This window comes from Stegostoma tigrinum, chromosome 19 (assembly GCF_030684315.1).
Source record: "Stegostoma tigrinum isolate sSteTig4 chromosome 19, sSteTig4.hap1, whole genome shotgun sequence".
NCBI lineage: Eukaryota > Metazoa > Chordata > Chondrichthyes > Orectolobiformes > Stegostomatidae > Stegostoma > Stegostoma tigrinum.
The window spans coordinates 31,560,036-31,632,124 of NC_081372.1; the positions used below are offsets into that span (position 1 = coordinate 31,560,036).

The 72,089-nt window shown below is 39.6% G+C and overlaps 2 protein-coding genes across 7 annotated transcripts in view; both read left to right on the forward strand.

Annotated features, from left to right (window-relative positions):
- The window catches only part of LOC125461233 (uncharacterized), a 12,686-nt gene extending 11,479 nt beyond the window's left edge, over positions 1-1,207 (forward strand). The window contains exon 2 of one of the 2 annotated variants that reach the window (XM_048549752.2): positions 775-1,207. In XM_048549752.2, the coding sequence (XP_048405709.1) occupies positions 775-980 (206 nt within the window). In that variant the 3' untranslated portion in view covers positions 981-1,207. The remainder of the gene's footprint in view (positions 1-774) is intronic. The other variant, XM_048549751.2, reaches the window with a different exon arrangement.
- Positions 1,208-14,518: 13,311 nt separating this feature from the next.
- Positions 14,519-47,089, forward strand: arfgap1 (ADP-ribosylation factor GTPase activating protein 1). 5 transcript variants are annotated; one of them, XM_048549745.2, is made up of 14 exons: positions 14,519-14,689; positions 21,673-21,737; positions 24,339-24,448; positions 26,158-26,326; positions 28,568-28,668; positions 34,029-34,109; positions 34,216-34,327; positions 36,064-36,120; positions 36,488-36,520; positions 36,836-36,865; positions 38,757-38,813; positions 42,447-42,506; positions 43,523-43,605; positions 45,436-47,089. In XM_048549745.2, the coding sequence occupies exons 2-14, from the start codon at positions 21,678-21,680 to the stop codon at positions 45,734-45,736; spliced, it is 1,254 nt and encodes a 417-aa protein (XP_048405702.1). In that variant the 5' UTR covers positions 14,519-14,689; positions 21,673-21,677; the 3' UTR covers positions 45,737-47,089. The 5 variants fall into 5 exon arrangements, with proteins under 5 accessions (XP_048405702.1, XP_048405704.1, XP_048405706.1 ...); XM_048549747.2 differs by having other exon boundaries at positions 43,529-43,605; XM_048549749.2 differs by lacking the exon at positions 42,447-42,506 and having other exon boundaries at positions 43,529-43,605.
- Positions 47,090-72,089: the final 25,000 nt, after the last annotated feature.

Consider the following 72,089-nt stretch of genomic DNA (forward strand, 5'->3'; position numbering starts at 1 on the left):
ATTGTTGATACATTAAAATTGATCTCCTGAAATAAACCCACTATGGAATGGAGACTTGACAAGGTTAGCCTGCTTAGCCATAAACAAAAAGTTTTGGTAACAACTTTAAAATTGAAAGACAGCGAAAAATACCATGAGCTGCTCCTGATCTCTCACCATACATTTGGTGGCTGTTTTAAGGAATCAACATGAACGGCATTGTTTTTGTCATATCATTAAGGGTTCTGCCAATGCATAACCCCAAACAAAAGTTACAGATGATTGACTATAAAATGAGAACAAAATACAATATATTTATGTCAAAAAATTAAGAAAGGTGTAGTTTATTGAGGAAAATAAGATCAAAAGTAAGCCATCAAATCTATTTTGCTATTTAACAAGTATGTTACAGAGCTGGATCTTAAATCCATCTACCCATCTTGATTTGCTATCCCTTAACACTCTTGGCTAACAGAAGTCTTTGATCTCTGATTTAATTGAACTAGGACAAAGTTGATTAAATCCTAAACATACAAATAATGAACAAAGAACAACAGTAAGCCACTCAGCCCTTCGACCTTATTTCACCATTCAGTAAGATCATGGCTGATATTATTTTAAATTCACATCTACATTTCTGCTTCACCAGATGATCATTCATCAATAACCTATTTGCCGCTGTCTTGAAAATATTTAAAGGATCTGCATCCAATGCCTTTTGCAGAAGGGAATTCCAAAGGTTCCCAACCTTCTGATAGATTTTTTTCTCCCTATCTCTGTTTTAAATCTCTGCAGCAGCAGAACAGGCAGCTATGGGCTCACAGGCCTGGGCTTGTCTTCTTCATCTTCATTTTGTTTTCCTTCTTCTTTCTCGAACTTACCTGATAAAGAGAGTTCTTTGGCAAGAGGTGGCTTCAATGGGCTCGGGAGCAGCGGCAGCGGTGGCACCGGCAGCATCTTCAGAGACAGTGCAGCTACCGAGTCGGTCAGTCAGCCTGTGAAGCCTGCAGCTGGAATGGAAAGGCCTGGCGTGGACTGGGAAGCCCAGAGTGGGACACTCTCAGCAGCATGGCGTGGGTTGGGAAGGCCTGGAACGGCACTCTGGCGGCAGCATGGAGAAGGAAAAGTTGGACTCTCTTTAAATTATCTTTCTTTAAAATTTCATTCCAAGTTAATGTGAATGGGGTCTATGCACGGTGGCAGTACACACTTTTCACTGCATTTTATGTTGAATACACATGACAATAAAGAGTATTCTACTCTATTCTAAATGTGTGATGCTCTTTTTTTAAAATTATGATTTAAATTAATTCTAGATTCTGCAACAAGAGGAAATACACTTTACACATCCACCCAGACATGTCCCCTCAGGATCCCGTACATTTCAACTAGGTCAACTCATGTGGGAGGCTGGGCACTTTTCCAGTGCCTGGAGCCAGCATGTGTGCAGGAAGTGTGTCCAGCTGCAGCTCCCAAAAGCTTCAACAGCATTGTGGAGCATCTGTGAGTCTCAGAGCATTGTGGCTTGAATGTTTAGGGAGGTGGTCACACCATAGATAAAGGGACCTGAAGAAGGAAGGGAATGGGTGACCACTTGGCAATCCAAGATAAATAGGCATATAGTTCTCTAGGGTCCTGTTCACAAACTGCAATTCCACTTTAGAGGCTGATGAGGTGTAGGCGCCTCCAAAGAGTAAAGACATAGCCAAGCAGTGTATCTGCACTAGAGGGGAGGTAGAAAGAAAGGGCAAGAGTAATAGGGGATTCTATAGTCAGGGGAACAGATAGATGCTACTGTGGCCATCAGTGTGACTCCAGGATGGTGTGTTGCCTCCCTGGTGCTAGAGTGTGGAATGGTACAGAATGCCTGCAGGCCATCCAGAAGAGGGTGATGATAAGGCAGAGGTCGTAAATTTTGGTACCAATGACATAGGTAGAAAGAGGGATGAGATCTTGCATCAAGAATTCCGAGAACCAGGTGGTGGACTAAAAAGCAGCACCTTTCAGGTCGTAATCTCTGGATTACTTCCACTGCAACATTCTAGCGAGGACAGAAATAGGAGAATGGTGAAGAAGAATGTGTGGCTAAACAGATGGTGCAGGAGGTGCAATTTAGATTCTTGGATCACTGCTACCATTTCTGGGGAAGATGGGATGTGTACAAGTGGGACAATCTACACCTGAACCAGAGTGGGACTAATATGCTTGCAGGAGTGTTTGCTGGTGTTATTGGGAGGAGTTTAAACTAATTTGGCTGGGAAGGGTGGCACAGAATGTTAGCAGAATAAGGGCAAAGCACAATAACAGTGAAACAATTAAGTTACAGGGAGTGCAGCTGTATTAATTTTCAAGGGAGTAAAGCAAGGCTAGATGGTCTTTAATGCCAGGAATATCACAGGTAAATGAAGAGAAAAAGGCAACAATTGATACGTGAATGTGTGCTATCGTAGCCACTAGAGAGATATGGTTGAGAGAAGGGCAGGATTGACAAATCAACTTTCTGGGAGATAGAATCTTCAGGTGAGACACAGGAGGGGGTAAAAGAGGAGCTGCCATTGCATTATTAGTTAAGGTTTCAGTTACTACAGTAAGGAGAGATATAGGGCTTCAAATGAAGCTTATGGGTAGAGTTTAGGAATAAAAAAAGTGTGAGCCACATTGCTAGCTGTTTACTATTGACCCCCAGAAAGGTCATAGTAGTACAATAGTGAAGAAGGTCTATTGGACACATCTTTATCAATGGAGCACAGATGACAAAAGCAGGGAAGTCATGTTGGGGTTGTATAAAACTTTGATGAGACCACAGTTGGAGTGCTGCATAGTTCTGGTTGCCACATTACAGGAATGATGTGATTGTACTGTAGCGGGTGCAGAGGAGTTTCATTAGGATGCTGGCTGGGATGGAAAATTTAAGTTGTGGGGAGATGTTGGATAGGCTTAGGTTATTTTCCTTGGAGCAGAGAAGACTGAGGGGTGATGTGGTTGAGGTGTACAAGGTTATGAGAGGTGTGGATAAGGTAAATAAGGAGCACCTGTTCCCCTTCATTGAAGTGTCAATCACAAGGGGATGTAGGTTCAAGGTAAGGGCAAGAGGTTTATCATGAATGTGAGGAAAAGCTTTTTTACTGAGAGGGTCTGGAATGCACTGTCTGGGAGGCTGGTATAGGGGAGTTGCCTCACGTCCTTTAAAATTTATCTGGATGAGTACTTGGCACGTCATAACATTCAAGGCTATGTGCCGAGTGCTGGTAAATAGGATTAGGTTGACGGTCAGGTGTTCTCACTTGTTAGTGCGGACTCAACGGGCCAAAGGGCTTCTTCTGCACTGTATGATTCCAAGTCTCTTTTAAGCTCCAGAGGATATAGGTCCAGCCTGTCTAACCTTACCATATAAGGCAATGCTTATTCCAGGTACTCAGCAACTGAATTGTCTCTGAACTGCTTCCGAAGCATTAACATCCTTTTTAAAAAGCGTGGTGACCAGTATTGTACACAATATGCCAGATGCAGTTTCACCAGTGCTTTGTACAACTGAACATTATTTCCCTACTCTTGCATTCAATTTCTATCACAATTAAATATGATATTCTATTCGCTTTCCTGATTACTTGTTATACTTGCAGACTAACCTTCTGCAATTCACAGACAAGGACACCCAGATCCCTTCACATCTGAAAGCTCTGAAACTTCTCACCATTTGGACAATATGCTTCTTTTTATTCTCTGTCAAATGGATAAATATTCAGTTTCCCACATTATATTCCATTTGACAGATCTTTATTGTCTCCCTTCATCTAACTATATCATTGTGTAGGCTGCTTATGTCAGTTTCACAACTGACTTTCCTAATCATCTCTGTGTCATCAGCAAAATACCTTTGGTCCCTAAATCCAAAGCATTAGTATAAATTATAAAGAGCTGAGGACTAAGCACCTACTCTTGTCACATACCATTCACAACATCCTGTTAACCTGAAAAATACCCATTAATTCCTATTCTCTGCTTCTTGTTAGAAACAAACTTTCTATCCATGCCAATATGTTATACCCTACAGAATACGCTTTTATTTTCTGCAGTAACTGCTGATGTGGCACCCACCTTCTGGAAATCTAAGTACATTAAATCCATTGGTTCTTCTTTATCCACAACATAAGTTATTTATTCTAATAAGTATAATAGTCCAAGTGCCCTATTATAACATCTTTAATAATAGTTTTTAATATTGTCCCAATGACATATATAAAGGACATTGTGGTTAAAATTGTATCAGTGATAATGGGAACTGCAGATGCTGGAGAATCCAAGATAATAAAATGTGAGGCTGGATGAACACAGCAGGCCCAGCAGCATCTCAGGAGCACAAAAGCTGACGTTTCGGGCCTAGACCCTTCATCAGAGAGGGGGATGGGGTGAGGGTTCTGGAATAAATAGGGAGAGAGGGGGAGGCAGACCAAAGATGGAGAGGAAAGAAGATAGGTGGAGAGGAGAGCGTAGGTGGGGAGGGGATAGGTCAGTCCAGGGAAGACGGACAGGTCAAGGAGGTGGGATGAGGTTAGTAGGTAGGAGACGGAGGTGCGGCTTGGGGTGGGAGGAAGGGATGGGTGAGAGTAAGAACAGGTTAGGAATGCAGTGGGTGGAGGGGAAGAGCTGCGCTGGATGTGTGGTGCAGTGGGGGGAGGGGATGAACTGGGCTGGTTTTGGGATGCGGTGGGCGAAGGGAAGATTTTGAAGCTGGTGAAGTCCACATTGATACCATTGGGCCGCAGGGTTCCCAAGCGGAATATGAGTTGCTGTTCCTGCAACCTTTGGGTGGCATCATTGTGGCACTGCAGGAGGCCCATGATGGACATGTCATCTAAAGAATGGGAGGGGGAGTGTAAATGGTTTGCGACTGGGAGGTGCAGTTGTTTATTGCGAACTGAGCCCCACCTCTTCCTCCGTTACATTGATGACTGTATCGGCGCCGCCTCTTGCTCCCCAGAGGAGCTCGAACAGTTCATCCACTTCACCAACACCTTCCACTCCAACCTTCAGTTCACCTGGGCCATCTCCAGCACATTCCTCACCTTCCTGGACCTCTCAGTCTCCATCTCAGGCAACCAGTTTGTAACTGATGTCCATTTCAAGTCCACCGACTCCCACAGCTACCTAGAATACACTTCCTCCTACCCACCCTCCTGCAAAAATTCCATCCCCTATTCCCAATTCCTCCACCTCCGCCCCCAGGATGAGGCGTTCCACTCCCGCACATCCCAGATGTCCAAGTTCTTCAAGGACCGCAACTTCCCCCCACAATGGTCGAAAACACCCTTGACCGCGTCTCCCGCATTTCCCGCAACACATCCCTCACACCCCGCCCCCGCCACAACCGCCCAAAGAGAATCTCCCTTGTTCTCACACACCACCCCACCAACCTCCGGATACAACGCATCATCCTCCGACACTTCCGCCATCTACAATCCGACCCCACCACCCAAGACATTTTTCCATCCCCACCCTTGTCCGCTTTCCAGAGAGACCACTCTCTCCGTGACTCCCTTGTTCGCTCCACACTGCCCGACAAACCCCACCACACCCGGCACGTTCCCCTGCAACCGCAGGAAATGCTACACTTGCCCCCACACCTCCTCCCTCACCCCTATCCCAGGCCCCAAGATGACTTTCCATATTGAGCAGAGGTTCACCTGCACATCTGCCAATGTGGTATACTGCATCCATTGTACCCAGTGTGGCTCCCTCTACATTGGGGAAACCAAACGGAGGCTTGGGGACTGCTTTGCAGAACACCTCCGCTCGGTTCACAATAAACAACTGCACCTCCCAGTCGCAAACCATTTCCACTCCCCCTCCCATTCTTTAGATGACATGTCCATCATGGGCCTCCTGCAGTGCCACAATGATGCCACCCGAAGGTTGCAGGAACAGCAACTCATATTCCGCTTGGGAACCCTGCAGCCCAATGGTATCAATGTGGACTTCACCAGCTTCAAAATCTCCCCTTCCCCCACCGCATCCCAAAACCAGCCCAGTTCGCCCCCTCCCCCCACTGCACCACACAAGCAGCCCAGCTCTTTCCCTCCACCCACTGCATCCCAAAACCAGTCCAACCTGTCTCTGCCTCCCTAACCTGTTCTTCCTCTCACCCATCCCTTCCTCCCACCCCAAGCCGCACCTCCATCTCCTACCTACTAACCTCATCCCACCCCCTTGACCTGTCCGTCTTCCCTGGACTGACCTATCCCCTCCCTACCTCCCCGCCTACACTCTCCTCTCCACCTATCTTCTTTTCTCTCCATCTTCGGTCCGCCTCCCCCTCTCTCCCTATTTATTCCAGAACCCTCACCCCATCCCCCTCTCTGTTGAAGGGTCTAGGCCCGAAATGTCAGCTTTTGTGCTCCTGAGATGCTGCTGGGCCTGCTGTATTCATCCAGCCTCACATTTTATTATAAAGGACATTGTGGCTAGATTGCAGCAGTTGGTGAGGGAACCAACAAGAGGGAAAAACACATTATCTCATCCTTACCAATCTGCCAGTTCTATGACAGTACTGATAGGAGTGACCACTGCACACAGTCCTTGTGTAGACAAAAGCTAGTCTTCACATTAAGGATACCTTCCAGTTGCGAAAAAGGGTCACTGGACGCGAAATGTTAACTCTGTTTTCGGTACACAGATGCTGCCAGACCTGCTGAGATTTTCCAGCAATTTCTGTTTTTGTACCCAGCATGCTGCGTTCAATGAGATACATTTTGAAAGTATCTATTCACTCAAAAATAGACATCCATGATTTGATGGCTTACTTTTGATCCATATCCAAACACAACCTGTAATGTCACGACCCGACATATCCCCACTCTAACAGAACCATCAAGCCAAGGGGTCAATGCAGGTTCATGAAAAGTGTAAGAGGGTACATGAAGGTCAGAGCAGGTATGCACAAAAATGAACTGGCAACCTGGTGAAGCTAAAAAACGGACCACCCGTGTACCAAACAACACATATGGCAAGTGAAAGACAGGACTGAAGATTCCACAACCAATGGATCAGATCTGCCGTCCTGCCCCATTTGCTTATGTATGGCAGTAGACATTTAAACAAATAACTGGGGGAGGGAGCTTCACAAATATCTCCATTCTCATTGATTGGAGAGTCCCACAGAAAATGTACAAGATAAAGTTGAACATCCCCAGCAATCCTCAGCTTGAAAAGCCAAGTAGATTTACATTCCAGATGACAATTTTCAGTCAAACTGATTCTCTCCATGTAATTGCAAAAAATGGCTGGAGACACTGGCTACTACAAATGCTTTGGTACTGACAAAATTCCTACACCAGTTCTGAAACCGTGCTCCAACATTTGCACCTTGCAACATTCTCCAAGCCACTCCAAGGCTCTGTGCATGGCAATTAGTGCATAAACACAGAGTGTAGCATTGACTCCTGGTTCCAGAATTCAGCTCTGATTTTAAGGATATATCCCAGTATCCTTCACAGTCAAAAAAAGATTCTATCTACCCCATCAATTCCTTTCAATTTTTTTTAAAAAGAAAAATAACCTACTGTTTTTCAGAAGGAAGACTCCCAGTTTATGCAATCTTTCCCGATAACTCTGGGAGCCCTGGTGACATTCTGGTGAATTTGCACAACAGACCACTATATATTTTTCTAAATTGTGATAGCCAAACTGTAAACAATACTCCAAATGCAGTCTAACTGAGGCTGTTCTAGCTGTTCAAAAATACTTGATTGACTTGATGAGCTGTAGGATGTCTGTACAACACTTTGCACTGTGTTTTGTAACAAAATATACGTGACAATAAATCAAATCAAATTTTTATGTGGGGATAGGTGAGAAGAAGTGCAAGTATTTATTAATTTATGTAGATAAGGTTCCTTTCCTTTACAGTCTCAAACACATGTAGTAAAGGCTAACATTTCACAGGATTTTTGATTTGTTTGCACTTTACTGCAATATTTCAGTGATATATGTATATAGCTGAATTTCTTTGGGTTTTTATTGTTCTAAGCTTGTCAACTTATAAAAGTGCTGAGGTCAATTATCAAGTTGGTCCAAAATGTTTTACATGTTATTGTCATATTAAAGAAAACCACATTGTTGAATTATTTAGTTTATGCCATCTTTACCACGATGTTCTGTACAGAAGTGCAATTACACATTCCATGATGTCTCAGCTTTCATCTTCCTGTGAGCGCATCTTGTTGGAACTTTACAACTGCTACTGAGATTATAAAACTAGTGCCCAAATCATTGTGTTTTCCAATTAGCTTAATTAGACCTTTTGAAAGCAACTTGCAGGTTTTATTAAATTGTAGCCATGTTCTAAATAATTATTTGGCTTATTTGTTTCACCAGATTTGGCATTTTAATGTTTGGATTTTTCATCTTGCATTTCAGCATTGAAAATAGGCACCGGAAAACATTTCAACATCCCAGGTTTTTATATCGACAGAACCAACTGATATTAATGAGCTTAAGTCAGCAATAACACAACCTTCATTTACTATACCATTGTATTTGAAATTATCTTCCTAAATTCCAACAAAAATTAAAATCTAAGTCATTAGTCACCTTTTCTGATGCTACTCCCAAAGTATTCACTAGTCTCGTGAAAGTCAATGGGATATTTCACTGTTTTAAAGTGTTACGTAGGTGCAGATTGCTTGAATGCAAGGGAACAGTTAAACTCATAATATCCACCTCTAACTTTCCACCTCCTTTCAACTCTTCTGTTATCCCTGTTCTTATCAGACAATTTATCTAATGTTACATCTTTGATTAACTATAATTCTATCTATGTCATACCAATCCCCCATTTAAATTTCATAACACTAAGCTAATGATGTTGAGTCCCTACTACATACTGCATACCAATATTTTGACCCTGAATTGGGCTTCCAATCCGTGATTTTCTCTCTTTGTCATGTGGCACTAACATCATTGTAAATGGGAAGAACTTAAATACATCTAACAGCACAAAACAGGGAATCCATTAGACACTGTGGGCCATCAGTGGAATGATATTTTATGTCACAGTACATAAACCTATGGCCTGGCATATTACACATACTACCATTATTATCAAGCTAGGGACCAACTGCAGTTCAATGAGGACCGTAGCAGGCATCCAGAGGAGCACCAGGCATTCTTAAGAATGAGACACCAGTTTTGCAAAGCTACAATACCTGCATACTAAACAGAAACAGTAAAACCCAGTGACTCCAGTCAACTGCTCAGATCAAATTCTGCATTCTGAACAAATTCAGTTTGGAATGATTCAGGGAATCCAGTTGGGATAAGGCTCTATAAACAGTTCCATCTTCAAAAATGGCAGAGGCCAGCACTTCAGTGCAAAAGACAAATCTGTACTACTTACAGCCATCTTCAGCCAAAAGTGCAAAGTAGATGTGCCATCTCATCTTCATCTCAATTACTAGCATTGTAGATGTCAGGAATGGTTTAATACACCAAAGGCACTTGGCCTGACAATATGCCAGCTGTATTACTGAAAATTTGAGACAAGAAATAGCTGTGCCCTAGCCATGCTGTTCCTGTATAACTTCAATACAGGGACCTACCTGGCAATGTACAAAGTTATCCAGTTATGTTCTGGCTACAAAAAAAAAGTCAGGACAGTTCCAATCCCGTCAACTACTGTCCTTTCAGTATGCTTTCAAACATCAGGACAGTGATGTCTTTTATCGATAGTGTTATCAAGTGAAATTTATTCAGCAATAATCTGCATGTCAGCGCTCAGTTAGGGCTCTGTTAAGGCTGGTTGGCTCCAAACCTCATTATAGCCTTGTTCCAAACGTGACAAGAAAAATGAACTCCTGAGGTGAGGTGACAGCGACTGCCCTTGATATCAAAAAATTATTTGACTGAGTGTAGCATCAAGGAGGCTGAGCAAAATTGAACTCAGTGGGGATCTGGGGCAAAACTAAGTGGAATGATAGCTGATATAGGAGAGACTGGTTTTGGTATTGGATCAATCATCTTCCTTCCAAAACACTGCTGCAGCAATTCTTCAAGGTAATGGCCAGACAGAAGCATCTTCAGCAATACTTTCCCACAATCTTAAGATCAGAAGTAGGGAATTATAGTGATTAGTCTTTAGTCTCTTTTGTAGCTCCCCAGAAAATGAATCAAGTGCATGCCCACAAGCAACAAGAGCCAGACAATATTAGAGTTTAGGCTGATGAATGGCAAGTAGCATTTGCACCATAACAAATGTCTAAGTGACCATCTCCAACAAGGAAAAATACAACCATTTCCTTTTGATTTCAATGGGACAATTAATGTTTAATCTCTACAATCAAAATCCTGGGAGATTGCCATTGACCAGAATCTTAGTTGAACCAACTATATAAATATTATAGGTAACTCATGTTCTTCATTGAGGTCTATCCACCAACTTCAAGGCAAACGTCAGGAGTGCGATGGAATATTCTCCACTTCCTGAGACGAATACAACTCCTAAAACACCCATGAAGCCTGATTCCATCCTAGGTAAAGCATTCTGCAAGACTGGCACCTTAAACATTCACTCTTTACACCAGTGTGCACTCTTTCCACTGTTGCATTTAGTCTTCATCTACTCCACTAGGTACAAAAACAGACGTGCTGGAAAAGCTCAGCAGGTCTGGCAGCATCTGTGACGAAAAAAATTCACAGTTGACGTTTCGGGTCCAGTGACCCTTCCTCAGGACTCAGTGCTCTATTAGGTTATGTTCAAAGCGGTCAGTGCCTTTGAAGATGTTTCTTCAGTTTGAGAGTTTTGGGGCTAACAATTCCCATGTGTCAGTGGGGATGGTGCACTTTTTCAGTGAGGCCTTCAGGCTGTCCTTGTACTGTTTCCTCTATGCTCCTAGTGACTGCTTACCGTTGTGGAGCTCAGTGTACAGCACTCATTTAGGGGGACTTGGGTTGGATATGTGGACAATGTGGCCTGTTTGTCACAGATTGGGTAACCTGTGCCATCACACTGTGGATATTGGCCTAGGAGAGGATGCTCACTGCCCATCCTGCCAGTGGATTTGCAAGATTTTGCAAAGGCAGCATTGGTGATAATTCTCAGGCTCTTAGTTTCATCTTGTCCTTCAATCATCTTTACACTTCCTTCCTCTCACTCAAGTTTTGGTAGAGCTGCCAGTCCAGGAACCCTTATGTTTGCAATTTAGGAGATTCTGGATCTCTTGATCATTCATTAGTCTTAGTGTTTCCTGTTCAACAGGCCGAGTGGCCTCAAGCAGATGTGACCATGGTGGCTTTTAGGGTGGACCAGGCACTGTGGGCACCCTGTGAATCTGTTGATCACCTCCAGTTTGGATGTGAGGCGCTGCCTGGGTACATCTTTATTCTCAAGGTCTTTGAGACCAGCAATATTGAGTACTCTGTGGTAGAGATTTTTTTGTTGCCTTTGATGGTTTGGGGCCAGGTTGGTGGAGATGGTAAGGGGGTTAGTCAGTGGTTTGTCCAGCAGTCATTAGCTCTGGTCTTGGTGCAGGTGATGCAGACACCTTTGCAGCCTCTTGCTCAAATTATGATATGGTCTATCAAGTGTCAGTGTTTGGAGTGTGGGGTGGGTTGCCAAGAAATCTTGGAATCTTGAAGTCATTCCTCTGGTGGTACAGGGTATTTGTTATGACAATGTCACATTCCATGCATTTCATCAGGAATAGGACTCTGTTGGAGTTTATTTTCCTTATGTTTTCCTTATCAAACATGCCTCTCCAAAGGTTGGTATCACGCCTGATTCTGGCATTGAAGTTCCCACGGAGAATCAACCTGTCTTCCTTGGGGATGCAGGACAGCAATTGGTGAAGACTGGTGTGGAATGCCTCATTTGTCTCACATATGCAGTGAACTATAGCACTTTGCAAAACTGTTACCTCAGCTACCTACAGAAACAAGGAACATATAACCTGCTAGTTCTCCCCAAGCCACTCACCATTGTGGGGTGGAGTATATATATATATATTGCTGTTTCTTTCCTGTTATTAAAATTCTGGAACTCCTTTGTTAACAGTACGAAGGATATTTTAACACTATACACACTGCAGTGGTTTAAGAAGGAAGCTGACCAACACCTTTTCAATAATAGTTAAGTTAAATTTGCCTTACCTTGCTCCCACTCTTCTGCACCATCACCAGCAAAACTTCTCAATGGATATTTTGTACGTTATATTGGGTGCCCACTGTGCAATAATGACAGAGAGTTATACTGCCAGAGACGCCTTTGTTCCAATGAGATATCACGCTAAAGCCCCATGTACTTGTTGAGGTGCACGTGAATGATTCTACAGCAGTAATTTACAAATTGAGCATTACTTCCTTGCTAATTTTTCAAAATTTCTGTTTCTTTTTTTTTTCCTCATCGGATGTGGGCTTCGCTTGCTGGCCAGCATTTACTGCCCATACCTAGCTGCCCTTGAGAGGTGGTAGTAAGCTGCCTTCTTGAACCACTGCAGTACACGCGCTGTAGTTTAATTCACAATGCCCTTAGGGAGAGAATTCCAGGATTTTAATCCAGCCATAGTGGAACAGTGATATTCTTCCAATTCAGGACGGTGAGTGGTTTAGAGGGGAACTTGAAGCCATAGTTGCCATGTACCCGCTACCTCACTCCTCCTCGAAAATGATAATGAATTTGGGAGGTCCTGCCTAAGCCAGGTATAAGGTCAAAAGTTCAACAACAATAAAGTGGCTGAGGAAGAAGGGAAAATCTTGTTTCTAAGAAACAGAGTTTGTAACTTCACCTACCATGTTAGTAAGCAGTTAACCATATTTAATGGATAGAATATCTGGTCTTCCAAAACTGTCAAATTTCAAAATTAGGACAAAGGTGAAGTTTAGCTTGGTGGGAACGATAGATGGATGGAAGTGGCATTAAATGTTGGTCTCAATTTTAGTGATCTTGTAGCCAAGATGGGTGATAAATTTCTGGAACTCTGGTCAATTTCCATTCCTTCACAAACTCTGCTTTGCAAGGGCGATACCTCAGACTACCTTGTTATTTTTAAGAACTGTTCTGGATTTTTACATGATGTGCTCATTAAACTAGCTACAGAAAGTTAGAAGTGGTAATTGACAGTGGAGATACTATTTTCAACTGCTTCAATCAACATCTGGGCAGAAGGAGAACAATTTATATGGTACTATCACATTCTTGCAGGCTGTAAATTATTGTGATTTCTAAAATTTCAATTTTTAAAAATGTTTATGTTACTTTTCCTTTCTCTTTAAACAGGTGTTTTTTCACTCCCTTTTTTCTATACCTGATTTAACTTTATTCCAGCCATTTTAGTCACACTTCTTCCCTTCTATGCTCTTTCCTTCTGAATTCTTAAATCATTTTGGACTTTTGCCACAAACTCTGCATGCCAGTCAGTGACTTCATCCCTCTCTGGATATTATTTCAATCAAACATGCCTAACTTTGATTTCCTATTTGACCGAAATGAATTTCCAATCTCATATATATTCCATCACCAAAATCAGCTACTTTTACCTCCAATAACATAATTTGTCTCCACCCTTGTTTCAGGTTATCTGCTGCTGAGATATTCACCTGGTACCTCTAGGCTTGATTGCGTCAATGATTTGCTGGTTGGTTTTCCACTTTGCACTCTTTGTAAACCAATTCTCACAAATCAACATTGACTGAAAAGTCTGGCAATTCATCAATATCAAGGTGCTTATACTTCCTTGCAAATCTTTCCATGGCCTTGCCCAGACCTGTAACCTCCTCTAGCCTTACAACCCTTCAAGATCTCTGTACTCCAGCTAATCATCCTAATATGGCTCTCTTGCACACTTCTGATTATGTACGCCTAAGCTTTATTGTGAAATCTCTCACTAAATCTCTCTTCTCTACATTCCTAATCTTATTAAAACCCACCACTTTGTTTAAATTTTCAGTCACTTGATTAAAAATGCATTTTGCAGCTTGGAAGTCAAATTTTGCTTGGAAACGCTCCCCGCCAACATCTCAAGATAGCCCAATGTAGGTGTTAAATAGAAATGCCATCTCGTATTTTTGTTAAGCAGGCAGACCAAGTCCAATATTTCATGTTGCCCTCATTGCGCTGTTATTAGTGCGCACCTACAGCAAGTTACTGTATTCATATTTTTCAACATAGCTGAAAAAGTAAAATGCTGTACACCTGGCTACAACAAGGTATGAACCATTTTTAACCCTTATATTCTGGCCACAGATGCTGAATGGGTGTGCTGGATATCTTTTGTTTTCAAGCAATTTTTTGTTTTCAAGATTTACAATTTCTAGCTCTTTATTCATATGAGCCAAAATGAATTGGTTCATTAAGCTACCATGGAAGTATCCTAGGAGAGGGGGATTGATGGCAAAAGTGGTGAAGTTGGGACAAGGAGGAGCCAATGGAGGTATTAATACACCGGTATGCATTATGCGATATGTTATGCTCTCATCATTGATACCTCATACACACCTCCACCCAGTTTCACACATCATCACTCAACACTGTGCAGAGGCCACTTTACCCAAAAGCCTCTTGTAAATGCAACGTCGTCAAAGATGGCGGCCGCCTGTTCCTGAGGTGGTTGGTGTCGGACTGACTAGCGGGTTTCACTCGCTGTTCTTTTTCGCACCGAGGCTGAACGCGCCTTTCTTTTGAAGGGGACCTAGTGTCAACCGAAGCGGCGACCTTGGAGAGGTGAGTAGGCGGCTGCGAGCCTGTCCGTCCGTCGCCGGGATGAAAAAGCCGGTAAATGAGTCAGTCAACCTAAGGGTGATGGCGGCTGTGTCCCGCCCTCCTCCCCGGCAGCTGATTGGCCGGAGGGAGGTTAGCGGCCTCTGGGATTGGTCCAGACCTCTTGTCAGTCAGTGAGTCGTGATGAGTAAGTTAAGGTGTGTGTTTGCCGGCTGAGGCCTCGTTGTTGTTCCTGTCCCCGTCCCCTTGTCTGCAAATCATCCTGAAGGGGAGCTAGTGGTTGGACAGCTGCAGCGGTGTACAGCTATGTTGGCCATTCAGTGATTTCATTTCATTATAAACAGTGGACTCCAGTCGTTTGGTTTGTGCCTAACCAAACCTTCACCTCATAGAGACTGTTGCTTCCTCCCTCTCTCTTTCATGCACTCACTTCTATAAACCCAACGCTCATATTGTTCTGCCACGTTAGCGCCGGAGCAGAGACTATTTGAAAAAAGAGTAATATTAGTTGAATGCTGAAGAGTGCATTGCAGCTTCATGGACATTTATACATCTGTCTAGCCGGATCTTTAGATTACGATGATGTAGGAGATTCGTTCTGATGAAATGTCGATCCGTCATTTGTTTCTTTACAGATTGTGAATGGACTATGTATTTTCCCCGTTTTGTGTTGTAAAATTTAGAAATGATTCCCAGAGTGAACCCCTTACAATTAAACAGAAACTTTGTGATTTACTACCTATTATTAACATGCCAGTAGTGTACTAGTTCTTACACTGTGGTGTAATATAGGTTCATTTTAGTATTTGTACTTTCTAGGTATACGTCTAATTCAGTTTTCACTGGTATAGCTATCTTGGTGTTCCTCGTTCTGTCCAAGTTTTAACTTTTTGACCAGTCGTCTTTTGATACACACACATTTTCTTTTCATAAAAACCAAAAGAACTGTAGATGCTGTAAATCAGAGGCTGGTAGGTAGGAGATGGGGGTGGGGCTTGAGGTGGGAGGAAGTACAGGTTATGGAGGTGGGGATGAGCTGGCTTGGTTTTGGAATGCGGTTGCAGGAGTGGAGATTTTGGGCTGCAGGGTTCCCAAGCGAAAAATGAGGTGCTGCTCCTCCAACCTTTGGGTGGCATTGTTGTGGCACTGCAGGAGGCCCTGGATGGACGTGTCATCCAAGGAGTCAGAGGGAGAGTTGAAAGGCGCGTGACTGGGAGGTACAGTACTTCTCTACCTCCATCTTCTGTTTCTTACCCTCAAGCCAATTTTGTATCCAATTGGCTAGCTTCCCCCGGATTCCACATGATCTAACCTTGCTAACCAGCCTGCCATGTGGAACCTTGTCAAGGTCCATGTAAATGACATCTACTACTCTGTTTTTATCAATCTTCTTTGTCTTTCATCAAAAAATCACAATCACGTTAGTGAGACTTAATTTCCCCCACACAAAGCTATGTTTACTATCCCTAATCAGCCCTTGCCTTTGCAAATACATATAAATCCAGACCCCTAGAATCCCCTCCAACGACATACCCACCACTGATGTCATGCTCACCAGTCTATACTTCCCTGGCTTTTCCTTACCATCTTGCTTAAATAGTGGCACCACATTGGCCAATGTTCAGGCATCTCAGCCATGGCTGTTGATGATATAGATATCTCAGCAAGTGGACGAGCAATCTTTTCCCTAGCTCCCGCAGAGTTCTGGGATTCACTTGATTGGATCCCTGTGATTAATCCACCTTTGTGTTTTAAGACATCCATCACCACTACCTTTTATAATATGTGCAGTTCACAAGATATTCCTATTTATTTTCCCAAGGTCTCTGACTTCCATGTCCATCTCCACGGGACATCTCAAAACATCTATAAGAATAATAGGGTTGTAATGGTAGGAGATTCCAAGTTTCCAAACGTAAACTTGGACAGCCATAGTGTTAAGGTCTTCGATAGAAAGGACTTTAAATGTGTACTAGAAAAAAATACCTATTTAGTATGTGGATGTACCCTACTAGAGAAGGAACAAAATTTAACCTTCACTTGGGGAAACAAAGCAGGACAAGTGACTGGGGTATCAGTGGGGGAGCACTTTGGGCCAGTGATTAATGATTCTATTATTTTTAAAATAGTTATCAAAAAGGATAGATCTGATCTAAAAGTTAAAATTCCAAATTGGTGTAAGGCAAATTTTGATGGTATGAGGCAAGAACTTTCAAAAGTTGATTAGGAGAGACGATTCGCAGGTAAAAGACAGTTGGAAAGTGGAAGGTGTTGGTGAAGTGTTCGAGCTCCTCTGGGGAGCAAGAGGTGGCGCCGACCTTCCACCCCAACCTCAAGTTCACCTGGGCCATCTCCAATACATCCCTCACCTTCCTGGACACCTCAGTCTCCATCTCTGGTAACCAGCTAGAAACTGATGTCCATTTCAAACCCACTGACACCCACAGCTACCTAGAATACAGCTCCTCCCACCCACCCTCTTGCAAAAATTCCAAACCCTATTCCCAATTCCTCCACCTCCGCCGCATCTGCTCCCAGGATGAGGCATTCCACTCCCACACATCCCAGATGTCCACGTTCTTCAAGGACCGCAACTTCCCCCTGCAGTGGTCGAGAATGACTTGACCGTGTCTCCCGCATTTCCCCCAACACATTCCTCACACCCTGCCCCCGCCACAACCGCCCAAAGAGGATCCCCTTCGTTCTCACACACCACCCCACCAACCTCCAGATACAACGTATCATCCTCCGACACTTCCGCCATCTACAATCCGACCCCACCACCCAAGACATTTTTCCATCCCCACTCTTGTCTGCCTTCCGGAGAGACCACTCTCTCCGTGACTCCCTTGTCTGCTCCACACTCCCCTCCAACCCCACCACACCCGGCACCTTCCCCTGCAACCACAGGAAGTGCTACACTTGCCCCCACACCACCTCCCTCACCCCATCCCAGGCCCCAAGATGACCTTGCATATCAAGCAGATGTTCACCTGCACATCTGCCAATGTGGCATACTGTATCCATTGTACCCGGTGTGATTCCTCTACATTGGGGAAACCAAGCGGAGGCTTGGTGACCGCTTTGCAGAACACCCCCGCTTGGTTCGCAACAAACAACTACACCTCCCAGTCGCAAACCAGTTCAACTCTCCCCTCCCATTCCTCAGACGACATGTCCATCATGGTCCTCCTGCAGTGCCACAATGATGCTACCCGGAGTTTGCAAGAACAGCAACTCATATTCTGCTTGGGAACCCTGCAGCCCAATGGTTTCAATGTGGACTTCACAAGCTTCAAAATCTCCCCTTCCCCCACTGCATCCCAAAACCAGCCCAATTCTTCCCCTCCCCCCACTGCATCACAAAACCAGCCCAGCTCGTCCCCTCCCCCCACTGCATCCCAAAACCAGCCCAGCCTGTCTCTGCTTCCCTAACCTGTTCTTCCTCTCACCCATCCCTTCCTCCCACCTCAAGCCGCACCTCCACTTCCTTCCTACCATCTCATCCTGCCTCCTTGACCTGTCCATCTTCCCTGGACTGACCTATCCCCTCCCTACCTCCTCACCTATACTCTCCTCTCTACCTATCTTCTTTTTTTTCCGAAGGGTCTCGGCCTGAAACGTCAGCTTTTGTGCTCCTGAGATGCTGCTTGGCCTGCTGCGTTCATCCAGCTCCACACTTTGTTATCTTGGATTCTCCAGCATCTGCAGTTCCCATTACCACTGAAATAATTAGTTAGCTGTTAGTTTTTTTTTCCCCCCAAGCACAGTTGATAGTGTCCTTGTTGTTGTGAGTACTGTGTTGTCACTGCTTCTATCTTTTGGATCAGATTTTAAACATGGACTCCACCTGCTTTGGACCCCATGACAATATTTTGAAGATGAAGAGAGTCGTCTCTAGTACCCTGATCAATATTTATTTCTCATTCAATATTACAAAAAAACTGATCATCAGCTCATTGACTCATTGCTGTTGTGCGAGCTTTGTGTGCACAGTCACCTGCATCTCCTACTTGCAGTGGTATCTACACTTAAGAAGGACCTCATCGGCTGTAAAATTTTTTGTCACTTCTGTGGTGCTGTAAGGTAATATATAAATGCACGTCATTTCCCTTTAACAGAAATGGTAGGGAATAAAGGCCTACTGAGAGTGAGGAGCTTAAAGCAATTAATAAAGAAAACGTACAGAAAACATTAATGTGAGTAGCTGATAAATTCCTTGGATTTGGTGACTTCCATCCATTATTTGTATATGAAGTTTCATGATGAATTCGCAGGCTAATTGACAGTGAGGGAGCATGTGCATATCCCGATTAAACCTGATTTCCTTTCTTAGGCTGGGTCTAGTAAGTTGAGTCAGAGTGACCCAGCTGCTACCTGAAACCAGCGCAGATTTGGAGAACATCTCTGGAGCTATGCCTGACAGCTTCCTGGTTTACATTGATTTGTTGTAAATTTGCACAAACTATGCATGGAAAATAATTTACTGTTTCAAATTACTTCGGAAAAGGTTGGTAAGGTGTAGTCTAGCGAGAGTGCAGAGAAGATTTACAAGAATGACACCGGAGCTGGATTGTCAGCCTAACGGGTGATCTATTAAACATCCTTCAAATTGTGAAGGATTTTGATAAAATGGATACCGAGAATATGTTTTCTGTGTATGGAGGAAATAATTAGAGGCCTTTCGTACAAGAGATGCTATAAAGAATTTAGAAGAATTTTTACCTAGCGTTGTAAAAATATGGAACTCACGACTACAAGTAGAGGTTGAAGTACATAGTGTGGATGCATTTAAGGGAGAGCAACTCAACATATGAGGGAGAAGGATTACAATTGTAGAATGAGATAAAGAAATGATGGAATGAGACTAGACTGGAGAATAAACACCAAGATGGAGTGGTTTGGTCAAATGACTTTTTTTTGTACTGTGTATTCATGTAATGCTCATTCACATGTGTACTTTGAAGTAAGTTCACAATGCTCATTAAGTGTAGAAAAATTATGATGTGAGCACTTTAGACTCAACAATCCAATGAAAAAGTTAGTCTTAGAAGCTCTAGGGGCATGGTTTCGAATCACACAATGGATTTGAATTCATTCAATAAATATATAATTTATAGCTAGTGTCAGCAATAGTGGCCATGAAATGATCATTAATTGTTGTGGAACCCCATCTGGTTCACTAATGTTCTTTAGGGAGGAAAATCTACCATCCTTACTTGGTATGGCCTACTTGTAACTTCAAACCCACAGTAATGTGGTTGACTCTAAACTGCCTATTGAAGTCATTTCGTTCAAGGGCAGTTAGGGATGGTAACAAATGCATGCTTTGCCAGCAACATAAAGAAAATCAAATTGCTCTGGATGCATATCAGAGTACAACATTAAGTGGTAGAAGTAGTGTGATTCTATGCATCAGTATTTTCACACCATTTCTGCCATCAATATCTTAAAATTATTTTTGAGAATTTGACAACCAGTGACTTACTGTATGAAATGGAATTGAAGAAAACCCAACAGTTAATTTGAACAGAGTAAAGTACCGAAGCAGTAATAATATGAATGGCCAATTGATCTGTTATTTTTCTTTGCATGATGTAGATTATGGAAGCAAGTTTTGCTTGAATTTCAAGAGAATACTTGTTTCATTTCCAATAGTACTATCCAAGAAATGGATCATTTGATATTTCTCCTGGCAACTCTGGAAAAAATGTGGCTCCTCAGGACTGCGTTGAACTGTTAGACTATATTATTTATGCAAATCAAAGCATTGTCAAGATTGCATAATGCAGAGGTGTTACTAGCTGTCTTTAAGCTGCATTGCGTCTAAAGAGAAAACTGAAAATGTACAACAAGTTGATCAGATCTTGTAAATCAAAAATGTGAGCTATAATAGTTATCTCCTAAGGCTGTGTATTTTTAGCATTTTCTATCTTTATCTTGTTTTTTTTAAGCATTTGCTGCTTTGTATTTTTACACAGCTGACTTAGAATCAACCACATTATTGTTTAGACTGAGTTGACTTGTGTAAGTTTAGTAAGCTATGATTGGAACATTTACTTGATAATGACGGAACAGAGTTGAATGCTATACTTAATTACTGACTTCACTGTTCAAACAAAAACTAGGGATGGGGATCGTTGGTGGGAGGAAAATAAGTGTCTTATCATTTCTTAAAAAAACATTACTAGCACTTCTGTGTACTCCGTAGCCTGTGAACATTGCCATTAGTAACTTTGCAGTACAGCTAAATCCCCAATTATTTATGATAGGAAATGCTTATATTGTGGGCCTGGCAAGAGAAGGAAGTAAGTTGTTGCCTGATTATCAGAATGGAACGATGTCAAGGTTTTGAACCTGTCACATTGATTTGCTGTTCAGTTTCTGGACTGGTAAATTATTATTTTCAGTATTAACTTCATATCTATACTTCCTTTTGTTCACTTTATCTTTGTACATTCTTTTTTCAGTGGTTTTCTCCCTTGGGTTTTCATGTCCTTAGCTGTGTATTCTACTTTTTCTTCATAGCTTTGTGATCTCCCTGATCTCTCAATGAAGAAGTTACAGGCCTCTCATTAATGGTTCCTGTTCTCAATCTGGTTGATTGTCTATCTCCCGTCTTTTATCCTTTCTTTCTAACCTTCCTAAAGTACTTAATTCTTTTCTTTAAGGCTTCAATTTTGACATTGAGACACATCAGAGCCTGCCTTTTTCAGATGTTGACTAACCACTTACTAGATACATTTATTCAACCTTTTATGCTTTCATTTTAGAGTTCTAATATTGCAATTTTATTTATTTATACAATTTGAAATAAATTGTTGTGCATTCTTACTTGACTGTATTGATATAAAGAATAAAAATTGTGTTTCTGGCCTGCACCATTTTAAGCAGTGTAATAACCCTTCACATTTTACCTTTTCTGCAAGGATTGAACAGTGACTATTCAGTTGTAATGAATTGTGGTGTTTTTTTTTTGCTTCTAGACATCATGGCAAGTCCAAGAACTAGACGGGTTCTCAAAGAAGTGAGGACTCAAGATGAAAACAATGTATGTAACTGTAAGAAAATGTTAAGATAACTTGCTGTAAAATTCAATCTGAATTCATGAAAAGGTGCATGTTTCAAAAGTCTGTACAGAGCGAAGCCTTTTATTTTGCACTTTCACTTATATCAACTGAGGTTTGTTGAAAAGGAAATAATAAAAGTTTCAAAAGTAACAACTTAAAATTAGGCAATGGATACTATTTGTGTATATTTATAAACAATTTTACAATCTCATCTATTTTCTATTCCACCATTTAAAATAATTTTGAAAACAGCTGAGAGTTAGAGTTGTACAGCACAGAAACAAACCCTTAGGTCCAAGTCGTCCATGCTGACCAGATATTCTATATTAAGTAGAGCCTCATCTGCCACCATCTGGCCCAAATGCCTTTAAACTCTTCCTAATCGTGCACCAATCCAGTTGCCTTTTAAATGTTGTAATTGTTCCAGCCTCCTCCACTTCTAGCAGTTCGATCCATACAAACACTACTCTCTGCATAAAAAAGTTGCCCCTTGGGTGCTTTTTAAATCTTTAACTGTCACGTAAAACCTATGCAATCAACTTTTGGACTCTCTTATCATAGGAAAAAGACCTTGGCTAATCACCCTATCCATGCCCCTCATGATTTTATAAATTTTATATCAGCCTCCAAAGCTTCAGGGAAAATAGCCCCAGCCTTTTCAGTCTGTCCCTATTGCCAAACCTTCCACCTCTGGCAACATCCTCTTAAATCTTTTCTGAACCCGTTCAAGTTTCATAACATCTTTCCTATAGCAGGGAGACCAGAATTCACTGCAGTATTTCAAGAATGGCCTCATCAATATCCTGTACAGCCGTAACATGACATTCCAGCTCCGATACTCAATGCACTGACTAATAAAGGCAAGTGTACCAGATGCCTTGTGCGATCCCATTTTGAAGAAACTATGAACCTGTATTCCAAGATTGCTGTAATTAGCAATGAGTTCTCTGTTTTTAATCTAATGCAAAATCGTGTTTGTTGTTTTATGTTCAAGGTCATTCATGAGGCAATTGAATAAGTCATTTCCCATATTTTAACTACATAGTTTTCTTTAAAAAGACATCAGTGCTCTATTAAAGAACGATGCGGCACGGAAGGAGCCCATTCAAGTTGCAATCCAGTTTGTCCCACTCCTTGGCTTTTTCACCATATCCCTGCAATTTGTTTCCCAAGTATATGCACAATTTCTCTTTGAAAGCTGTTGATTTTTTTCTGAACACTTTCAAGTTTAATGACCATGAGCAAGGAAGTTTTGCTATAATTGCATGGAACTTTGACCTCACACTTTGAGTACTGTGTGTAATTTATGTCTCCATATTGAGGCAAAAATATACTTCATTAGAGGCAGTATGGTAAAAGTTCAACAGATTGAGATGAGAGTTAGAGTAAATTGGCCTTTTGCTCTTTGGATTTAAGAAGGAAAAGTGATCTCATTAGAACATAAAATATTTTGAAGTGGTTTAACAGGGTATATACAGGAATGATGTTTCCCCTCAGATAATAGGAACTGCAGATACTGGAGAATCCGAGATAGCAAGGTGTGGAACTGGATGAACACAGCAGGCCAAGCATCATCCTAGGAGCAGGAAGGCTGACACCTTGGGCCTAGACCCTTAATCAGACCCTTCTGGCCTAGGCCCGAAGCGTCAGCCTTCCTGCTCCTAGGATGCTGCTTGGCCTGCTGTGTTCATCCAGCTCCACACCTTGTTATCTATGATGTTTCCCTGGTTGGGGCATCTAGGGCACAGTTCAGGATATGTGGTCAGTAATTTCCAACTGAGATAGAGATTTTTTTCACTTGGACAGTTGTGAATCTTGGGAATTATCTAGACGAGAAGATTATAGGTGTTCCATTATATTTTCCTACAAAAATTCCTACATTTCAGGCTAAGATAAACAGATCTCTCACCTCTCAAGGAAAGTGGAAACAGGCAGAACAACGTTTTAACTAGAAGAATAGGTTCAAGTAGGGACGTTGGAACTACTGCTGCTCACTTTTGTTATTTATGTACCTCTGTTAGTCTTTTGGTGCATTGTGAATTTCAGTGACTTGTTATGCAAAACAATTTTTTTGTCATCTTTGATTATTTTGCCAGTTGTCTTAAATCTGTGCCGCCTTGTTATTCGCCCTTCAGCCATTGGAAACGAGTTTGCTTTATTTACCCTATATAAACTCTCAAAGAATTTAAATGTTTCTATCAAATCTCCTCTCAACTTTCTTAGATTCAAGGCTTTTTCAGTCTTGGTAATTTTAACCCTCACCTGTCTAATAGATCTAATAAATCCTTCTGTGCCCTGTCTAAAGTCTTCATGTCCTAACACATGGTACACAAAGTTGAAAACCCAGTGTCTTATATAGATTTAACATTATTTCCAGGCTCCCTGTTCCTCTGTTTATAAAGTTCAGTTGCTGGTTTACTTTTTATGCTGCTGATGCATGGTGTTTTAACAAGTCAATTTAATCCATGTCAATATGGATATTTGAGTTTTGTACAAATTCCACATAAATGCCTGAAGAAACTAAAGAGATGGTCTTTGGTGAAGGAATATACTTTGATTTGTCTCCTCCTTCTGTCTCCTAGGTTTGTTTTGAATGTGGAGCCTTCAATCCACAATGGGTCAGTGTGACTTATGGAATATGGATTTGCCTTGAGTGCTCAGGAAAGCACAGAGGACTAGGAGTACATCTCAGGTATAAGCATAAATTAAAAAAGAAAACCTAATTGCAAGACGGAAGTTAAATATTGGTTCAAAATGATTAAACTTCCTCTTTTACAGCATTGTGGGATACATACCCCTCCCTTCTCTAGGACAGTTAGACATGAGCCAGCAATGGCTATATCCTGAAAGACTGTCTAAAGAAAATGTTCCTCAGTTGATGTTTGTGTTCAAATATTAAGCCATGCAGGTGATTGCAGTGCTGCTTGATCTTATTGTCCTTGATTGAGACACTGGAAAAGCAGGTCCCTGGCTCCAGTACCAGTGTCAGTCCTATTTCATTTTGAAATAGTCTACGTAGTTGGGAAGTCGGCTGCCAAGTCAAGAATCATGTCACAATGGCTGCTTTACGGAGGCACCGTAACGTGACTGAGTTATTCCCTAGCTTGCATTTAATACATTCAGAACAGAGAAGGCACTATTACTGAATAAATATAGTATTAAGGTATACTAATATTGTCAATGTTGATTTGGTGAAGTAGGTTTTAACTTTTTTGTTTGTTTAATAAACACGTTAGGAATGAAACTCTTCATTGTGGGGTCCCAGTGTGTTCCCATTCCCATTAAGCACTCCAGATCAAGTATATCTTAGCCATGGTATTGTATTCTACTCAAATAACACCAAAAACACACTAAACCCCAATATCTATCAACCTAAATGAGATTGCCAAATGGTACTGAATAGTATGGTTTACTTTAGATTCATGTTTACCAACAAATGGTTTGGAGCTGTCCAGACTTGTTTCACAAAAACATCATAAGAGAGTGGAACTTTACCTTGTATTGAATTTAAAGCAGTTGTCAGAAGTGAAGGACCTATGTGTGCCTCTATTTACCTTCATTTGCCACACAATCCTGCAGTTGTTTATTAGGGATCAGTACTACATGTATTACATTGAAATTGCATTTGTTTGGAAGATGTACGCTTTGCTAAAAATGGAAATTCATATAATAAGCAATTGAGTCCAATTTGGATATGTTATTGCATCATTAGGAGAACAAACTTTGCATTAATGTAGTATTTTTTTAAAAATGGGCTATTTGGTCTCATGTTTTAATGTTTCTAGTGAAAATAATTTAACACCTTAAAAGAATGAGGGGTGATCTCGTAGAAATCTATAAAATTCTGACTTGACTACACACATTAAATGAAGGAACAATTTTTCCGATGGTAGGGAGGCAGGCGTCACAGCTCAAGGATGAGAAATAAACCTTTTAGGGCTGAGATGAGGAGAAATTTCTTCACCTAAACAATGGTGAGCCTGTGAAATTCACTACGTCAAAGTAGTTAAAGCCAAAACATTGTATTTTCAAGAAGGAGTTATGTGTAACTGTCGTGGTTGAAGGAATCAAAAGAATTAGGGTGAGGATAGGATTAGGGTATTGAGCTTGATGATCAGCTATGAACATGTTGAATGGCTGAGGCAGGCTCAAGGCATCATTTGGCCTGCCCCAGCCCCTTTCTGCAATGTTTCCGTGTTTCTATAATATAACGCTGAAATGCATTGTAAATGTTAAAATCCTCGTTATTCAGGTTATGAGAAGTTAGTGGTTTTGTTTTTGTTGATCTCTCAACAAATGTTTGTGCTTTGCTCAATATATAAGGCTAGTCTTTTCATAAAGCTTTGAGAAATGAAATTACATTTAAAGGGTAAAATAAAATACGTTGCTACTGTCCTCTAGTTTTGTACGATCTGTTACCATGGATAAATGGAAAGATTTGGAGTTGGAGAAAATGAAGGCTGGAGGCAATGCAAAATTCCGCCAGTTTCTGGAATCACAAGATTATGATCCATGTTGGTCACTCCAGGAGAAGTATAATAGTCGCACTGCAGCTCTTTACAGAGATAAGGTATTATAATTGATACTATAATGTAGATTATATTTAGTGGTCATAAATTGTGGAGATAGTGCCATTCTGATATTTTTTGTTCTAGTAAAGTTGACTTCATTAGGCATACCTTCCAAAAATTTAAATGTACAGTCTTTTCAAGCAGAGCTGTTATTCAGCTTTATTACTTCAATGCTTTGATACTTTCAATATTCAGATGAAAGCCTAATGTTTCCTAATTTGATTTTAACTGCTGCTAGTTGTTTGTTGCAGGATATTTCTAAAATATCAAAGCCTTCAAAAAGTAGGTTTGTTAAAGCTCCCCTCTCAACATACATTTAGTCATCTTTACTTTATTGCTTAGTTGCCATACAACAAGTGATCATAGTCTCTATGGTAGATAAGTGTGATGTATCACGGCCCCCAATATTTGTACTAAATATATTTAAAAGCATAAATTGTTCTTCATTATGTTTGTTACTAGTTAACGGTGATTGTCCACAACAAGTTTTTATGTACAGTCGTCTAAAATTTGCTGCACAGATGTGTGCTAATGAGTTGCTTACGTTCTGAAAAGTACATGTGCTGCTCCTCTGTACCTCCTTTGGAAGAATTAAAAACCTGCTTTAAACTTCTAATTATTAACAGAGCTCTCGAGAAATAAATGCAGTCTTTGAGTTAGAATGTTTTAGTTCCCACCTCCGTTCATGGGTATGAGAGAGTGCATCTTTGCCAAAAATGTTGTCCTTTGGATAAGGCATTAAACCAAGGTCACAACTTCCTGACCAGTGTTCCACTTGGATTTTCAAGATCCCAAAGCACTATCTGAAAAGAGAAATTGTCACCTTTTTTAATTGATGCCTGTTGAAATGTTATGAGGAAAATCACTGAGATGAAAAAAAATTAATCTATCCAAAGGTTCACAAAGCATCCATTGTTGTTATCTAAGCCTGAGCAACCTGATTTTAAGCAGAATGTTCGTCTACTTTTGAAGAAAACCTCTGGAGAGAAAACTTTTGAATATTAATCGCTACCTGTCATTTCTGCTGCTTGTCTGTTTTCCATCCTCCCCACCTATTGAAGATGATGGTTCCTTCTTGGGTAATATTATTCTTAGAATTTTACAGAGGAGTTTCTGTTATGTCAATGTTGTGTCGGCCATCCATTTGATTGGATGCTGATTTTAACATTTGAATACTGTCAGCATGTACACACTTCCAATTAGGGGTACCGCATAATGTTCAGAAGTGGAAGGCCTTCTCAATTATTTACATTTAGCTAACCTAAGAGTAATAGTTCAGTTTCATAGAAACCCCACTAATCTGACTGAGACTAACCACTTAACAGGCTGGGAATTGAAATTGAATTGTTCCGAAAGGCATGTTTTTAAATATTTAGACTAAATTAGTTGTGCTGTTATGGGAGCTTTAGCTGGGCCATCTGAATGGATAACATCAAATAAAGTGCTGAAATTGGGAGACCAGTATGGGGTAGTTTGATTTATAATGTTCTGTGTCATGACAGAGGAAAGAAAACAACCTGTATTTGCATATAGCCCCTTTAAAGTAGTAAACAGATCAAGACAATTTATAGAAATGGAAAATAGCGGCAGTAATCTGGTTCAATAAATGTTTGTGCATTAGCATTCTAAATATTTGCTCACCAGTGTCTCCTGTTCCCCATTGACAGTTTGTTTAAGAGTTGCCTTCCTTCAGCATTTATCAGTCAAGCAGCATAACAAATATATTGTCATTATGAATATCAAAGATGTGTAAATCCTTGAAGAGATAATTATTTTCACATTCAGTAATGGAAAATGATCTACTGTTTTGGTTAAGATGAACGCCTTGGCCTGCTTATTAATAATTATCAAACAAACAAACAAGGATTAATTTTTAATCAGTTAAGAAAGTAGCTACTACTATAAATTTCCCATAATTCCATCTTAAAGAAAAAAGCAAACTTCTAAGGGAAGTGTTTAAAAACAAAGTCTTTGCATCATTTCTGTTGTCTCATCTTAGACATGTTCTGTCACTTTGAGCAAATAGTGTTGGGTTTCATCATACATTTTTAACTTGTTTCTTGGTAACCTCATTGTTAATGATGCAGAAACAATGTACACATGCGTATTCACATTATTAAAAAAAACTCTAGATCCATAATATATTATGAAATTATGTTTTTTTAAAAAGTTGCAAGATGCCTCATCTGTCATTCTGAGAGACAACATTACATGCACTTGTTTTTCTTATCGATTTTCAGATTGCTACTTTAGCTGAAGGTAGAGAATGGTCTATTGAAACGTCAGAAGCTCAGAATTGGACCCCACTGCAGCCCAAAGTATCTCTCTCTTCAGCTCATCGGTATTCAGGCATCACTTTTTTTTTATTACTCGAAGCTAGTGTTTCACTGTTGCAGATAATGTACAGTTAAAGTCTGATGAGGTTAAAAGGGTCCCACAAGGATGTGTAATTTTCTTTTTATATACTTGTTGAAATAAGTCAATTAAAGATAATGGTGACTTCGTCTGTCAGTAATTTGACACCAAAATTCAGATAAAGGGTCTGGTTTTGTTAAATTCAAAGGCAAATCAAATGCAAAAAGAAGTTATAACAATTAAAGTTAGGTCACACAACATTCCACAGACCCAAACCTCCCATGACTCGTAGTAAACAAATTGTGCTTAAACCGGAATTATGTTCAGTCTTCAGTAGCCAAACCCTGGACCCTGCTCTTTTCACAGGTAATTTTTTTTTGCTCTTGGACTCTGCATCACCAGCTGCCCTATTTGGTGGAGACATTATCCTCTACAATCCGAAGTATAACTTTGTTGTCCAATGTTTTGTGAAAAACATGATCTCAGAATTGTAATTGACGGTTATTCTATATATTGGCTGCACACATTTTCCTTTTACAACAGGCTGATTAAAACGCACTTATCAAGTTGTGGAACAACTTCACTCGAACAGCTAGTTTATTTTATGCACAATGTGTGAGTGAACGGGACAGTTTTCCCTTTAAGAACAGACAATTTCTTTACGGTTATTGGAAAGTGGGGGGGAGAAAAATCGGCACATATATCATGAGTCCACTAAATCTGCGATCACCAGTTCTCTGGCTAAGTCCAAGCTGGTTCTGATTATTAAAATATAGGCAGCTCCCTGTTGCTGTCGTATAAACACAGCCTATCGTTTCTGTTTATGTATAAAAGAGAATGAATGTGTACTTTCTACCCTTCAAATCTGTTGATAGACAACATAGTTGTCATGACTTAGAATGCAATAAACATTTCAGTAAAATTAGTGAAAAGCATCAAAGACCATTTTCATTGCCTTAAAGGTCTTATCAAAGAATTGATCATTTAGTTCATTGAATCTTTTCATTTCTCCAAAACCATAACTGTTAACATTTTACAGTTTAGCATGGGCTACTATCTATAGCCTTTCATCTGAACAACTTACTTGACATATATGCACTCTCTTTTTGAACTGATACTGACAGTGTGTAAATGATTGAAGTTACAAATTTAAGCTATGGCAATACAGATATAAAATAATTTACCACACTTCAACATTGTGGTTAAATGCTATCTATGGATATGCGAATAAAGAACAAGAGTAGGTCACTCAGGCTTTCAAGCCTGCTCTGCCTTTCAATAAGTTCAAACTCCCAATAATCCTTCATTCCCTTGATTATCAAAAATATTTCAACACTGCCTTGAAAATATTTTAAAATTCTGCATCCACATTAGTGAACCCAATAAGTTGTGCAATCAGTGATTATTTCATGATCATCATCGCTGAAGTTGGTAAGAGAAGATTTAAATAAGGTGTTAAATCTTAAACAGTTTTGCTAAAATAGCTAAGGAACATCCTAGTCCAGTGCTAGAAGGCTTGGTAACAAGAGGGTACAGACTAAAGGTGACGCATATATTTTAAAATTTAATTTTGAACCTTTTGCTGCTGGGTTTGTTTGTTTGCTATCAGCAGGTTGTATAGTTTGGAAAATTCAGTCTTTTAAGTCCGCCGTGAAGGAGCAGAACAAAAATGGGATAGTTTAAAATGCTAGGCCTGCCAGCTTGTAAAAATCATAAAACAATGTGATTGGAAATTAAATGTTAATACCTTACAGCAAGAGCAGATACTTGCATAAGAAACTCAAAAATGATTTCAAATGTCAATCCTAAAAAAGTGTTTTGATAGTTATAAAAGTCATCTAGCAGGGAAGCAGGCCCTTCAGACCAACTTGTCCACGCTGACCAGGTTTCCTAAACTGAACTAGTCCCATTTGCCTGTATTTGACTCATATCCCTCTAGACATTTCCTATCAGTATACCTGTTCAAATGTCTTTTAAATGTTATAATTGTAAATCTTTCCCTCCTCAATTTAAACCGATGCCTCTGGTTTTGAACTCTGCTGCCCTGGGGAAAAGACCTTGATTATTCCACCGTATCTATGCCCCTCATGATTTTATAAACCAACAAAAGGTCACGTCTTAGCTTCTTATGCTCCAGGGAGAAAAGTCCTAGCCTAGCTAGCCCTCTCCTTATAACTCAAATGTTCCAGTATCGGTAACATCTTTGTAAATCTTTATTGCACCCTTTCCAGTTTAATAACATCCTTCCTGAAACAGGGTGACCAGAATTGTATGCTGTACTCCACAAAACTGGCCTCACCCATACCCTGCACAGCTGAAATATGATGTCCCAATTCCTGTACACAGTGCTCTAATAATGAAGACAAGCATGCCACCTTCACCACCCTCTCTACCTGTGATGTCACTTTCAAGGGATTGTGTGCCTTTACCCCTCGTTCATCTGTTCGACAACACTTCCCAGGCCCCTACCACTAACTGCATCAGTCCTGCTCTGTTTTGCATGACGAAAATGCAACATGTTGCAATTTTCTGAATTATACTCCATCTGCCATTCTTTGGCCTACTGGCCCAGTGATCAAGGTGCCATTGTACCCTGAGATAGCCATCTTCACTGTCCATTATACCGTGAATTTTGGCATCATTCGCAATTTTACTAATCATGCCTCCTGCATTCACATCCAAATCGTTTATATTAAATGACAAACAATCTCAGCACCAGTCGTTGCTGCACACCACTGGTCGTGGGTGTCTAGTCTTAACAGCAAAAACCTCTGCGATCACCCTCTGTCTTCTGCTGTCAAGCCAATTTTTGTAGGCTAGCTCTCCCTGAATTCCATGTGATCTAACCTGGTTAACCAGTCCACTGTTGAAGAATATGCTAAAGTCCATACAGACAACATCTACCACCCTGCCTTCAGCTATCTTCTTGGTCACTTTCAAAAAAATTCAATCAACTTTGAAAGACATGATTTTCCACGCACAAAGACTTGCTGATATCCCTCATCCGTACTTGGTCCTTACCTACATCAGGATGAAATAGGATGCCAACGTTGTGAACACTCTGGTTCAATTTGAAGCAGTGGTCAAAGAAAAGGGGGACATAAGTCGTGATGGGAATTGGGAAGGAGAGTTGTGGTTGTCAGCAGTTTAATGTGAACAGTGTCAAGAAAACTGAAGGTAGCTTCCATAATAAAAGTAACTTGAAGCATGAAATAATGTGAGGGAAACTGGAAACAGATCTATGCGCTGGGCTGATGCAGATGGGAGCTTTAGGAGAAACTTGACTTGGTGGGCAAGACTAAAGGAGGAACTTGGTAAAGGCAAAAGTGCTTGCAAGTTTAGGAGTTGAGTGTGTTGTATACATGGAAGAGAGGTTTATGGAGACAATTGTAAGTGGAGTGAAAATGCCTGTAGTTGTCTTTTCATCACACAGTGACCCTGGAGTATTCAACAGTTTTGGAAGAAGACAGCAGGAGCCGAGTGCACGATATGGACTAACTAGATTTAACAGTCAATGGGTAAATTTGGTATATGGCAGACATTTTCACATCTGTAATATTTATAAATGAATAAATAACGATACAATTAAGTTGCCATGAGAAATGCAGACAAATTTCCACTGTCTATACTTGCACAAATGAACAGGCAGATTTAACAAGGAAAAAGATTTGCGAGTTATATTTGAGGTCAGAAAAAATAGCGAGACCAGGAAGATGTTGATTGACCTACAGTTACACCATCAAATGCAAGAAGCAGGAACTGTTTCTTGAATGGAATAAAAAATATTTTAGCTTATCATACTTTGATTTTCCCTATCTAGGTGTGTTGACTCGCTAATTAGATTGAAGCATTGATTCTGTAGACTTTGAAGAGCGTTCGTGATAGAGTGGATTCAGCCGCCAAAGTAATGGCTTTGTTAAATAAGGAGTCACTTCACCTGACGAAGGAGCAGCAGTCCGAAAGCTTGTGATTTCAGATAATCCTGTTGGACTGTAACCTGGTGTTGTGTGACTTCAGACTTTGTACATCCCAGTCCAATTAGCACCTTGATCTTATAAATAAGGAATGGAAGAGGTAGTTAAAAGGGAAAGATTTTAAAAGTATGCATGTTTTGGTATGGAAGATAAGATTGATTTGGACTCATATTGCAGGTTGAACTACAGTTGCAGGATGAGGACTGTAGGTAAAAACTGGGAACATAATCTTTTAGGATTGCTGTTAGAAGCATTTCTTCATGAGGAATATTAAGTGGCTTTCCAGGTGTAATAAGAATCGAGAAGTCTGAATTTGTTATTGGCAGTTCAGTGTTGTGATGGGAGAGCCATGGATTTGTTTTGGAAAGAGAGCCTGTTATTTGTACTTGACCTCTGAGATTATCTGAGGGTGAAATGCCTCAAGGTTAATAAAACTATTCTGAAACTGATGGGATCAAATTATTGGAACCGATACTTTTCACAGTTTTCAATAATGAGATTTTTGTCAGTAAAAAGTAACATTTTCTATCAAGCATTTTAATATAAAGAAGAAATTTTGGAAATCAGAAAAGTTCAGTTAAACTGGTGGTGTAGTAAATTGAGGACAAAAATAAGGACTGAAGATCTTGTAAGTGTTGTGCGCAGATAAGAATCAGTAATTGTAATGGACTGAAGGAAATCAAATTTAAATACCTATGAAGATTTAACACAATTCAGTTGAACTTTCTGAATTGAAGCATTGCACTGCTTATTTCCTTTACAGTTTTACATTTGCAAAATAAAAGGTTTCCACTGTCTGCGTTAAACTTAAACATGAATTGGTGGTTGAATTACTGATTCCATGTGAATATTGATTATAGACAGCCCTCTTTTGAGGAGTGACTTCACATTCTGTGGTGGACAATTGCAGGAATGTGATCTCGGTAAGGTACTTGATCAGCTAAGTTCAGCCTGTTGTTGAATGCTTTATTCACTTGGCAGCATCTTGGCTCCTCCTCTTCTGCTTAGAACAAGTTTTTTTTAAAAACATTGAGAATGACTAGTCTTACTGTCTTTTTGTGCCTCTACGATTGCTTGTTTTTGATGTGTAACGTTTTAGTTGAAGCATGATGCGCAGATTGTGGCAGGTATTCTCCAAATCTTTATGTAAATACGTTAAAACATGAACAGGCTATCAACAGTAATGCTGCAACTATGTTAGAAAATGCACATATTGTCTCATGGTTTGCCTTTTCAAAAAGGAACCATTCTTGAGTTTCAAGTTAAAAAAGCATTGAGGAGTCGTCATGTACTACTTGGTTATATCTATATGTCATTATTATGGATTCATTTGATTTCCTCCATTTATTGAATTATGTACTCTCTTTGGTAGTGCCAGACCTAACCAAGCCTCTGGATCATCCACTGATAAAATGTTTGAGGACTGGCTCAATGATGATAATTCCTATCAAAGGTAAAATTTTAAATTTATTTCAAGGTATCTGTGTACTTTGTTTCCTTTTGCTGTTCTTGTTTTCAGTTGAAGGAGTGATGATTAATTTTCTTTCATTCTTTTGAAGTGGTGGAGGATATGGTTGTCAGGATAATCGTTACGTTGGATTTGGAAACAGTCCATCTCCTCAGAAAAAGGAAGATGATTTTCTCAACAGTGCCATGACTTCTCTTTATTCGGTATGAAATTATCTTGGCTTTGTTGTAGTTATGATTTTACTCCAGAACTCCTGTGAGAGACCTTTTTTGGACTGCTAGTTAATACCTAATTTTAATTATGCGTGACCACCAAGTGACACTGTTTTCAAGCAAATTTTATCTTGTGATAAAGATTTGGGAGTAACCTTGTACCTGTTATCTGAACTCTGTACTCACAGTACGAATTAGTTAACTCTGTTTATTGAAGAAAATTGATTTTATGCTGGCCTTAACTACCTACCCTGAGATTTAAGATTTTTGTGTTGTGTACTGACTTTCAAATAAAGTGTTGTAGTGTTCCTTGAATAGTCAGTCAGTGTAAAAATACAGTTACATTTACATCACAAATACTCCTTATGATTGATAATGTGACAATTTCCGACCAGCAGCTGGAAACTACAGCAATACTATTTAGGAATTGTAGTTTTAAGAATGCATAGGACTAATTGTTTAACTGTCATTCTTACCTCAAGCTTGCTTATGACAGTTATATTTTCTAGTCTTAAGAGGCCAAGATGCTTGACTGTATAATATGTTCTGCTTTTATAAGATATTCTAATTTGCAGTAAGCAAGAATTAGCTTTATTGTCACATTCACGTTAGTACAGTGAAGTTTACAAGTTATGACTTACAGCTCCATCTTAGGTACCAAGGTACCTACGTACAGATTCCTAAATACAAATTGTTAGGGAAAAACAAAAAATAAAGAAATAGAAAATCTCGTAATAAATTAGAGAAATATGAGTTCAGAATAACAGCCCTTCCACCGTAGACCATGCTGGGCTTCACCTCGAGGCTGGAAGTTCAAGTCCATGTTGGCTTTCATCCTGGATATTGCTGATGATGCTTGAGGATGGGAGGTCAAAAGGAAAAGAAAAAAAAACTACAAAAAGGGAGAAGAGGAAAGAAACGGATGAAGCAGACAAGCTCTGGCTCAGCTACTCTGCTGCCATCTTGGTGACGTTTTGGAACGATATAATGTTTAAGAAAGATAAAACTGCCAAAAGCTTTTTCAAACTTTGCTCTCATCAATGAATTATTTTTGAATTATAGTAATCCTTTTTAAGCAAAAACACGAGTCACTTTGTGTTTGAACAAATCTACCACAAAGGTAGTGAATGATCAGTTGTGCTTCAGAACTTCTTTAGTGCTGCACCAAAATGTCAGTCTGGACTTTGTGTTCAAGTTTTTCTGGTTTATGAATGTGCTGTCACAGGGCTACTCTAATTTTGACAGATCTGCTAATACATATGCAATATATGGTAAGGATCTCGAGATCAATGCCTGGGTTATTTTCCTGCTGACATTTTTTTAAAACAATGTAAAGTTTTCATTTTTGGTAACCCTATTTTGAGAATCTGAATAAAACTCGAATTTCTAGCTATGTATGTAAATGGGTATGTTCAAGTTAGCTCAGTGCTCAAATTTTTGGACTATGCACATGAATGTATGGAATCTTCTCTCGTAATTAGTTGCAAACACTGCTTAGCTACTTGACCTATGGTCGGCTTGATTTGGTGGGAAGAGGGGAGAAATGTAGTCAATATAATTTAAAAGTTTTAGTTGTTCAAAACTTCACATGACCAAGTTTCTAAAATATTGTCCATTATTAAACTTGGAGATTTGAATCCATTACAGAAATCAAAATTACTACATTTAAGATAAGTCATAATTGTGAATGACATTAATTAATTTAGGATACATTCACTATTTTACAGGGTTGGAGCAATTTTACAGTTGGGGCCACTAAGTTTGCATCAGCTGCAAAAGAAGGTGTAAGTAGCATTGTTGCAACTTCTGCTTTTATTAGTAATATATAATGTATATTTGTAAATGATGTTTGCTAAACCTTTCATATGTGGTTAATTTAATAGTTGGTCTTCAAGAGAGATTCAAAGGCCTAAGTACTTTACTTTTCTTTTAAAGTGCAGTGGTTCCATCAACATTTTAGTAAACAGTGTGTTTTTAAAAAAATGCAAGAGCCAGGCACAAAAACATTCTTTATGTTTGCTAAGATTCTTCTACCGTAATTTTCTTTTGACAAGTTTGGTTATTAAAGGGGAGCAATGTTTTAAAAAAAAAATTAGTCTTGAAAAGCACTGAAGATCTATTGGTGAAATTAATCATTATTTTGCTCACCAGGCTGTGAAACTTGGAAGTCAGGCAACACAAAAGGTACCTTTTTTTTAAATTCCATGTTGTTTCATATTCTACATGACAGTTACAGTCATGATGTGCGGAGATATTTTTGGTGCTAAACTAACAGACTTTGGCAGAACAATCAAATTAATGGAGCTTTGATTTTCGATTTTCGAATCCAAATTAACCATCTTTTCAAATGCAATTAGTACTTATGGCATTGAATACTTGTTAAATAATCTTGTTTTGGTTTGGGACAGAGTGGGGATTAGTGGTGAGGTGTAGTAGAGGGAACCCATGAATTGCTAAAAGGTGCTTGTTCTGTCCTTGTTGCTTTCTTGCTGGATAAAGGTGTGGGGCTACAAGCAGCAGTCAGAGCCGGTAAAGTGTTCATTTTGTACGCATGACAGCTTGTTTACCAGTGACAGTATTTATTCAATGTGTAGCATTGATATTCTTCTTTTATTTTGATCAAAATCACTTTGATTTTGTGTGATTACTCTTTTTTTTTAGGAACTTGCTTTGAGCCATAGGTTTGCCTGCACAAGTAATGCGTGTTTGTTGAGTATTTTAGAATGCATGATTGGAATCTTCAAATTATTGCTGAGCAGGAGTTTATCTCTTCTAGTTAGCTGCCCAGAAATTATCTGGACACCACTAATATTAACATTTTAATGACATCTTGTCTCCATTTAATTTTTCTCTCTTGTCTTAAACTTTCTATATTTTATTTCAACTTCATAATGGTAGGTAGTAGATAACATAAAAGCTGACAGAAGTAAAGTATTGGACCCAATTAGGATTTTGATTTTAAAAATATGTGCTGGAGAAACTTAGCAGATCTGGTAGTATCTGCAGAAAGAGAAACAGAATTAACATTTGAGTCTGGTATGATTGAAGAGAGAGGTTGAAAATGTAATGGGTTTTATTTTGTAGAAAAAGGCCAGGTGTACCAAGTGGAACAACATCATTTTCAACCTCTCTTCAGTTCTGAAGAAGGGTCATCTTGGACTTGAAATGTTAACACTTTCTTTTTCTCCACAGAAGCTGCTCTGCTTCTGCAGCACTTTGGTTTTATTTCAGACCTCCAGAATCCAGAGTGTTTGACTTTTGTTTTACTTATGTCCTTTCTGTCCTGAAGCCAGTGATAGATGTTTTGGGGAGAAATTTGGATCACAGTATTGTTAGCCATACTTAGTGTTGATTTGGATTTTGAGTTGTGGCAGGCTATTTGACCTAGTCAGACATCAGGTCCTTTTCATATCATCACCATGCAGACAAAGCAGCTCAGTCTCTGCATTGCATTTATGTTTGTTGGTAATCCTTTGTGTTTCAAATCCAACTTTATATGCAAGCAGGAAATCTCTCAAACTTGTACAATATAGCCAATAAAACCTTTTTAAAATTAAAATATTTCTGTAAACAAAATCATACTAACATTGTTTTCCAGACACACACACACAATCTTACCTGCCTTTGTGGAAGACCTTTATAGCTTTATTATAGCTTTATTACTGATTTAGATAGAAAGCTTCAAAGGTCATAGAGTCTAAGTAATTGTAAAAGTTAATGGCTTACAAATGTGATTACATACTAGTGCAGAAAATTCTCTTCTACAGTGGAAGTTTAGCTAACTGGTCAACAATTTTTTTCGAAATAAGTTTGGAGGTTATCCAGTAAAATTTTATTTTGGGCCTTGGAGCTATACTTCTGCTTTGGTGGAAATGAAAAACCGTTGGTTATGAATTGGCCATCTTCCATTCACTCCATTTAACATTTTTTTCCAGCAGTGTGTGTGGTTGAATTGCTCCTGTCTGTTTTGCATCCCCATCAAAGTTGAATTAATCTTATTATATTAAAGTTTCTCTGTATTGAAAATGAAACCATAAACATAATGTTGCATGCCCCACTGTGATTTAAAAAATTCTTAAATTAGGCAGCATCTACCTCTTTAATAGTTACTTGGGAGAGACCTTTAGAGTTCGAACTCAGCGTAGACTATATGCCTGACTGAATTTAAAAACAGGACTGTGTCCTGCTTGTGTTTCATGCATCAGATAGAATTCACACAATATTGAAATAGATGTTTGACTGAAGCTTGATTGCTGTGTCATGCGAGCTCGTTTTGTTGACATTGTCCTTGTGTCTTGTCTGCATGTATTGTGGATCAAGCTGAAGCTGAGGCTTATGTATTCTTGAGCTATTTGCTTCCTCTGTGTTTGAAATAAATCTAATTTTAGTACTGATGAACACTTTTCTTGTTTTTAAATAGGCTACAGAGTTAAGTCATACAATTAGTGAGAACGTCATTAAACCTGCTCAAGATAAGGTAATGTAACCCTGCTTGAGGAGCTCAAAATGATTATCGATGTACTAATTTACTTAAAGTTTTACTATTTAAGTTTTGGTCAACTATTTTCCCAATCAAACATTTTGACCTAGTCGGATGTAAGACAATTTGGGCCGGATTTTGCTGCGGTAAGTGTGTAGCTAGTTGGCCCAGATATTTCAACGACGAGTGTGTCACTGGACCAGCATAAGCTGGAGTTGTGCATCAGGGCCATTCAGAATACCTCATGCTGCAACTCCATGAGAATTGCCCAGGAAATTATTTTCCAGTGGGCAGTTCTCCTGCTTCTGGACCCCTCTGAAAGATACCCTAAAATTCAGAGAATTCATAGTGTTTTGATCACTCAAATTTAATTGTTGCACAGAGAATGTTAGAGTATTAAAACCTTCTGTAACTCCTGGGTAACTGTTAAATGGACCTTCCAACTACAGATGGTAATACACTCCTGGTCAGCAAGTGAGAAGTTTAAAAAAATGTTATTTAATTTGCAGTGCCCGAGAAACTGATTTCTGATTATTAAAGTGCTTAGCTAAAATTGTAACTTCTAAATTACTAATCCTGAATATTTGCAATTAGTTTAATTTGTGGCCAATCTGCAAATATCAGTAGCGCCTCATCATTCAGTGCATGGCAGTAGCGAAATTCCAAGTTTTTCACAGCCAGTGCAGTTGCTGTTGCAATGTAGGAAACCAAGCTGCCACTTTGCACACCCAAAGCTATTCCAAACAACAAGATGATAATGACCAGATAATTGCTTTTGTGATGCAGATTTGAGGGTTAAATACTGGCCTGGATACTGAGGATAGCTCTTCTGAACAATAGTATCATGGACACTTTTATATTCAACTGGAGGGGCAGACAGGACCTCAGTGAATTGTCAACCTAAAAGGTATCACCTCCAGAAATGCAATGCTCCCTGAATACAGCACTCTCGATTTTTGTGGTAGCCATGATGTGGAGGTGTTGGACTGAGATGGACAGTCAGGAGTCACATGACACCAGATTTTAGTTCAACGGGTTTATTTGAAATCACAAACTTTCGAAGCACTGCTCCTTTGTCAGGTGAAGTCTTCTCCTCCATCAGTTCCCCACCAAAACCTTGCGATTTCAAATAAACCTGTTGGACTATAACTTTGTCTTGTGACTCCTGACTCGGTTTTTTTTATGCTCGCGCTATGAATGGGATGTGAATCCAAATCCTGCTGATGATCTGAGAGTGCTACTAACTGAGGTGTGGCTGTGAATATTTGTTTTTAATTGTACATCTGTCTTTCACCTGAAATTGATGTGCCATTTACCCATAAACAACAGGGATATCTTTACAGTAAAATCTGACCCACTTTTTCCATTGAAATGGTGCAGATTACCTCTGTTCGTTTTACACTTTATTACTTATTAGCCATAAAGTATTTTTCATTTATTGGTTAAAGTGTTGGATTTTAGAAAATCTTCAAACATTTTGCCCTGATAAACTACTTTACTTCAGAACTTCTTTTGTGAGATTACCTATAATTAGACTTGTTTGTTATTTAAATTAATTAAGCAAGCTGCAAAAAAAAATTGCTTTTAATATCTATGTCTGTGGTGTTTTTGTTTTGGGTGCTTAGTTTTGAGCAATCTTGGCATTTGTATTCTGTGTTTAATTAAATTTTTAAAGCCTTGTTCCATACCACTGGTGCCTGTTTTCCTCCCGTAAGAATACTACCTGAAACTACAAGTAATACTTCTTTCACAAATAATGGACTCGACTTTTCTTTATGCTTGTGTGCCAGTATCTGTTGATTTAATTTTCGATGAATTTGAATAGTTTTGTTGATGCTTAATTGCACAATTCTGTCATTGTATGCCTTTACATTAGAAACAGTCCATTTGACTGGTCATTTGGTGCTGTTTCCAGTTCTTTCAAATCTTTCCTATAATGTGATGTCAGAAATTGTGCACAGTGTTCCAAGTGGCCTAATGGAAATCTTAATGTTCACATTCAACATTTTTTCAGCATTACTACATTCTGTGCCTCTACGTACAACAAAAGCTATATTTTAAATTGGCTTTTGTTTTGCTTTGCCGACTGGGATGTGTGTGTAGACATGACCCTCTTCCATTCCTCTACAATTAAAATCTTGCTAGTTAAAACTTATATTTTTTCCACTTCTGATTCCAAAAGCTAATGCTTTTGACACTTTCTATACTGAACTGTATCTGCTTATTCTGCTTTATATACTGTTCCAGTCTTGATGATGGTTTTCTTCATTTGCCACATCCTCATGTCCACACATTAAAATAAACAATTTTCATTCTGTCTTTGAGTAGGTTTTTAAACACCTACAAAATATACAGGTTAATACTGATCCCAGTAGAATACTGTTCACCATATCTTCTTCATTTCAAAGACCTGTGTTTTATCTTTATCCTTTGCAGTCTACCCTCAAGAATTTCTCTGTTCCTTTGGCCACATTTCCCTTAATTTGATGTGCCATTATCTTTGTCATGAATCTTTTATGTGGTACCTTATGAAATGTTATTGAGGATTGCTTCAAGTGCAAATGGTGTCATAGTATTACTTAGTAAGCTGTCTGTTAAAATTGTTCCAGTGTATAGATAGAAAGCAAGGAAATCACATTGCTGGCTGATATTGGCTGATTACATTAAATATATGTTTGGTGGCCATTCACCTTTTAGTATCAGGTGGCCATGGAAACCAAACCAGATTTTGGGTGGTTTGTGGCTTCTGGAATTGTATATCCCTGGTAACAACTGCCTCCTGGTAGCATTCTTTAAATGGAGAGGTGAAGTAGCTATTTCAGCGTAATATTTGTACTATTGGTAACATCTGATGTAGCTAATAATTTCCTTATTGCTCTTTTTATATAGCAGAATACATTACCTAAAGATTTAATGTGCCTTTCTTTGGAAAGGAAGAATAAGTGTTATTGTTGAGAACATTTTAACTTTCTGTACTCTGCCTGAAGGCACTCACAATTCCATAGCTGATTCTGACTTTCTAACGTCTTTCCCAAATGGTTGTTCTTTTAAGTCTTGCATTCCTGTTGAGACAAATACTGCAAATGAACTGTTCAACTGTGGAAACTGAAGAAAGCCTGATCGTTCATCCTCTCTCTGCCACCATGTCTATATTCATATGTTACGCTTTGAAAGTTTTAAGTGTAACAATTGACAATTAAAGATGTATGTTAGTTTGTCAAAAATGTTCTTCTTTAATAGCAGCTTTATTTTGTCTCCCTCTGGTCTTTAGATATCACTCCACCAGTAACGGGCATTGTTAACTACTAAAACACATGCTTTAAAATATCCTGCTGACTTATGCTACCTTTCCACTTCAGAGCCCATCTATATGGTCAGACATTTGACACTTTTGGTACAATGTCCATTTTTATTTTCTGATGACATCTTGATCATTATTATTTCTTAAAATCTCTAGATAGTTTTATTATATTCTGACATTTATCATCTTCTATAGAAGGTATGGGAAAATGGCTTCTTTTCTGTCTCTCTTTCAACAATAGAGATATTCCAGTCATGTGTTCTGTAAATTGCTGTATAATTTGCAAAACTGCACTTATTTTTAACTGTAGACATTTTTTATATATGCAGGTGAAAGATGGGAAATTTTTAGATGATGTATCCAGTGGTGTGTCGCACATTGCTAATAAGGTATGAAAAGAAATGCAGCTGGTCATGTCTCAAAGCCAGCCTTCATATTCTGTGCAACAGATGCTAGAACAAATTAAAGGCTATATTCTTGGGTGGAGGGGGGAAATGGTACAGTGCCTTACTGGATCAATATAAAAGTAGATTTTATAGGATGGTTAAAAAAAATCACCAAGTTCTCAAAATCACAGCTATCAGTTGGGCTGGGAAACTCACTAACAGAATAGAAACTAAAAAGATTTCATTTGAAACTGTATTAGATTGCCTTTATACCATAATTGTAATCTGGATCTTTACTCGGTTTTGTAAATGTGGACTGAGGCCAACCTAACTCCAAAGTGAAATAAGTTAAGATTTGCACTGTACATTTAAACGTAACTGCTAGGAAAAATTAATTTACATTACAATTTACATCAGAATTGTATGTAAATGCTGTCTTGGCTGCACAGTTGGCAGATATGGAGTCTGGCTTAGCATGGCCAGGCAAACCTTTTTGATTTGGTACTAACTTTGTGTTTTCCTCCTTTTTGCTATCGATGATTTGATGTGGTGAGTGTTGATATGAAAAACTGATTTATTTATTCAAATTACAGAGAGAGCCAGTACATAGCTTTGAAGTTTGGTTTTGAGGAAGAGAGTTATGATTCAAGTTGTAGCTATCCTTAAAAAATGTGTGGTTCTGAAAATATGTTCTTATTTTAGTATTTGATTTTAATATTGTATATTAAATGAAATTTAGATATCCTGTTGATAGCATCAAATACTTAATTCATTAGAATGTTATGTGACCTCCCCAACTTGGTGTGTCAGAAAAGTTTGAGTCTATTTAAATTGGTTCAAGCCTGACTGAGCATCATGTGATAATGTTAACATTAACGTGAGGAACTGTGTTTTCTAGGTTTAAGTGATAGACTAAGGGCAGATCATAAAGCATCAATTTTCTTGTCTTGTGCACATAATTAAACATCGTTTTAGATTTGCTGTGGAAGATGTTTAAGCATTTTTATTAACATTCATAGGTGCAGGGAGCGACTGTTAAAGGATGGCAAGATGTTAGTTCATTCTTTACCAATAAGGATTCTGAAACAGCTGGTGTTGAAAGGTAATGTGCATCTAAACACAACCAAATTTAAATAAAGCCATCACATTTGTAGAACTTGATGGTTTAATTAGTTATTATGTATCCAGAAATAACAAGTATAGTACATTCATAGAATTATGTTTTCTTTAATTCTTTGGACAATTATGCTCCAGATAAAAACTATTAGAACCGTTTTAGTGCATGCCCACAAGTACAGTGCTGTGTCCTTCTACTGAAGATTTGCCCTGCCCATGTACTTATTAACTGACTTGATATTTTGGAGATTCCAATGTATGCAGTATTCTTCGCTCAGAAGTTTTAGGTCTGCCACTGTGATGTTGTGTGCATTTATGATAAAATTGCAGTTTGCAGTGCAGTTTGTGTAAGATTTTCTTAGAACTATTAATAAATTAGCTGTGTGTTCTCCCAGTTGAGGATTTTTTTTAAGAAAAGCATGGAAATTCTTTGCCATTTTGGGGTTATGAGAAAAAGTATTTTATGATTTTTATGTTTACACTGATGCTTCATGTTGTTTGATGTAATCTCAGAGCCTCTCCCACTGCAACTACTGGCTCCATCCCCGGCTCTTTAACATGTCTGTCTCCTCTCCACCTATCTTCTCCTCAATCCATCTTCAATCCACCTCCCCATCTCTCCCTATTTATTTCAGAACCCTCTCCCCCCTTCCCCTTTTCTGATGAAGGGTCTAGGCCCAAAACATCAGCTTTTGTGCTCCTAAGATGCTGCTTGGCCTGCTGTGTTCATCCAGCTCCACACTTTGTTATCCAAGTTTGTAACGGTCCTAAAGTTATTCTGTTCTATTTCTGAGGCAGGGCTATGGGACAGATATGATACCCTCACTGAATCTTTGAACTGTTACAGACCATTATTGGGGTGTTGATTTGCAGCATTTCAAGTGCAATATTACTACTGTGCTAAAATACTCTTCTGCAGGCGATTTCTACCGTGTAAGCCAGTAAACTGAAATTTTAACATTCAGGGTACACAGAGTTACAAGGATTGCTACATTTGAGTTTCAATGGATGCTGAATTCAGTTCTGCCAAGGAACAAGGGCTGATCTTGTTGCAAGGCTTTCAGTAGGTCACAAGACTGTTCATGGATTGCTGAAGAATACCTCAAGTGTCAGCAGTATTTGGAGAGGGAGACTCTTGCAGCTTGCATTACAGAGAAGATCTGCCGTTAAAGTTGTGCTGTTGGGACGATCGTCAATTCTGTGCACCAGAAGCTCAGAAAGCTGTTCCAAGCATACGTAGATGGCTCTGTGCACTTTGGACTCGTGGATGTTCCAGGAGCCGGGGGTCTAATTAAATGTTGGAGTTAGGTGTGAGGTAAATCTTGGAATATTTTTGCAGGGGTCAGTGGGGACAATGGCGAATTCAGCGGCAGTAGTATTGCTGACTTGGTGAAGCTAGCTGTCCATGAAAAGCTGGAGTTGTGCCTGAGAGTAAGTCCTGGAATGCAGTTTCTAAAACCCCAGGGAGTATAGGGTAATTCTCAGGGTAATTCTAATTGAATGCTAGAATGTAAATTGTACATTGTATCACTGTTCAAACTTTTTGTACAGTAATGTTTATCATCTTTTGTTTAAAACTGTGGAATCTTGTGACTTTATACACGTAAGAAGTGATTTGGGATCTGTCAACTTAAAAAGGATTACTGGTCCCAAGCCAGGTCGTAACTTTAAATTCAGTGGTCTCATCTGTCAGCTTAATAGCACGTATACTACCTCACACATACATTGAAAATCTCGTATAAGGCCCAGCATGCATTACAAATTATTTTTCAAAGACCTGATCACTCTGAAGTCTGTTCTATTTTCTATACTACAGCCACCCGGTTGGAGAAAGTTATCAGAACAGTGGACTTGAAGATGGTTTCTGGGAAAATTTTGATCAGGATGACAAATCCAAGATGAAGATGCCATCACATGTTGGTGCTTGGGGATCAGGTGAAAAAAATAATGACACATGGGGCACAGAGAACAACATGAAAAAGCAAGCAAGCCATAGCAATGCCTGGGACAGTTGGGATGATAATTGGGCCGCGGGTGGGGAAAGCAAGAATAAAAAGTCACCGAAGAAAGAAAGTGAAGGAACTGTGGATGATGGATGGGACAATCAAAATTGGTAGCTTGGGAAAGTGCCTCAATTTGAATGGATCTGCATTTCAATTTTCATTTCTTTGCTTCATTGCAGTCATGTCAGTTTCTATTCCTGTCTATAAAGAATCAATGTTTTACAAATCTATTTTGCATTTCAGAGACTAGTTACATGCAGATTTCACCAACAAAAGGAGACTTTACAATGAACCATCAGTATTGTAACCAGAACATTGTCCTTTTGCATACTTTGAGTTCAAATGTACCATTTCCCCACTAAATACATTGACATTTTTCTATTTAAGATGATATAATTTCTCCATTAATTTGCCACAATTTTTGTTTGCACACATAAACATTCATTAGAAATCTGCAGGGTATCAAGGAGAAAAATGTAAAGTTAAATAGTGCAGTGTTTATTTTAGCTCAGGTTTTCTTTTAAAAACACAGCAAACGTAGCATTGACTGCATGTTCTATATTGTGTCTGCCTTCAGCTTTTACGTGCAATTGTACAGGGCAGATGGCACTTGCAAATGCATACTTGGTGTTTTCAGTGCAAATTACAGTTTTTCCCTCAATGATTGAAATAAGATTATAGATGATTAATTTGACTGCTCTATTTCAATCATAATTGTCTGCTAACTCTTCTCCTTCTCCATTTTACATGCCTTGTAAATAACTATATAATCTCAAAGTCGCTCTTACTGGTATTCACAAACAAATACCCGTTATATTTCTTCAACATTGTCATCGGCTATCTTAACAATTAACACTTGTTAACATTAATCGGTTTCCACCACTAAAATAGTAGATGAAAGAATAAATGAGTCTATTAGATATTCATTTGGGACTGAGAGTATTCCATTACCCAAATTTTTTAAAAATTGCTTAATTTTTACTGGTGTTTGGCATCAAACTAGAACAGAAATTTTCTCCAGTCTAAATGTACGACTTGACATAAAGTCTGTTTTATTTGTTTAATGTTCAGAAACTGAGTCCTTCATCAGGTTTAATTTTTCTGAAGTATTAGATTTAGAAGTGCAGTGACATTTGTTGTCTGGTCTGCTGCTGCCTCCAAAACCCACCCCCAAACATTCCAATTGCATATAATGTGGATATAGTATGAATAAGTGATCTTTCAGTATTGGATTTTTTTGATGAAATCTGTGCAATATTTTTCAGCATGAAAGCAAGCTAGTGTATTCTCATCCTGTAGCTTGGGATTATTCAGCTTTTATGCCCTAAAAGCTAACATGGAAGATTGCCGTCATGAATGAACATCTACAAATTCTGTATAGCAACTTGTGTTGCTAATTATTTTGCACCCATTTTTGAGTGTGATTGCTTATTTTTTTGATGTATGACAATAAAGCAGGTGAAAACGGTTGTGTCTTTTTGTTTAATTGCATGGGAAGAGCTATTTACATTCCAGTTTACTTTAAAGCATCATTCTAGAATTGAAACTTTGCACTTTAACATTTTGACAGAATTTCAATAAAAGAGTGAACATCAGGATCGGCTATGATCCCTTGAATGGCAGAGCAGGCTTGAAGGGCCACTCGACCTGCTCCTTTTCCTGTTTCTTATGGTTTGACAAGAGTGATATTCCTTGAGGTCTGATCAACATTTATCTCTCACTCACTATCATCGGAACAGACTTTATGGTCATCGTCATATTGCTATTAGAGGGAGTTTGTGTACGTACTTGATGTAACAGTTCCTATGTTACAGCATTGACTATAGTTCTCCATTGGCTGCAAATTCTTTGGAGCATCTGGTAGTCATCAAAAGCACTACATAAATGCAGTTCTTTTTTATTAACATGAAACAACTTTCAAAACTAATTGAAGATCTTGATTCATTGTTGAAACTCATTATCTGTCTTTTCTATAACTGTTCTGGTTTGTTCAGTTCCATTTAAGACCTCCAAGTTGGGCCTAACCCCAAACATTTACCATTTTTAACCGAAGATTAATGGATGATAATTTATTCTTAGCATACATTTTGTCATGATGAGATTTTGACCTATCTCTCAATTGTGCACATTACCCAGAATGTTCTTTTCTGTACTTTAAAAATGACCCTTGCAGCCCATCAGGGTCACTATACTGTATTGTATGCTTTGTAGCAGCGAACCTATTTCCAGCCCTCTACTGTTGTCACTTTTTAATTGGTCAATAGGTGGTGCACTTTTTCCAAATCATTTTTTGTAAATAAATAAAAGTTATCCGCCAAAACCTGTACTTTACATAATGACTTTTAGTATGGTGAGGACTGGAATCTGGTGTGTGAAGATTCTTCAAGTGAATGTATTGTGTCATTCTGTAGTACAAAGTATTGGGCACTTTCTGATTCAACAGTTATATTTTTGTGTTGTCTGCTTGTTAAGTATGGCGCACACTTTTTAAATTTGTTCACCCTCTTCCCAATAATATTTCTGTTCCTCTAATAACCTCCAGAGTTAACAATTGCCAAACTTTTTCTTCTAAAACTGAAAAGGGTGGTTTCTATTCAGTATATGTTAGATTTTTTTAACTAAATTATTATTATTATTCACTTTCCAAGTTCATGGTTATGAAATTTCCAAAGCCTTGAGTGAGGAATGTTTTTCCAAGTGGCAATGACTCCTGTCTTTGAGCTTCCCAGAAAATTTGATCTTTAATTCTATCTGAGTTGCACAGCCAGCAACCTGTATAACACTGGAAATGTAAACCGCATTGCATTGGTGTTGGCTCATGCAGGTGTTTGTGGCATGAGCTTTATCCAGTGATGAATGCTGAAGCGTGAGAAAGATTGCTGAAGGAAAGATATTTCATTAAATGCAGTTCAGAGAGGGTTCACTAGGATAATACCCAGTATGGAGAGATTGTCTTTTGAACAAAAGCTAAACAGGTTGAAAATCTTACACACTGGAGTTTAGAAGAATGCGAGGTGATCTCTGTGAAAGATATAGGATTCTTAAGAGACTTAACAGGTAAATGCAGAGCATATTTTTCTCCCATCATGAGGGGGCCTGAGACCATGTGCATAGTCTGGGAATAAAGTGGTGCCAATTTAAGATGCAAATGAGAAATTTCTTTGAGGGTTGATCCTTTGAAGCTCCTTGCCACAGACAGTTGTGGCGACAGAGTCATCGTGTATATTTGAGGCTGAGGTAGATTGTTGATCAGTATGGAAATCAAGGGTTGTGGGATGGAGAAGCAGGAAAGTGGATGCGGGGAATGTCGGATCAAGCTTTACAGCGATAATCCTATTGAATGGCAGAGCATGTTCGAGGGGCCAAATGACCTATTCCTCTTCCTGTTCGTTAATATCTAATTATCAAAGGACTCAACTGGCATATGCAAAACAAAATGAAATCAAGAAACAGGAAGTAAATTAGTATTTCTGCGTACAGGTGGTTTTGGTTTAGATTATTTTTTGAATGTTACTTTCATGTAAATCTCAATTTTCCTGTATCAAGCACAGGGTTTGCTAGAGCAGCAAGTCTCCCCCAACCACCCATCAGCTGATCTGTCAGAGTGAACATAAAACATAGAACAGGACAACACAGGAATAGGCCCTTGGGCCCACAATGTCTGTGCCAACCATGATGCCGTTCCAACCTAAATGCACTGCCTGCACATGGTCCATATACCTTTATGTCATGCCCGCTCTTGTTTCTAGATGCTTTTAAACAGTGCTATTGCATCTGCTTCTGCCACCTTCCTGGCTGCGCATTCCAGGCACCTACCACCCTCTGTGTAAAAATAACTTACTTCACATGGAGTGGCTCCTGATTTGACTGGCTGGAATTTTGGCACTGGTCTTTCAGTATGTTTGGTTTTATGGAGACTGCTTTTCATGCCTTCAACTTTTAGTCCTGTGGTGGATAGATATTTTTCCTTCATTTTGTGTTTTGTTTTTAGTCATCCTGCTGGAGAAGGTGGGCAAGGAGTACATTTATTTGATTAGAGAACAAGTGAATTAGTAGATGTGAAGCTATACATTTGAGGAGAGAGAACTAAGTTTTGTCTATTTTTTCCCCTCTCTGCCCCTTTTTTCTTCTTTTTCCATCTTGACTACTAGGGAAAATAGGTACAGAAAGACAGCAACTAAAAAAATGTTGATATTTAGAAAGATGTGGCTGTTCTCTTGCAAGGAACAAAGGTATCTTTTAGTTTTGTAAGCAATTAGGAAAACAAATGCAATATTGGCCTTTGATGCAAGAAAATTGGAATGCAAGAATCAAGAAATCTTGCTTCAGTTGTTCAGGGCTGTGGTGACATTGAAAGTACTTTGCGCGGTCTTTTGTATCCTTGTTGAAGGAAGGTATACCTGCATTGGAGGCATTATAATGCAGATTTACCAAAGTGGTTCTTGGGTTCAAGAACTTGAGGATCCAGTCACTTAGTTTATCTGTAGTTGAGATAGACTTCTTGGATCTGGAAGAATCGCGTAGCGTGGGGACAGCAATGTGAGTTGATGATGAGGATCAGATCAGCCATAATCTCATTGAATGGTGGAGCTCAGATAACCACAACTCTTGCTCCTGGTTGTGTTTCAGCATTTTATAGTTTGACCTCCGTTTCCCAGCTTTTGCAGTTAATGTTTTGGAATGGATTTTGTTACCACTAGATGGCACTTCAAGCAGTGAGTAGTATTTTCATGAAATGGAAGTAACAAATTCATCACTACCTGTCATTTAGTTGAGACACATGTTCAAATGACTGAAAGATGAATTTGCAGTTAAGTATTTATTGAAATATAATGTATTGGATTGACCTGTATTCATTTTAAGTTGAGTAGCAATGATTATAATGGTGTTCATTTAGATGTGCTTGGATAAGTCCTCCATAGATTTAGTAATACACATGGCTCCTGGCCTTTCACTTAGATCAGGGACTGGGTTGATGACTTCAACTTCACTTTCCTGCCTTTCCCTCTTGATTCCCTTTCTGATTAAACGTTTGTCTATTTCAGCTTTGAATATACTTAATGACCCAACAAAGAACTACAGTTGGGTCATTAAGTATATTCAAAGCTGAGATAGACGAACGTTTAATCAGAAAGGGAATCAAGAGGGAAAGGCAGGAAAGTGAAGTTGAAGCTCTTTGTGGTAAATAATTCCATAGAATTGCTACCTTCAGAAGAAATTTCTCCTCATGTCTGTCCTGAATGTGTGATCCCTTATTTTGAAGTTATGCCCTCTGGTCCTCGACTCTGAGTTTGAGTTTTTGTCACATTCTGAGGTACAGTGAAAAGTGTCGTTTTGTATGTTATATATGTAGATTGTACTGTGCAAAGTGCATGAGGGTAGCATACAGTATAGAATATAATGTTACTACCTCAGAAGGTGCAGAGAGAGAGATCAGAATTAACTTGAAGTATCCATTCAAAAGTCTTAACAGTGGGGAAGAAAGTGTTCTTGAATGTGTTTGTACATGTATTTAAACTTTTGTGTCTTCTGCCAGACGAAAGAGAGTGGAAGAGATTAAAGCTGGGGTGGGAGAGATCTTTGATTATATTGCTTGCTTTCCCAAGGCGGCGGGAGGGATAGATGGAGTCAATGGATGGAAGGCTGGTTTGTATGCTGGACTAAGCCATATTCACAACTTTCTGTTGTTTCTTGCGATCTTGGGAAAAGCAGTTACCATAACACATTGTGATGCATCTACATAGGATGCTTTCTGTGGTGTATCTATAAAAATTGATATGAGTTCTTATGGTCATGCTAAATTCCGTTATTGTCCTAAGGAAGTAGATACGTTGTGCTTTCTTGACTGTTGCATGATTGTGTATGGATCAGGACAGATTGTTGGCAATCATCACTCCCAGAACTTGACACTGAAAAATCTCTACCTCCGCACCATTGATGCAGGCAGGGGTGTGCCCTCTACTCCGATTCCTGAAGTAAATGACCAGCTGCTCCTTTTTGCTGATGTTAACAGAGCGATTGTTCTGTTTTCACCATGCACTCAATCTTTTTCTTGTGTCTCGTCATTGTTTGAGATCCAGTCTACAATGGTAATGTTGTCAGCAAACTTGTAAATGGAGTCGGAGCAGAATTTGCCCACAGTCATGAGTATATAAGGAGTACCATAGGAGGCTAAGTAAGCAGCCTTATGGGACACCAGTGTCGAGGATTATGTTGGAGGAGATGTTGCCTATTCTTCCTGATTGTGGTCTATGGGTCAGGAAGTTGAGCATCCAGTTACAGAGGGGCGAGCCAAGACCTAGGCTTCGGAGTTTAAAGATGAGTTTGTTTGGAATTATGTTGAAGGTGGAGCTGTAGGTAATAAGTAAGAGCATAACATAGATATTCTTGTTATCCACATGTTCAAGGGATGAGTGTAGGGCTGGGGCAATGGTATCTGTTGTAGACCTGTTGCACCAGTAGGCAAATTGAAAAGGGTCGAGGCAATGTGGTGGGCCGGAGTTGATGTGACCTGTGACTAACTCCTTGAAACACTTCATAATGATGGATGTCAGAGTCACCAGCTGGTAGTCATTGAGGCACACTAACTGATTTTCCTTTGGCACCAGGAGGTGATGATCTTCTTGCGACAGGTGATGACTGAATTGTCGGAGGGAGAGCTTAAAGATCTCTGCAAATACTCCCACCATCAGGCCCGCACAGAATCAGGGACTCCATTCGTGCCAGTCGCTCTCCATGGGTTCACTGTTAAGAAGGCTGACCTAATGCCTGCAGTGGTGACCATGGGTACATGTAAATCTGAGCTTGTTGGGATAGTTGACATAATTTCACTGACTTTAAGTTCAAAGTGAGCATAGAATGTATGTGCTCATCAAGTAAGGATATACTGTTGCCCACGATTCTGTTTGACTTCACTTTGTAGCCTGTTATGTTGTGTAGGCCACAAACTGATATCTGTATGGTTGGTCTGAGTCTCAAGCTTAGTTTGATATCATCTCTTGACATTTCTGATGGCTCTACCTGGATTTTCTGTATAGATCAGGGTTGCCTGACTTAAACGCCTCAGACCTGGATTTCAGTAGGGAGTGGAGCTTCTGGTTCACCCCTGGTTTCTGGTTGGGTCACATTTGGATTAACTTATTTGGCACACAGCCTCCTACACACTTACTAATGAAGTCTGTAACGGTAGTGGCATACTCATCTAGGTTGGCCGCTAAGTTCTTGAATATGGACCATCCCAACGACTGTAAGCAGAACCCGAAGAGCCATTACGTTGCCTCAGACCAACAGTGCACTACTTGCTGTACTGAGTCCTCATGCTCAGATTTCTCTTTGTAAGCCCAGAGGAAGAGCACAACATTGTGATCTGATTTTCCAAAACGTGTTCAGGAATGGAGCAGTAGGCATCTTTGCTTGTATAGCAATGGTCAAGGATGTATGGACCTCAGATGGGAAAGGAGCTGTGCTTGATCTTTGGTAGCACTTTCAAGTTGAAGTCACTAGCTACAATGAATGTGGCCTTGAGATATTGCTTCTCAAAACTGTAGCATTGTTTTCTTCATAAAGTGCACTCTTCCATTCTGCATGGAGTGGGATGTAGACTGTTTGGATAAGGTCAAAAATCACATGACACTAGGTTATAGTCCAACAGATCTGTATGAAAGTGTAACCTTTTGGAGCTCAGCTCCTTCCTCATTATAACATGGTGTCATGTGATTTTTGACATTGTCCACTCCAGTCCAAGACTGGCATCTCCACATTGCTGTCAGAATAGTGGAGGTGAACTCACAGCTGGTAATAGGGACGACACTAAGATATTCTAGGTCTATGGAGCAGTAACTTGCCAGGGTCATCATGTCTGAGCACCAGGAGGTGTGGATTGGGAGGCAGACCCCACTGGCCCTTGTCTTGCCTGAGGATGCTGAGCAGTCCATTCTGTGAACTGGGAACCCCTCCAGTTGTAAGGTGCAGTCCGATGTGAAATAGCATTTCTGCATTTACCCTGTCAAACCCCCGAAGAATCGTCTCAGTCTTCTAAATTCCAATGAGGACAGGCCCAACCTGTTCAACCTGTCCTCTTCAACTTGCTATAATGACACACTGCATGTCGTATTGACAATTAATCTACTTTAAATTCAGAATTGTTTCAAATCCTCATATGTAGATTTTCCATGAATGCTGTCATCTGAATGATTTGCTTGGATAACAGAGCTGTAGAGGCTTCTTTGAGATCTTTGTGGGAGTGGTCCTTCGCCTTTCTAACTGGATATGTATGTTTCGAATACATTTTTTTTAAGGTTCATCAACACAACTGTAGAACAGTGTTGCCCAATATGTTAACACTAGTCACATGGCTAATTTAGAATTCTAGATTTGGACAATTGCTGCTCCAATTATTTTCATTGGAAAGACAGAGATTGGGGGTGTGGGTGTTCATTGAGGTCTACAAAATCATGAGGGGTATAGACAGGGTGGATAGCAAGAAGCTTTTTCCCAGAGTGGGAGACTCAATTAGAACGTAGAACGTAGAACATAGACATTACAGCACAGTACAGGCCCTTCGGCCCTCGATGTTGTGCTGACCTGTCATACCGATCTCAAGCCCATCTAACCTACACTATTCCATGTACGTCTATATGCTTATCCAATGACGACTTAAATGTACCTAAAGTTGGTGAATCTACTACCGTTGCAGGCAAAGCGCTCCATTCCCTTACTACTCTCTGAGTAAAGAAACTACCTCTGACATCGGTCCTATATCTTTCACCCCTCAATTTAAAGCTATGCCCCCTCGTGCTCGCCATCACCATCCTAGGAAAAAGCCTCTCCCTATCCACCCTATCTAACCCTCTGATTATTTTATATGTTTCAATTAAGTCACCTCTCAACCACCTTCTCTCTAATGAAGTCCCTCAGCCTTTCCTCGTAAGACCTTCCCTCCATACCAGGTAACATCCTAGTAAATCTCCTCTGCACCCTTTCCAAAGCTTCCGCATCCTCCTTATAATGCGGTGACCAGAACTGTTCGTAATACTCCAAGTGCGGCCGCACCAGAGTTTTGTACAGCTTCACCATAACCTCTTGGTTCCAGAATTCGATCCCTCTATTAATGAAAGCTAAAACACTGTATGCCTTCTAAACAGCCCTGTCAACCTGGGTGACAACTTTCAAGGATCTGTGTACATGGACACCGGGATCTCTCTGCACATCTACACTACTAAGAATCTTACCATTAGCCCAGTACTTTGCCTTCCGGTTACTCCTACCAAAGTGCATCACCTCACACTTGTCTGCATTAAACTCCATTTGCCACCTTTCAGCCCAGCTCTGCAGCTTATGTATGTCTCTCTGCATCCTACGGCATCCTTCGTCACTATCCACAACACCACCGACCTTAGTGTCGTCTGCAAATTTACTAACCCATCCTTCTACGCCCTCATCCAGGTCATTTATAAAAATGGCAAACAGCAGTGGACCCAACACCGACCCTTGCGGTACACCACTAGTAACTGGTCTCCAGGATGAACATTTCCCATCAACTACCACCCTCTGTCTTCTTTCAGCAAGCCAATTTCCGATCCAAACTCCTATATACCCCACAATTCCATTCCTCCGCATTTTGTACAATAGCCTATGTGGGGAGCCTTATCGAACACCTTGCTGAAAACCATATACACCACATCAACTGGTTTACTCTCATCTACCTGTTTGGTCACCTTCTCAAAGAACTCTAAGGTTTGTGAGGCACGACCTTCTCTTCCCCAAACCATGCTGACTATCCCTAATCAATTTATTCTTTTCTAGATGATTATAAATCCTATCCCTTATAACCTTTTCCAACACTTTACCAACAACTGAGGTAAGGCTCACTGGTCTATAATTACCAGGGTTGTCTCTATTCCCCTTCTTGAACAGGTGAACCACATTTGCTATCCTCCAGTCATTGGCACTATTCCTGTAGACAATGACGAGTTAAAGATCAATGCCAAAGGCTCAGCAATCTCCTCCCTGGCTTCCCAGAGGATCCTAGGATAAATCCCATCTGGCCCAGGGGACTTATCTATATTTACCCTCTGAAGGATTTCTAATACCTCTTCCTTGTGAACCTCAATCCCACCTAGTCTAGTAGCCTGTATCTCAGTATTCTCCTCAACAACATTGTCGTTTTCTAAAGTGAATACTGTTGAAAAATATTCATTTAGCACTTCCCCATCTCATCTGACTCCACACACAACTTACCACTACTATCCTTGATTGGGCCTAATCTTACTTTCATCATTCTTTTATTCTTTAAGTACCTATAGAAAGCCTTAGGGTTTACCCTGATCCTATCCGCCAACAACTTCTCATGTCTCCTCCTGGCTCTTCTGAGCTCTGTCTAGGTCTTTCCTGGCTACCTTGTAGCCCTCAAGCGCCCTAACTGAGCCTTCACATCTCATCCTAACATAAGCTGCCTTCTTCCTCTTGACCAGAGATTCCACCTCCTTCGAAACCACGGCTCCTGCACTCTACAGCTTCCTCCCTGCCTGACAGGTACATACTTACACAGGAGTTTTTCCTTGAATAAGCTCCACATTTCTAATGTGCCCATCCCCTGCAGTTTCCTTCCCCATCCTATGCTCCCTAAATCTTGCCTAATCTCATCGTAATTGCCTTAGGGGTTATGAGTTCAAAGTGAGGAGGAAAGTTTATGGGACATATGCGTGGAAAGCTCTTTATACAGAGGGTGGTGGGTGCCTGCAACGCATTGCCAGCAGAGGTGGTAGATGCAGACATGATAGTGTCTTTTAAGATATATCTGGACAGGTACATGGACGAGCAGGGAACAAAGGGATACAGACTCTTAGAAAATAGATGACAGGTTTAGACAGATGATCTTGATCGGCACAGGCTTGGAGGGCTGAAGGGTCTGTTCCTGTGCTGTAATTTTCTTTGTTCGTTGTTATTTTGTTCAGTTGTGAATCACAGAAATGCCACTGGACATGTGATTGTATGTATGTATGTATGGAAGGAACTGCAGGAGATGGCGAGGTTGTTAATGAATATTTCTCTTCTGTATTTACCATGAAGAAAGACATGAAGACTTTGGAAAGTTAGCAATATCTTGGACAGTCCATATCACGGTAGAGGAGGCGTTGAAAATGGAGGTGTGAAGGTGGATACATCTCCTGGTCCCAATCAAATATATCCAAGAACCCTGTAAGAGTCTAGAGGAGAAATTGCTGGGGGCCTGGCTGATATATTTGCACCATCATTAGCCATGGGTGACGTCATGGAATGGCAGCCAATGTTGTGTCCTTATTCAAGAAGAGCTACAAAGAAAAACCTGGGAATTATAGACCAGTAGGTTTAACATCTGTGGTAGGTACGTTACTTGAGAAAATCCTGAGGGGTAAGGCACACATGCATTTAGAAAGTCAGGGTTTCATTAGGATTAGCCAGTATAGCATCGTATATGGAAGATCATGCCTCAAATTTGCTAGAGCTCTTTGAAGTGACCAGGAAGATTGGGGGCAAGGTGGTAGACATTGTCTACATTGATATCAGTAAGGCCTTTGATAAGGTTCCACATGGGAGGCTAGATTGCATGGAATCCAGGAAGAGCTGGCAAATTGGATTCACAATTGTCTTGATGGTAGGAAGCAGAGAGTAACATTGGAAGGATACTTGTCAGACTGAAGGCCTGTGTCTAGTGGTATGCCTTGGGTTGGTGCTGGGCTCATTGCTGTTTGCTATTGATATCAATGATTTGGATGAGAAGGTACAAGGCCTGGTTGGTAAGTTTGTAGATGACACTAAAATTGGTGGTATTGTAAACAGTGGCGAACGTATCAATCATTGCAGCAGCATCATGATCAGCTTGGGAACTGGGCCAAGAAATGGCAAACGGAGTTTAATATAGATACGTGTGAGGTGTTGCATTTTGAAAGTCAAATCAAGGTAGAAGTTTGATGGTGGATGGTAGGGCCTTAAGGAGTATCATGGAACAGAAGGACGTTGGAGTGCTGTTGCATGATTCTCTGAAAGTGGAGTCACAGGTAGACAGGGCACTAAAGATTTTGGCACTGGCCTTCATCAGTAAGGGCATTGAGTACAGAAGTTGGGAAATTATATTGCAGTTGTACAGGGCGTTGGTGAGGCTGCACTTGAAGTGTTGTGTTCAGTTTTGGTCACCTTTCTATAAGAGGAATGTTATTAAACTGGAAAGAGTGCAGAAGAAATATAGAAGGATATTGCCAGGATTCAAGGGACTGAGGTATAGGGAGAGATTGGACAAGCTTGGACTTTTTGCTATAGAGCGTAGGAGACTGAGGGGGAATTGTAGAAGTGTGTAAAATCATGAGAGTCATGGATAGGGTGAATGCACTTTTTTTTTCCCAGGGTTGGGGAATCGAGGATTAGAGGGCATGAGTATGAAGTAAGAGGGGAGATAGTACATGGGAACCTGAAGGGCAGCTTTTTTTTTACACAGAGGGTGGTATGCATATGGAATGAGCTACCAGTGGAAATGGTTGAGGTGGGTACGTTAACAACATTTAAAAGGCATTTGGATGAATAGAAATGCTTCAACCTTGTCTTTTGCACTGACATGTTGGACTCCCGCAACATTGAAGATGGGGATATTTATGGCACCTTCTATTCCAGTGACATATAATTACACACTATTCATGATGGGATGTTGCAGAACTGCAGAGCGCAGGTGATTCATTGGTTTTTGAGTCATTTATTTCTGTTCATCCACAGCGCCTCATGGATGCCTAGCCTTGAGTTGCTAGATTTGGTTCAAAATTTATGTCATTTAACATGACACATGTTAAATATCATATCATGACAGAGACCATCTTTGCTGTGTGATGATAATTTCTTACTAATACTGCCATGGTCAGGCAGATTATTCAGAATGAGCTCAGGTATTTTTTTTCCCCCCTCATGTTAGATCCCTTGCTGACTGCTGTAGCCCCAGACAAGTAGCTTTGCCTTTTAAAATCCAGCTAGGTCACTCAATAGTGATTCTTCTGAGCTACTGTTGGTCATTGAAATTGCCTATCCAGAGTTCATTCTCTGCCCTTTCCACCCTTGGTGCTTCCTCTAACTCTTCAATGTGAAGGAGTACTTATTCATGAGCTGAGGGAGACAGGGTGTGGTGATGATTAGGTTGTTTCTTCACCCCTGCTTGACCTGGTGCCTTGAGGCTTCATGGAGTCCTCAGTCAATGTTGAGGACTCCAGGGCAACCCCTTCCCAAATTTATATCCCTCTACTGTCATCATGAGGGGTGCTGGTACAAAGGTTGTGTCTTGGATATTGACACACGCTCAAAATCATACCTTGTACATTCTCATGTTATGGCTTGACTACTCTGGTAGACAGCTCTCACAATTTGGCACTAGCCCCCAGATGTTGGAATGGGGGACTTTACAGATCTCAGTTTGCCGTCGTTTTTGTTGGTGTCTAAGTTGATGCTTGGTGGCTCATTGAGTTTCGTTCCTTTTAGCCTTTGTAGTAGTTTAATATGACTAAGTGGCTTGCTAAGCCAGTTCAAAGGGCAGTTTGGAATCCATCACGTTACTTTGGGCCTGGAGTCAAATGTTGATCAGACTGGGTTAGAACGGCAGACCTTTTTAAGACAATTGACAATGGTTTCCTAGTTATTCAACTATTAATTCTAGAGTCATTAAAAAAAATCAAATTCCACCATCTGCTATTATTGGATTTGAACCCAGGTCCCCAGACCATTACATTTGATCGCTAGATTACTAATCCACTGACGGTGCAGTGGTTATGTCATCTCACCCAACTTGTAAAGTAATATCTCAATGTATAATGGATTATATATCAATATTAACATTCTTCACCTACTGTGTGTGGTGTAACACATATGCTGTTTAATTTCAGAGTTTGGAATTTGAACTAGCAACATGAGGGTTTTGGTCTTGGTCTGGGTGTTAGAACAGTTTTAATTAGCTGGTCTGTCTCTCTGAAGCAGTGAGTTTAAGTACGTGTCAGTCAGCTGCTGACTGGGGCCTTCCTGGTGTGACCGTGCAAATTTGTATTGACTCTAACAATCAAAGAGAAAAGACATTGAAGTACATTGGCTCGCTTTTAGTTCAGATGAATCGAGAATTGATTTTTGCTCAGGAAAATCCTGTAGATTGCAAAGCTTTTGGATATAGTTTGCAGAAAACCTGACTGGGTCAGATCTAAGATGTTTCTCCTGGAGAAAGAGTTAGTTCAGTACAGTTTGGAAATAGGTTGCCACATTATAAGTATTTTAGTTTTAAAAATTCCAGACAACGAGTTCATTTAGATTCCTAAGGGGTTATTTGAAACAAAGAGCATTTTAGCATAGTTGTGTGAATAATAGAGGAAAAGGCTGTCATCTTTCACAAATGGGAATTGAAAGGAACTGTTCGGTCAAATCTATGATTGTGATGGAGAAGGGATCTCGTTCTTGCTTTCTTTCATTCTTGCTTTCTTCCACCCACTCACTGTCTCTGTTTTCGCTCGCTCTCCACCCCACTTCTCTGAACCCCCTGTCAATTTTTTTTCTCTCTCCCCCTCTTTCTCAACGCCCATGCTTTCTCCCCTTTCTATTTGTATCTCTCATTGGGAATAGACTGGATTTAATTTCATGTTGTATTATGTATGAATAGCTTTGATTCGTTGTATCTTTTTTGATCTGTTGTTTCTGTGCATCCTGTGTATTGTACGCATTGCAATACTGAAGGGGTTAGATGTTCAATCAGTCAGTGGAATTAAGTGCATTGCTTTGCTCTGGATTGGGGACAAGCTTCATTTCGCTGTGATAACTCCATTCATTTGTGCAGAGATAAGGCTTTGGGGAGGCAGAAAGTGACAGAACATGAGCCTCTAGACCTGTCTTTGTAGCCACAACACTTAACTGTCTGGAAAATTGTGTCCCTTGTTGTTGATCCATGGTAGTTATTTTATTGACCATTTATATGAGCTTTGTTCGAAGCTACCTGCTGTAAGACACAGGTAAACAATTCTAGAATCAATGGGGCCAAAACTCTGTAGTCCTGCCACATAGAGAATGAATGCTGGTGGACAATTAAGCAACTAATGCGGATGAAGTGGCCTCATGAACATTTCCATCTTCAGTAATGATTAAGCCTAGTATGAGATTGGAAAAGTTAAAGCTGAAGTTTTTGCAATGAACTTCCTTTGAGAAGTAGTGAATGGGCAATACTTCTCAGTCTGTTTTTAAAGTTGCCACCTTTACAGATAATTCTCCATTTTTAAATTTAAAAAAATAGTATTCAGTGTGCTTATCTTGGAGAAACAATCATATAATTTATACATTTTTTTCAGAGCACATTGCCAAATATTTTAACATGTAAGTATAGAAGGGACAATAGAAATCACCATGCTGCATGTTCCTCTCTTGGTGCCTCTAACATTTACAATATGTTTTCAATATCGATGCTGCTCAAGGGCAAAACATTTCAAATTGACATTTTATAGAAAGTAAACTAGAGATAAACTTTTCTCCATACACCATATTCCACTTTCAAATGTCTCATATACTTGAAATGCTGTTAAGCACAATGTACATTCTATGTCAGATTAAGGGGTTCTACAATTTACAGCCCCTTAAGATGCTATAACTGAAAGGTGTTAGCAATTCCCCTCCCACCCCTGACCATGGCAGCTCCCTCACATTTTCGTACATCCCTCAATTAGTAGACTTGGACCTTGGAGAAAGCAATACTGCCATATTCTTATGTTGTAACGATTCTTTGTGTGATTATACAGTTTCAATTTAGATTGTATTGACTTTTGTTTTTCCTTTCTAACAGCACCACATATGCAACAGTGATTCAAGTGCACATTTTACCACCACTTTCTAAAGGGCAAATATAAACATTGGCTACATCCTATAAATCAGTAAATGAGTTTCTTGTTTGGATAATTTATTCAGGGGTGCACATGAGTTCTCTTTCCTCTTCACACTCTCAACAGCATATAATAATTATAAAAGGCTAGGTTCCATTTCTATCCTTATGACTCATTTACACTGTCAATAGAAGTTTTATCTAATAATAGAAGATATGGGAAGGAATTAGAAGCAGGGCAGCATTGTTGTATTGCTGCTGATTGCTTCAGTTTTACCAGAATTTCTCAGGAGAACAATTTTTGCTCCAGATCTGAGATAATATGTAGGGAACACTATTTGCTTAAGAAGTATGTTGGAACCTGCCTCAGCACTTCATGAGATGATACTACACGCAGATCGGGACTGTCAAATCTGTTTTATTAACTAGTGAATTCTGTAGCTTTCATAAATTCTGAGTTTCCAAAATATGATCCAGTCCTTTTTTAAATACATTTCATGTCTCAGAAGAGTTTGATTTTTAATCCCCCTTCTGGAAATTGTTTTAGGTAAAACCCAAGCCACATTCTCTCTCAAACTGTTGCACATTGCTGGAGCACAAAGGAAAACCTTTACAATAAAAGAGATTAGTCAACTGTGAAGGTAACTTTATTCTGCGAGTGACATTTGGCTGTTTGGGTATAGCAGTCAGCCATCATCCAAGAACTGGCACCCTCTATGAATCAGGCTTAAGAGTTCAAAATGTACGCCAGAAGATTGAGTACAAGATCCAGGCTGGCCTTCAGTCCAATACTGAGGAAATGCTGAGTTGTCAGATATTAATGTATGGCTTCTCAGGTGGATGTAAATAACCCCATGACATATTTCAAAGAAGAGCATCAGTATTCTTTCACCCCTGTGTTGTAGTAATTGTGCAGTACTTTATTTCCTGTAGTATGTTATTCCTTGGAACATGTTAAAATGCTTCCCAGCCACTTTTTCACTGAAGGGTAAGAGGTTGAGGGGTGACCTCTATAGAGGTTTATAAAATCATGAGGGGAACAGATAAAGCAAATGGCAAGTGTCTGTTCCCTCAGGTGGGGGATTTCGGGCTGGAAGGTCATAGTCTTAAGGTGAGAGGAGAAAGAGTTGAAATAAACATGACGACGGGCATTTTTTTTACACAGTGGTTCATGTGTGAAATGAACTTCCAGAGGATGTGCTGGATGCAGGTACTGTTACAAAGATAAAGATACTTGGATAAGTACATGAATAAGAAATGTTTGGAGGGATATGGGCCAAGGTGCAGGCAGGTGGGACTGGTTTAGTTTGGGAACATGCTCAACATGGACTGGTTGGATCAAAGAGTCTATTTCTAAGCTGTATGACTCCATGATTCTATAATTGTTGCACAAAGGGAATGTTTTCCAGTGTAATGTCTGAGAACCTTTGTTACCAGGCTCATTGTTGTGACAATGTGACGGAGAAGAATGTCAACAGGTTTCCAACCCTTTATGTTGCTAAAAGATTTCTAGTGTTGCTCCTTGTATAGTGTGCTTGTGTTTGTAGAGTGTGTAAACTGAAAATATGATAATGATACCTGAGTGAATATCATTGAACCTCTACCTCATTATCTTCCATTTAAAACACAACTCATTTTGGAAGCTTCCAGAAGAGAAACATCATCTGATTGGAGAAAGGCCAGAAAGACATTTCTCTCATTCTAAGTACTGTGGGTTAGAGGTGAAGGTCTTCTGGTCACTTAGTTTTGGACAAAAGGAAGAAAATGCACATGGCCACTCCATTACCACTCAAGTCTATGATAATGGTTGTATTTCCACACTTGATACCAAAAACAAGGTTAATGGGTCACCCTGCATCTTCAGTGTGTTAACCTGCCACCAATGACCCGAATGCTTCATCTACATCAGACTAGTGTATTTTGGTCTACATGCCCAGAGGGCAGATACAGTGAAAGGTGGAGAAGGGAAGATGATGTTATCTAAATTATTTTGGCCTTTTTTTGTCATAATTTCTATGGTCATATTAACTTTTTGGGCATAAGTGAAAGATTGATAATATAACAGTGTCAAAGATACTAAAATTTGGATGAATCTTGTTAATCTTGATTTAAGGCTTTTAAGTAGCTGATAAAGTGTTTTGAAAATAGTGTCAGCAACTGGAAATTCTTCTTGATACAGAAAAGCCCAAATTTCATAATGGACAATGAGAATCTGGAGAAAGGAGTAGATATAGAAATTTGAAATTTTCATCTCTGCCTTTTATTCTGTTCTTAACAACTTACCTTGTCAGGATATTTAAGATTTATCATCATCTTGGCTCCACAATTGTCTTCCAGTGCCCACTCAATTTGCTATTGTTTAATGTCCACCCAAAGTGTGAAAACTTGCAGATACTTTGAATGTGGTCTAAAATCACGACTAAGCTTAATGGTTGTCAGCCATGTGCACTTCAAGTTGCCATCACTGATAGCAAATGAGTAGGACATGCCCTGAAGCACTGTTTTTGCTGCTTCCTCAAACCTGTGATAGTTTGCTGCATTTAAAATAAACACAAAGTTTGCTCGGAAATAAAAGTGTCAATGGTAATAATTCCTATGATATGTGATTTTGTTACTTGTTGTTTATTCCAAACCATTAAACTGCTCATGTTTTCAGTACATTATAAAATACTCTTTCTGAAATAGGATTTTGTACTGGAAATGTGGATCGTTTTCTGGATGGCACATTCTATAAACTTCTATTTATCAAATTCCGATATGAGCTTTTCAATAATAGTTAACCTAATTTAGGTAGATTTTTTGTATGTTTTGGTATTAGAGATATATTTCTCCCCTATTCACCAACTAAGTTGGGGATGATGAGGTGATTGAGGAAATTACTATGATAAATTTTTTTTGGGTAAATGGTTTCTATGAAATGTTTGGCTTTATCCATCAAGTTAACCAAACTGATATTGCTGTTAGTGTATTCGCAAAGAGTTACACATTTCAAGATCCCTGCTGCAGTTTCTTAAGAGGTAGGCTTTGCAAACTTGGTTTAGTTCTGTGACCATTTACTTTGGGTGTGGTAGCACTCTACAATGTTTACATGTTTCAGTTGTATAGAGATTAAACAGATATATTTAGTGTGTGCAAGTGTGCTTAGAGAAGCTAAAATGGAACTGAAGTCATCTTGTCCAATGAGGTTTCTTAGTAACACTTCCATCCCTGAGTAAATTCTGTGTTTCACAGACAATACATGGCTAGGTATCAATAATAATCTATAAGTCAGAATAGTGACAAATAGTAATTGCAGCCTTTTTTCCACAAAGGCAGCTCACAGCTTTCCAAAATGTATGGTCAATTGCTTTGAAATGTTCATAATTACCTGTTACAGGTATACATATTCTTGTATACTGTTGGCAGTATTGAATATTTGGGTGACTTTATAGAAAATTGGTGATATCAAAAATAACAGGGGATACATTAATGATTTGCATTTAAATAGCAACCTAATATGCTACCATGTCTCTGTGCTTTAGAAACTTATTCTAAAACTAAAATTAATAAATAACATTGTTTTGCTAAGTACTGAAGGCTTTTGTTGACGCGAGTTCACTATTAAATGAATTAAAACCATCCTTAAGGCTAAATTTTACATTCACAGATTAGATTGTTGACCTTCATATTCTTAACTCTAATTGTTATAGCAGCACAGAAACTGTGACTAATAGCTTAAAAGTAAATAGACCACAAATAGAGCCAATTGTCTGCAATGGATGGGATTGTTCGCTAGTGGAAAATTGACTGACCTATATGTTTGCATCAGGGTTCTTTGTACATAAAGTCTGTTATTAGATACAGCAATCACTTCTGTAACCAGGGAAATGTGTAGTTCAGTGGTTGGCAGCAGATCAATGTCAGCACAAAAGTAGGTTGAAAACTCTAATGAGCAAGTCGTAAGTCACAATAATCCTTCCTTCTTAATGGTGGATTATGGTGATCTTAACACATATGTTCTCTGAAATGATTGGAGGGAAAGTACTGATTAATAATATAAATCAAAACCTCTTCTATCTCTGTCAGAGGGAGCACAGTTGTTATATTCACTCGAAAGCAAAAATCTGCCTTGAAACTCCAAATCATCCTTGTACATTACAGCCTCATCTCAAACCTCACCCCCAACCCCCAACCCCGAAAGCCCTTGAATGTGATGTTGGCTGCAAAATTTGTCCAACTTTCACTGAACTCCATGTTTCAGTCCTCCAATTAGAATCCTGCTCCTTTTTTTTGGAAACATCACTTAAAGTCATTTAAAGTCAGAAGTAACATCCTTTGAGAGTAACAAAGCAAACTTTCCCCCTTCATCCTTCTCAATATATCCACAGTTTGTGATCATGCCATCGATCTCTAATACTTTTTCATTGTAATCCTGGTAGGTGAGGCTGCTCCCACTTGGTTCCATTCTTATCTGTTTAATCACAGTCAGCAAATCACCCACAAGGACTGTTTCCCAACTCTACATAGTTAACTCTGCAGTCACAAGATAGCTGCCTCATCCCAATTTAATCCAAATGCTGCCCACTGTGACATCATCCAGAAAAGGTAAGTTTCTGTATATGATCTGAGAACAGCCAAATTTATCTCACCAACTCTATTACTTTTACAATAGTCATGGAAAAGTATAGGTACATAGAGCAGGGTAAGGTTTATAATTGGGGGAAGGGTAATTACAATTCTGTTAGACAAGAACTGGGTAACATAAAATGGGAACAGATGCTGTCAGGGAAGAGCACTATTGAAATGTGGAGATTGTTTAAGGAATGCATACTGCATGTGCTCGATATATTTATCCCTAGCAGGCAGGGAAGCTGCGGTCAAGTGAGGATGCCTCGGTTGCCGAGAAGTTGAATGACTGGTTGAGAGGAAGAAGGATGCTTATATAAGGTTTAGGATACAAGGACCTTATGATGGAGGGAAGGTCATTGATGAAGCAGCTGAAGGTAGTTAGGCCTAAGACTCTATGTTGAGGAACTCCTGCATAGATTGTTGAGCTAAGATGATTGACTTCCAACAACCATAACCATCTTCAAATGTAGCAGGCATTATTCTAACCAGCAGAGTTTTTTTTCCCTGATTCCCATTGATTTTAGTTTGGTTAGGGCTCCTTGATGCCACAGTCAGTTGAATATGACCTTGATATCGAGAGCTGTCACTCTCACCTCACTTCTGGAATTCAGCAGTTTAGTTTGTGTTTGAATCGAGGCTGTAATAAGATCAAGAGCTTGAGTGGCCCTGATGGAAGCCAAACTGGGTGTCATTGAACATGTTATTTCTGAGCAGGTGCTGCTTGGTAGCGCTATTGATGATACCTTTGTTACAAAATTAGGTAGACTATTCATGAGTTAGAAGGCAGGAAGTTAGAATTTGTAGGTTAAATTGATGGTGGGAGGAAAGCAGTTTGTGGTCTCAAAGAGATTGTGCTTGGAAATTTTACTAGTACTGTACAGAGAGCCCCAAAATTGAAACAAGTGCATCAAAAGGTCTTACAATTGGCGGGCAAATCAGCAGTTTTGTTTTGGTATTGAGACAAGTTTGAATTTAGCCAATTAATTTCAACCAAACACCCACTCACAGAAAACCAATTGGATTTAAAACTGATGGTTTTGACAACCTGAAACCAATAATTGATGTATCATAAGTGGGTACATAAGATGGGGTTTTTTGAAAACTGGAATGAGAACCAACTTCATCTGAGGGGAAAACCAAGCCCGCCAACTGAGAAATAAGTCCCCAGTTTTCTCAAGAAATCACTAAGCTCTCTAAGAAAATACTACCTATCCAAAGAAAGGTACCACAGCATTTAGCTCAAAGTCCTCACTGAAGAAATTAGAGAAAAACATCCTCGACAGCAGGTTCAGTGGAAGAAAGGCATTTGTGGCATAACACAGAAGACAGCATTCCAGAAGACACAATCTGTGTGAATGTGGAGAAATTAAGTTTTAATTTATAGTTGTCTTTTGAGTGGGTTTATGTAAATGGGGCTTGTGTTTATTTGAACTGCGTTCCAGTAGAATTTAGGCCAGTTAGGCAGTAACTAGTAGTCTGGGGGGAATTGTTTGGTTTGTTAGTAAGTCTGTTAATTTATTCCCTGTTAGGGTTAAATAAATAAATTGCTACTTGTAACTTATAAAGTGAATATCAGGGATTTTCTTTCATTTAACCACTTTTTGAACAGATTGTAAAGGTAAGGTGAGGTGAGATTTTCTGGATATTTTGGGTTTACTTATTAGAAGGGAACATCAATTCCCCACCATAACAGATAGGGGCTTGTGTTTTGGTTTATCTATCAGAGGGGTTCAACTTTCACCTTCTCCATTACAGTTTGGGGGCTCAAGTCTGGAATCTGGCCAGTTCATGAATGGGATCTGAATGGATTTGGACAGATTTTAAAAGATTTGAGGATTAGTGTCCTAGACCTTTAAATGGTACTTATTGAGAAAAAATCTATTTAATTTTAGTTACTTGTGGTTGGTTTAATTAAAAGTGAGGGACTTTTAACATTGCTAAAGACATTCAGGGTTTGACGTTCTTCCCAAATTTGCCAAGGAAGTTCAGAGCAAACAGGCTAGAATAGGGTTTAGCTTGGGATAAAAGGAAAACTGAAATTGTAATGGAGTTGATCAAGCACCTAGGTATATCTGAGAAACAGATGAGTGCAGTGGAGTTAGAAAAAAATAAACTCCAAATGAGACAACTGGAGTTAGAGATGAAAGGAAAGGGAAAGAGTTTGAATTATGGTTGAAAGCAGACGAGAAAGAAAGGGAAAAAAGACCCAGGGCAGAAAAGGAAGAAAAGGAAAGAAGAGCCATCTTAGAAGGTAAAGAAAGGTAGAGAAGGTTCTTAGCTGTGAAACAAGAACTTCAGAAGTTTGCAAATTAAACAGGAAAGTCAGTTTAAAAGATGAAGGTAGAAGGTAGACTTCATGAAGAGGACAGTGATGAAAAGCAGACAATATCGTAGCCAAAGACATGGTAGGAATATGTCAAAACGTTGCCAAAATTTCATGAAGATGTAGAAGCCTTTTTCATTTCCTTTTGAGAAACTGGCTAGGCAGATGAATTGGTCAGAGAGTATGTCATAGAGTCATATAGCATGGAAACAAACCCTTCAGTCCAAACAGTCCATGCTGAACAGAATCCCAAACTAAACTAGTCCCACCTGTCTGCTCCTGGTCCGTTTCCTATTCGTGAACTTACCTATGTACCTTTTAAATGTTGGAACTATATCCACATCCACCACTCCCTCAGGAAGTTCATTCCATACACGAACTACCCTCTGGGGAAAAAAAAATTGCCCTTCACGTCTTTTTTATATATCTCTTTTTCACCTTTTAAAAGTGTGCCCCCTTGTCTTGAAATCCACCATCCTAGGGAACAGACACCTACCATTAATCCTATCTGTACCCCTCATTATTTGATAAACTTCAATAAGGTCACCTGTTAATCTCCTATGCTGCAGTGAAAAAAGGCCCAACCTATCCAGCCTTTCTTTATAACTCAAACCTCCCGTACCTTGCAACATCCTAGTAAGTCTCTTCCGAACCCTCCCTAGCTTAATAATATCCTTCCTATATTCAATACCGCTAATGTGTTAACAAAATACCACACTGGTACTGACCCACAAGAAACAGACAAAACGATTGTCTCTACTTGCTGCCATTAACTCTGTCCTTGATTTGGCATCAATTTCTGTTCTTTATTCTTCCATGAGATGTGGGCATTGCTGGCAAGTCCAGCACTTGTTGCCCATTTCTAATTGCCTTTGAGCTGAATGGCTTGTTAGTCCACTTAAGAGTTAAGAGTTAACCACATTGCTGTGGGTCTGGAGTCACATGTAGGCCAGACCGGGCAAGAACAGCAGACTCTTCTTCTTGAAGGATATTAGTGAACCAGATGGATTTTGATGACAATTGATGATAGCTTCACGGTTAACATCACTGAGACCAGGTTAATATTCCATCAGTTGATGTGGTAAGACCTAAACAAGTGTTCCCAGAGCATAGCTGTGGTATTTTGTTTCCCAATCCAATGTCTGAGGCCTTCATGCTGAAGTTAAATGGAGGTCCATTCAGTTATTGGACCCTTCTCATGCCTCATAAGCATATAAATATAGGCAGGTTCAATTAAGATGACTTTTGGTTTGTTTGGATCAAGTCAAACTCCAAAGTGTGATAACAAGGTGTAGAGCTGGATGAACACAGTAGGCCAATCAGCATCAGAGGAGCAGGAAGACTGATGTTTCAGGCCAAGACTCTTCTCTGTCAGCCTTCCTGCTGTTTGGCCTGCTGTGTTCATTTAGCTCTACACCTTGTTATCTCAGACTCTCCAGCATCTTACTGTCTCTGAAATTCCAAAGTGTGTTTGTTTTCTTGATGTGCTACTGTACAGAACTGAACTGAGTTTTTTGACTATGTATACATGTAATGGTATTTTTGTGAAGGAAGTATATTACATGCTTTTGTTTTAAAAATTTGCTTTCCTCGTCCACAGACGTTATTACTACACCACCATCTCCTGCCCTGGTTAAGATTTCTTGCTGAATGCAATCTTTTGATGACTTGAGGGCACTATATGAGTAATGTTACTTCAGACCAAGTTGATAGACAGGGCTAGAGAGATCTTTGCCTCTCGGCAATGCATTCCACTCCCCAACCACTCTCGAAGTAAAGAACCTACCTCTTACATCTCCCCTATATCTACCTCTCAACCATTCCTAGTAAGACCTTCCCTCCATTCCAGGCAACATCCTGGTAAATTTCCGCTGCATCTTTCCACCGCCTTCATATCTTTCCTATAATGAGGTGACCAGAGCTGGACACAATACTCCAGATGAGGTTGGACCAGGCTTTTGTATAGCTGGAGCATAACTTCACGCATCTTGAACTCAATCCCTCTAGTAATGACAACACACCAAATGCCTTCTTAACAACTCTATCCACCTGGGTGGCAGCTTTCAGGGAACTGTGGGCATGAACCCCAAGATCCCTCTGCTCCTCCACACTGCCAAGAATCTTTCCGTTAACGCTGTATTCTGCTTTCAAGTTTGTCCTTCCAAAATGAATCACCTCACTTTTCAGGGTGAAGCTACATCTGCCACTTCTCAGGCCAGCTCTGGAGCCTATCAATGTCCCTTTATAACCTAGAACAGCCCTCCGCACTTCCACAACTCGACCCACCTTCGTATCGTCCACGAAATTGCTAACCCACCCTTCCACTCCTTCATCCAAATCATTTACAAAAATCACAAATAGAAGAGAACCCAGAACAGATTCTTGTTGAACACCACTCGTAACTGAGCACTATGTTGAATATCTTCCATCCACTACCACCCTTTATCTTCTAAGGGTCAGTCAATTCTGAATCAAATCTGCCATATTTCCCCCTATCCCATGTCTCCTTACCTTCTGCATGAATCTACCATGGGGAGCCTTATCATACGCCTTACTTAAATCCATGAATACCACATCCACTGCTCTACCTTCATCCACGTGTTTTGTCACCTCTTCGAAGAATTCAGTAAGGTTTGTGAAGCATGATCTACCCCTCTTAAATCCATGCTGACTATCACAAATCAAACTGTGCCTTTCCAAGTGATCATAAATCCTATTTCTTAGAGCCCTTTCCACTAATTTGCCGACAACTGATGTAAGACTAACTGACCTGTAATTTCCAGGGTTATCCCTATTTCCTTTTTTGAACAAAGGAATGATGTTTGCCTCTCTCCAATTTTCCAGCACGATACCTGTGGACAGTGAGGACAAAAAGATCATTGCCAAAGGCCCTGCAATCTCTTCCCTATAGTAGGAGATGAAAGTATTTGCACTGCTTCTGAAATGTTACCAGCGAGAGTAGTAATCTGTAGAATAGATGGACAGAGACTTAGCGATCCCCTGTGTAAGATCAGGTTGGAAAGCCCAATCAAGACTGGGGAAGTGAAGGTGGGAGTATTTGAGTGGGTTATGATTGATTGTGTAGGTTTCCTCCCTGAAACCAAAAGTGGGAACCAGTATTTGATAACCGCAAGGGATGTGTTAACCACATTTCTGGTGGCAATTCTATTACAAGTGTTAAGGCAGGAAAGATTTTGAAAGAGTAGCTTGCTTTCTTTACCTGTTATGGCTTATCAGGGAGATTCAGTCAGACCAAGAGTCCAATTTTACTGCCAATCTATTTAAGGAGATCATGGATCGTTTAGGCATCAAACACTTCAAATCAAATGCATACCATCCTGAATTGCAAGGAGGCACCCTAAAAACCGTCTGATGGCTTATTGCCAGAATTACCAAAAGATTGGGATAAGGGTATCCCATTTATATTGTTGGCCATTAGAGATACCCCAAATGAATTGGCTGTTTTCTCCATTTGAGTTGATATTTGGGCACGATGTAAGAAGGCTTTTAAAATTAATTAAGGAAAAGTTGATAGGTCGAAGTCAGAGACCTTACAGCTGAATTGTGTGGGGGGGATTCTGCTATAATCCATGTTCCGGCAATGCATATTGTCTGTAACGTGATTGATGAAAAGGAGAGCCCTAGTTCTAAAACGTGAACTTGTAATGACTGTAACACGA

Excerpts from the sequence above, each read along its gene's own strand:
- arfgap1 (XM_048549745.2), top strand. The coding sequence starts at position 21,678 with ATGGCAAGTCCAAGAACTAGACGGGTTCTCAAAGAAGTGAGGACTCAA. Across the intron at positions 36,521-36,835 it reads GAAGTCAGGCAACACAAAAG|GTGTGGGGCTACAAGCAGCA; the intron begins GTACCTTTTTTT and ends TGCTGGATAAAG. Across the intron at positions 36,866-38,756 it reads ACAAGCAGCAGTCAGAGCCG|GCTACAGAGTTAAGTCATAC; the intron begins GTAAAGTGTTCA and ends GTTTTTAAATAG.